General features: G+C 38.9%; 1 protein-coding gene and 1 non-coding gene across 5 annotated transcripts; both read right to left on the reverse strand.

Annotated features, from left to right (window-relative positions):
- Positions 1 to 21,574: 21,574 nt before the first annotated feature.
- PLEKHF1 (pleckstrin homology and FYVE domain containing 1) lies at positions 21,575 to 46,152 on the reverse strand. Of its 4 annotated transcripts, none has more exons than XM_074293281.1 (2): positions 46,012 to 46,152; positions 21,575 to 23,295 (listed from the first exon to the last, which is right to left on the reverse strand). In XM_074293281.1, exon 2 carries the CDS (start codon positions 23,279 to 23,281, stop codon positions 22,427 to 22,429), a length of 855 nt encoding a protein of 284 aa, XP_074149382.1. In that variant the 5' UTR covers positions 23,282 to 23,295; positions 46,012 to 46,152; the 3' UTR covers positions 21,575 to 22,426. The 4 variants fall into 4 exon arrangements, with proteins under 4 accessions (XP_074149382.1, XP_074149383.1, XP_074149384.1 ...); XM_074293282.1 differs by lacking the exon at positions 46,012 to 46,152 and adding an exon at positions 40,032 to 40,346; XM_074293283.1 differs by lacking the exon at positions 46,012 to 46,152 and adding an exon at positions 34,482 to 34,634.
- A 21,796-nt stretch (positions 46,153 to 67,948) lies between these two features.
- Positions 67,949 to 68,051, reverse strand: LOC141559182 (U6 spliceosomal RNA). The gene has a single exon (XR_012487263.1). It is a non-coding gene; the product is annotated as a U6 spliceosomal RNA (small nuclear RNA).
- Positions 68,052 to 72,089: the final 4,038 nt, after the last annotated feature.

The following is a 72,089-nucleotide window of genomic DNA, read 5'->3' on the forward strand; positions in this document are numbered from 1 at the left end:
TTAGAAAGAAACATGGTTTAAAAAGTCACCTCCCTCCATTTCTTTGCAGAATTAAGACATTCATGATTGGAGAATGTTGTATATAATATCAGGGTTTTTTTTGATGTATTGATTAGTTTTGTTCAGTTTTTTCCTTCTTTTTCTTTAAAAATTATTTGTTATAAATAGCTCTCTAATAGGTGGGTGGGAAAGTGATACAGGGGGAAATTTAGATGATGTAAAAACAATAGTTATCAATAAAATTTATTTTAACTGAAGAATAGCACTATCATCAGAGACTGAAGAAAATCTAAGCACAGCTAAAACTCCAAAGGGTTTTTAAAATTTAGTTTTATTTTATTTATTTTTATTTAAGTATGTGGTTTTTTAAAAAAAAATGATAATGGAGAAAAGAGAATTCAGGGGGGAGGTAGGAAGATAACAGTGGATGATGAAGAGAAGGCAGACCTGGTTAACCTTTATTTTGTTCTTGTTTCCACCAAAAAGAATGATCTTTGATGAGGAACAATAAAAAACACTTCACTGCCCTTAACAGAAACAAGGATTATACTTAAAGAATTAAAAGGAACCTTAGGGATCATCTTGTCCAAATATCTCACTTTACAAATAAGAAAGCTGAAGCTCCAAGACATGAGCTGATTTACCTGAATTCACAAAAGGAGTAAGTTATAGGCCCAGGATTTTAATATAGGTCCTCTGGTTTCAAATCCCTAATTTGTGTCACAGTACTGAAAGAGCTGGCAGATATGATTGCTGATATACTCAGTGACCTTTGGTTCAAATAACACCAGGAAATTTTGTAGGCATTTGTGGACCAAGGACCATGAGTTTGATCTCCACTGAACATCTGTGTTACCAAGAGTCTAGTAAAGTTTGGATGAAGATTCTCTATAAAATATGGAGGTTCACTATACAACAGTATAGATAAGAGATTTAGAATTGGTCAAATTGTCAAACCCAAAAAATGATCATTAGTAGCTCTATGTCAGTTTGGAAGTTTCCATTGGAGGCCCCAAGAAATAGCTTTTAGCTAGTTAACTTATAATTAAAATGTGTATTACAGATAGAGATTTCTTACTTATAAAATTTTCAGATAATATAAATGTGGGAGTTAAAAAACTCAGAATTCAACAAAGATTCTAGAGAATAAAACTTCAAGCTAAAACTATTAAGATGAAAGTTTTATATTTGTGTTTAAACAATCAGTTTCGTGTGTATAACTTAGCTAGAGAGCAGTTCATCTAAAAAATATTGGTGGGTTTTAATGGATTGTTAGCTCAAAATAGGTTAACACTATGATTCTTCAAATAAATCTATAAGCTAATCAATGTTATTCCCTCCAGTGATACAGATTTTAGCCCATTCACGCCGTCTGTGTAATTTGTGTCCATGTTCCCTAAAAAATTTGTCATAGGGTAGATTAGCCAACTGATTAGGGATCATTCTTGATTTGTGAAGATGAAAATACTGTGCTTCAATTTACATTCATTCTTCATACTTTTTTCTCTGGATGCAGACTTCCATTCCAAGTCTATCGGAATTGTCTTGGATCACTGCATTGCTGAGAAGAACTAAGTCTCTATCACAATTGATCATCACATCATCTTGCTGTTACTGTGTACAATGTTCTCCTTTGAACTTTCGTGTTAGAGAGAATTTAAAGAGTCATTAAGGAAGTTCTCCCTTTACCCATAAGCAATCCAGCCCATTCTTCTCCTCATGTTTAATTCTGGAACCATCTTGTTAATTTTCACTGTCTGTCCAAGATACAGATACAATAACTCATTTCTATAAATTGTCCATATATATAATTGGATGTCATAATCTGAGCAACAGGCATTCTTCATCCATTTGGTTTTTCCTGTGTGGATAATTAAACCAAACTGTGTTTTCAGACTTAACACAAATAACTCAATGACACTTGAAAAGAGAAGGAACTAGAGGACATTGCTATCCACTGGAGACTCCTTTTCAACTTGTACTCTGTGATGAATCTATTGCATGACAGGGTTAAATACTTTTGGTGAGTATGTACCTTTCTGTTAATTCATTCTTCAATAATAATGATCAAAGGTTTTCTGAATAAGCTTATGTCTATTGTTATAGTTTTCAAAGAATATTGCATAATTATGATGTATTAATGGGAGTTACTTTAATGAAAGAAAGCCTTTATGGCAATATTTTGCTCTGTGGAATCAAAAGCTTTTTAAAAATAGTCAATAAACAATACGCATAGTAGAATCTTGTATTCGCTACATCTTTATACAATTATGTGTTGTGATACTCTGAAATATAATGTATAAAAGTATTTTCAATTAGTACCCATTAAGAAGGACTTAATTGCATATTTATATTCATAGATTTTTTTAATGGAAAAGTAGCATATTGGTCAGTATTAACAGGTCTGATTTTTATGTTATTACTTCATCTTTCAGATACTTTCTTAGTCCCCCACAGCCGTCACAACTGCACAGGTGTCCTAAATGCTCCTATAGTCTAATCCAGTTACTTTTGTTGTCTTTATTGCCTTTGTGCCATAGCAGATCTACTTTTCTTTTTTGTGCTAAAAGTTTGCTCTGAAAATCTTTGCAGATCTTTTACATTTTTGGTCTATTTGTTGTTTACCAAGTTTAGTTTTGTCCTTACATCCACATGGGATGACTTTGCTTAGTTGGATATTTCACCAGATTTCTTTAAATTGGTTTTATATTCCATGACTTCTCTCTGTTTTATGAGATGATACTGCTTATAATTTTCCATCATCCTTTCCCTTCATTTTTTTCTGTATCTTACAAATTTCTCCTTTCCTTGTGGAATAGGAAAGAATGGGAACATTATTTATACTGTCAGACTCAGTTAATAGATTCAGTTGGTGAGTTAACATTAAGTGCCCACTATGTGCCAGGTATTATGCTAAGTTTTGGAGCTTAATATATCAATTTTGTCAAAATGCTTTTTTCTTCTTTTCCTCCCCCCTTCCTTCTCTCCTCCCCTCCCTCCCTTCCTCTCTCATTCTCTACCTTCTTCTCTTCCTTTTCCTTCCTTCTTTCATCTCCTTTTCTTCCTTCCTTCTTCCCTGTCCATCCTGTGCCTGCAGCCTTTGCTACCCCTGCCCGTGGCTGAGAGCAATAGCAGCAGTGACGTGGGCTTCAGGGTGCTCCTGTCACATCCCCCGAATCTACAAACAGGGCTGCTGAGTGCCAAAGCAGTTTTTTTTTTTCTCAAAATGTGTCAGAGACTGAATTTGATGAGTCTTGAAGCAGAGGAGTACTGAGGTACTGCTGTATTTCAAAGCAAAGACATTTATTAAGATTGCATGGTAAGAAGAGAGCTGCACTATGTGTCCTATAGTGTTCTGCATCCTGTACATGGTAACTTTCCTGGGAAAGCCATTCAGCTAGGTTTTCCAGCTCTGTTCCTCTAGATATATGAATGGCCGATGCCAGGATCTGCTTCCAAAGGTCAATCTCCTTGAAGCTAATTCCTGCCTGTCTCTTCCTAGAAAAATATTTATCTGTGCTCCCTCTTGGTTTCAGTGTCTCCTGATGGACAAGTAGTTCAGTTGTAGGTTGCAGTGGCTAAGAGAAAATTCCCTTCCCCACCTCTTCTGTCTTTTGGAAGAGGTGCAAGAGTCGCTACTAAATAACCCCCAAACCATTTTCTTTCTTCCTAAAATGTCTGAGGGATGGCAAGGGCAGCTTTCTAAAAGCCGCCAATGGCATGGCCCATTTTCAGTCAGCCAATGCCAAGGTCCCCTTCCAGGTTAATTAGAGAAACCTTTTCACACTTGGTAAAGTGATAGCAGGGTATTAATAATGTGAACAGTATACTCTGCTAACACATACTTTTTATGTCTATTATCTGTTATTTCTGTGATTGCATTGACTGAGGTGGCCCTTAGGGATGGGGAACCAAATTCCATCTCACCACTCTTGTCCTCTTTACTCAGTTTCTTCAATTTCTGATTTATTATGAAAATGACAAAATGGATAGGATCCAATTCCTCTAGTAGTATGTTCACTCATTGATCATTGAACAAATATTTTTGCTTTAGAATATCATTACCTAAGTTATAGCATATGGATGATCCTGAAATCATGTTATTCTTAGCACCCTCTGGCCCTCTTCCCACTGTTTTCGCCTCACCCTTTTCCTATTCTGTCATGGTTATGAAGCAGACAAGAAACGGTTGTAATCTTAGGTCTCATAGAAGGGCAGAGTATCCAAGACTTAACAAAATGACAATTTCCATTGTACCCTGCCCTGGTAAAATGCTATTAATGGTTTTTATTCAGTTTAAGAAATCATATATTAGAAAGCATATTTACAAGTTGGAGAGTACCCCGAGTTTTGCTTTTAATAGTTGTCAGTAAGGAAAAGGATTCAGATTTTGTGTCAAAATGTATGTAAGGGGGTTGAACACATAATTTTTCCTCTTACATAAGAGATTAAACTATAGTCTCTGCCCTCCAGGAATGTATAATCTAGTTGGGGGAACTTCTTCACATAAAGTGATAAATAACAATACAATACTGTGGGTCAAATAAAAGCACCAAGAGTGTAATAATGGCCATACAATGGGTATTTTTTTCTATTAGCAAAGGACAAATTTATCTCTATCCCTTCCCTAAGGCTAACACATTATCACATATATTTGAAACAAAGTTTACAGTAATGGCTTTGATCTCAGTGTCCAGGCATTCCCCTTTTCCCCAACATAATTCATAGACAGTACTTTGATTCACAAGTTGATTCCCACTTGTCTCTGCTAACTGTTGTGGTCTCTACCAACTCACCCAACCTGAGGTGTGTGAGTCACTGAGTTCTCCCAGATTATTAAGGCAAAGAGGAGAGAGTCGGAGATGGAGGCCTTGGGAATGCTTCCCAAGCCTATCAAAGAACCTCATCTGCACTTACCAGTCATTCAGCAGGTGCTCAGTTCCAACGCCCATACGTGCTTCTTCGTCTCTCCAGGGCACTTCGTTCTGAGAATTCTCTTGAACTTTTTGAAGAGACACACCTGTCCTTGAGGATTCCTTTCCTATTTCCCTATTGCTATAGGAGACAACATCTTCCTCCCAGTTCCTCATGCTCACAAGCTAGGAGTCCTCTCTCTCACTCTCTGTTTCCAAGCTGTCCCCAAACAGGGCTATTTCACTTCTGCAATAGCCTTCCAAAACAATTCCTTTCTCTTCTCTAACATTGCTACCATTCTGGTTCGGGTCTGGTCATCTCACCCCTAGATTATTGCAATTATCTGCCTGTGGACCTGCCTGGTTTTCCCCTCTTCAAACAACTTTTATTCAGTCATTAAAATGATTTTTCTAAAGCACAGGTCCAATTATCACTTCTCTACTCAATAAATTCAGCAGCTCCCTATTGCCTTTAGGAGAAAATTCACAGTATTCTGATTAGCATTCAAAATCCTTCATAAACTTGAACCTTCCTTCCTGTCTTTCCAATCTTCTTACACCTGTCTCACCTACTGGTACCTTTTTATTTAGTAAAACTGACTTTTTAACTATTCTTCAAACAGGATATTTCATCTCCAAGTACTGAGCTTTTTTTTCTGGCTGTTAAATGATCTCCTTATTCATCTCTAATTACTTAATAATAACTTAAAGTGTTTTTTAAAAAAATTCTTTTTGTAACTTAAATAAAAAAAGTATTTTCAAATACACACTAATGCTTCTTTAATTTAAATACAAAAAGAAAAAAAAGAACATTTCCAAATACACACTAGAGCATAAAAAGAAGATTCAATATAATACCATGAATTTCCATTTCACACTCTTTACTTTTTTTTAGCTATGTAATGAATACTACATATTGTTTTCAAAGCTAACCTGTTTTTCTTTGCTTTCTTCTAAGTTTTTTGTTCTCTGCTATATACTTTTTTTCCTCCCTCCCCATCCTGCCCCAGAGAAGGCTGTCATTAGACATAAATATGTATTATTATATTATATTATACATCTTATTATTAGTTTTTTCTCTGAAGATAGATAGCATCTTCCTTCATAGGTCCTTTCTAGTTGATTTGAGTATACTACTCAAAATGATTTAGTTATTCAAAGTTCTTAAAACAATATCGTGGTTACTGAATACAACATTCTTTTGGTTCTGCTCTTTTTACTCTTCATTATTTAATACATTATTTAATTAATTAATAATAATTACTTATTCACTACAGTATTTAATATTAATAAAACTCACCAGCTCATCATTTCTTACAGCATAGTAATATTACATTATAATCATATTTTAAACTTGTTCAGCCATTCCCCACTTGACAAGCATCCTCTCAATTTCCAATTCTTTGCCACCACAAAGAGATCTACTATAAGTATTTTAGAACATATAATTTTTTTTCTTTTTTGCCTAATTGCCTTGGGAAATAGACCTAATAATAGTATTTCTGCATCAAAGGGCATACAAAATTTTATAATTTGGTAGGGAGAATAATTTCAGATTGCTCTGCACATAATAGGAACTTAAAAATTTTTGTTGATTGATTATTTCAGTGTTTTCCTTTGTTGTATTAAAAATACTTTTTGACAATTTCTTCTGTTTTGAGAGTGTAGCTTCTTCACATCTGGAGGATGTATATATCTATATATTAGCTATTATTATTATTAGTTAATTAGGCCATAATCCAAATCTGTCAGACTCCAAAATGACAATAAATGATAATAATAATAAACCCTTATATTTGAAGAGTGCTTTTAAACTTTTCAAAGCATTTTCACATATATTATCTTATTTGATCTGTATCAATTAGATGTTATTATGTCTATCTGTCTATAACCTTAGGTTTAACCTTAATCATTTACTCTCCTTGGGACTCACTTTCCTTATTTGTTAAATGACACAGTTACTGAGGAACTACCTCATATCCATTAGATTAGCAAAGTTGACAAAAAAAAGAAAAAAAAAGGAAAAATTACAAAAATGTAGAGGGGCTATAGGAAAACAGGTACCTTAACCTACTGCTAGTAGATCTATGAACTGAGTGCAGCCATTCTGGAAAATAATTGAAAACCATGTCCCCAGATTTATTAAACCGTGACCCAGTTTATCTTTAAAAGAGCAAAAAAAAAAAAAAAAAAAAAAAAAGACTGGGTAACTGAGGGGAGTAGACTCTGAACTGGGGAATGGCTGAAAGGTTATATTATGTGAAAATGGTAGAATACTACTATTATGTTATAAGAAATAAGGAAGGGGATGGTTTCAGAGAAATCTAGAAAGATTGGTATGAACTAATGCAAAGTGAAGTGTTCAGAAGGAGGAGAACATTTTAAACAGTTAACAGTGAAAAAAAATTTTTCCCCCAGAGACAATTGGGATTAAGTGACTTGTCCAGGGTCACACATTCAGGAAGGGTTAAGTATCTGAGGCCAGATTTGAACAGGTCCTCCTGACCTCAGGGCTGGTGCTCTAACCACTTTTACCAATTAACCTGCCAACCACTTTTTGAAAATATTTTTTCAGGCAAGCTAGGTGGTGCAATGGATAAAGTATTAGCCCTAGAGTCAGGGGGGACTGAGTTCAAATCTGGCCTCAGACACTTAATGTTAGTTGTATTATTCGGGGCAAATAAAAATAAAGTATAATTTGAATTTTAAAAATAAAATAAAAATTTAAAAAATGAAATACATAGAGACTAGTTATTGATCTTTAGTAGGCAATTTCAGTAACTAAATTTGAATTTATTTGTCTTAATAAAAGGAGGGAGTTGGACTAGTTGGCCTCTAGACTCCCTCCTAGCTTGAATTCTAAAATCCAATAAACTCAGCTCAGTGGAATGAATGCTGGCTTTGGGGTCAAAGGTCCTAGGTTTTAGTCCCCTTTCTGGCTATCCTCTTACTACTTATGCAATCATGGACAATTAATTTTCTTGGGTCTGAGTTTCCTCAACTGTGAAATGAAGAATTGAACCAGACTGCTCCTTTCCTATTCTAGAGTTATGTAGATCCTACACATCACTTCTTTGGGCTTCAGTTTATTTGTATGATATGAAAGACTTGGGCCATTGAAAAGGTCTTTTCTATCTCTACATCTAAACTCTTATGAACCATATCTGAAAATGGGTAAGGAAGCTCTTATCTCCATTTGACAGATGAAGATCCAGAAAAGCTCACCAATGAGAAAGCCTGGGTTTGATCCCAGCACTTCAGTTCTTAGACCAGTGACAGTATCAAGGTGAGTGGGGCAGAGGAATCCCCCAGCTTTCCCACTGAGAAACTCAGGGCTTCTTGGACTGGTGTGTTAGCCACCCTCCATCCTGGCCTTGGAAACAAACCTCAGGAATGGGATCCACAAGCTGGGGCCTGGATGCTGGTCTTTGACCATTCAACCACTGTGGAAACAGCCCCGCGCCTGCCAGATTTTCTTGGGAGAATTTAGTAGGTCTACAAACAGCTCAGATGGTGATTAGGAAGCGGACCAAGTAGCTCTGGCACTTAGAGGAGTCAGTGGTTTGTGAGCAGCATAAAGTTTCCGTGTGTGTGTGTCTGTGGGCAGAGACCCTAGGAGCCACCCTCAGTTTCCAAACCACAGCATGCTGATGTGGGGAGTGGGAGGGAGGTCACGTTTAAAGCACAGTTGTTGCGGCTGAGAGATTCCACAGAAACGCTATGTCCTGGTCATTCTCTTGTACTGTGTTTTCCATAGGCCCATGTTACAGGGAAGCTAATCCCTCCTAGATATAGGGTGGCAGGGTAGCATCCACCCTGTTTCTTTCCCTAGCCATTTGGGAACAGCGAGTCTGAAAAAAGCCTTAGGCTGAGGCATTTAGGTGACACAGTGGAGAGAGCACAAGATTGTGGGTTAGGAAGCCTTTCACACTTCAACTCCAGCCTTAGACATTTACTAGCTGTGACTTCCTATAGCCTCAATTTTCTTAACTATAAAATGGGGATAATAATAGCACTTACCTCACACTTACCTCATTGTTGTGAGAATCAAATGAGAGAAAATGCACAAAATACCAGTAGATGGAGAGTTGGTCTTAAAGTCAATAAGACTTGAGTTCTAGTTCTGTCTCTCACATATTCTGGCTGTGAGACCTTAATTAAGTCACTTAACTTGTCAGAGGTCTAGGGAACCCTCCAAGACACTCTAAGTTGCAGAGACAGGGTTAACCTGCTTTGGTACAGGGAATTCCAACTCGGGAAGTTTTCTGCATCAATGAAATCACAGTTCTTATTGTTTCCATCTCTTTTTGGGTCAGTAGGAAGTCTGGCAGGACATTGTGATGATCTTTTTGGATTAGAAGTTTCCCCTTTTGATCTGATTTTTGAACCCTTCCCTCCTTCCATATAATTTTTTTTTTATATTGAGAAGGTTTCAATTAAATCCAGAAAATGTTTATTAAACACCTACTATATTCAGAGCCTTCAGTTCAGTCCTGAGGAATATATAAAGACCAATTAAAAAAAATCATGATCTAGGGAAATAGAATGGCATGGGATAAATGACATAGGATTTGAAGTCAGAAGACCTTGGTTGAAATTCAAGTATATGTTGAAATCCCAGCCCTGTTGCTATTCCCCTGTATGAACTTGGGGAAATCATTCAACCTTTCTGAGTCTCAGTTTTTTTTATCTGTAAAACTAAGATGAGGTCTCTTCCAGCTCTAGCTCTGTGATCCTATGAGCCTATAAGAACTGGGTTAGAGTCTTTAAGAGTTACTGATTGTGTGATGCTGTGAAATCAAGTAACCCCAGTTTCCTCACCTATAAAATGGGAATACTAACAGCTATGAACCCTAGCCAAAGAAAAAGGTTACATATGATAATGGTATGGTGTTTTAGAGTCTTGGACTAGATGATCTTAAAAGTCCTTTCTAACTCTGGGACTTAGTTTCCTCATCATAAAATTAGGGGGGAAGAGCTGAAACAGTTGTCCAAAGTCAAACAGATAGTTTAATGGAATATGCTAGTCTTTTCTGTTTTCAGGTGGGCTACCAGACTAGAATATTGCTGTGTTGAGATGATAAAAGGTGGGTGAACTGAGGGTGAAGGCCAGATTACTGTGATTCATTAATCATAAAGTATTGGCTCTGGTTGTGGCCTTGACTATTTCCAGTGTCTGAAGCAGAAACAATGGTATCTATGGGGTTCGATTTTAATTTCTACATAGATGACTCCTAAACCTATATATCCAGTTTGAACCAGTTTGCTGAACTCCAGTTCCAAATTAGCAACTGCCTATTGGATATGTCCACTATATTCCATGGGTATCTCCAATCCAACATGTCCAAAACAGAACTCACCGTTGCCTCCTCTAAAACTCCTCCAAATATCTTATTTCTATGAAAGCAGCACTATTGCTCTAGGCACCCAGATTCATAACTTCAACTTTCATGACCTTTTCTCTGTCTCATCTTTCATGCTCATCCACCAAGCCCTATTGATTCCATTTCTACAATATTTTGTGCATCTTCTGTTCCCTCCTTTAGCGTAGTTAATATTCTTTTCAGACACTGATCACTTCTGAGCTAGACAATTGCAATAACTTCCTATTTGGTCTCTTTTCTTCCTTCTTTTCTAATTCATTACAGTTGCCAAAATACTTTTCCAAAAGCACAAATCTGACCATGTCACTCCACTGCTCAAAAATCTTCAGCTGTTCCCTATTGCCTTTAAGTCAAAAATACCAAGTCCTAAGTCTCACATTTAAAGCCTTACACAATCTGGTTCCTACCTACCTTTCCAGACTTATTTCATATTATTCACTTTTATACCTTCTATCTTCCAGGTCAAATTGGCCTCTTGAGTGTTCGCAGAACTCAACATTTCATTTCCCATCTATCTCAGTGCCTTTGAAAAGACCGTCCTTCATGTATGGAATGCATTTCTTTTTTTTTTTTTGCCTTTGACATTTGAATTCAATAATCATTTATTAAGTGCCCAACATGTGCCAGGTACTCTATTAGATTCAGAGACAAAAATGAAACATTTCTTTTCCTCAAGGAACTTACACTCTATTGGGGAAAATAAAAGGCACACAGAAAATTGAATACAAATTGTATATAAATTAATTTCCAGAGAGGGAGGGCACTAGCAACTGGGGAGGATCAGGATAGACAACCTGTAGGTGACAGCACTTGAACTGAGCTTTGTAGGATGCTAGGGATTCTGTGAAGCAAAGATGAGGTGAGAATACATTTTAGCTGTTGGGATTTATGCAAAGACATGAGAGTGAGAGATGAAATGCTGGGTAAGGGAAAGGGAAAACAGGTTAGGTTGGCTGGAATGCATAGAGTAGCAAAGAAAGCAACGAGTCTAGAAAGAAAGAATCACATTGTTAAGAACTTTAAAAACCAGAAGTTTTTATTTTATTGTAAAGACAAGAGGGAAGCTTTGGAGCATCTTGAGCATGTAAGTAACATTGTCAGAACAATGTGTTAGAAGTGTCAATTTGGCAGCTGTATGAAAGATGGAGTGGAGATGAGAAAGACTGAAAACTGTGAGACCAGTTAGAAGGTTGCAGAACAAGAGGTGACAAGAGCCTAAAGGATGGCAGTTGTGGGTGTAGAGTGAAAGGGCTGGATATGAGATCTATTATAGTAGTAGAATTGATGAGACTTAGCAATTTATGGGATGTGAGAGTTAAGGAAGAGATACAAGGCTTGGATGATCCTGAGAGTGTGAATCTAGGTGACTTGAAGAGTGATGATTCTCCACAAAGGGAATTAGAGAAGTTAGGTAGAAGGAAGGTGATGGGAAAGCATGAGTTATATTTTAGATATAGTGAGTTTGAGATGCCTATTGGACACCCAGTTGGAGATGTCTAAGATAAAGAGTAGCTGATGTAAGATTTAGGAGAGAAATTATGATCTGGAAGTTGTTTGCCTAGAGATTGAACTCATGGTTATTATTGAGACCTTTGAGAGAGTATGTAGGAAAAAAAGTACTCAGCATAAAAAGGTTGGCCTGGAGTTTGGGAAGTTCAGGGTGCTGTTGGTGATTGTGATGATAACAAGTATGATGATCTTGCAAAATGTGACTGAGAAGGAGCAGCCAAGTATATAAGAGAGCCAGGAGTGAAAAGTGCCAAGAAAACTACTGACATTGTCTCAGTGAAGGGAATGGTGGTGAAAGAATCAAATGCTGCAGAGAAGCCAAGAATGATAAGAACTGAAAAGATACCAAAATTTATAGCAATTAAGACATTATGGGTAAAGAGATTAAAGAAGAAAATGACCCATATGTAAAAAAAATGTTTATAGCATCTCTTTTTGTTATATCAAAGGACTAGATAGTGAAGGGGTGCCCAACAGCTGGGAAATGGTTGAACAACTTATAGTATATGAGTATTATGGAATACAATTACACTATAAGAAATACTAAAAGATATGATTTAAGAGAAACCTGAGAAGACTTCTATGATTTGATGCAGAGTTTGAAACATTTAGGAATTCTGAACAATGCAATGACCAACCATGATTTCAGAGGCTCATGATGAACATACCCATACCTGGCAGAGAGTTGTTGTACTTAGAGTACAAGTTGAGAAATAGGCACTATAGGAATTAGTTTTGCTAGATGATAGATAAATAATTATATATACACAGAGTTCTTACAAGGGGGATGAAAAGATAATTTATCTTGTAGCTCTCTCAGAAATATATTGAGATTCTAGAAAAAAAAAAGGTTAAAATAATCCACTCTGATCCTTATCTGAAGGGAATCATTAAAAATATTAATGAATAATAATAATTAACTGGGCAAGATAACAGTTTAAATGCAATCCTAGTATTTGCTCCAGTAGACTTTAGTATCACCAATAAGTTGCTTATTCCAGGTTTTCTGTGCTCACCTTTGGAAAAGAGGACAATGTGATGTCCTTTAGATTAAGAAAGAATGCAGAATATTTGATCTAGAAGAGACCTTATATCATTCCAATATACCTCTTTATTTTACATATAGGGAAACTAAAGTCCAGAAAGGCAAAAATGACTTCCTCTGAAGTCACAATAGAGTTAGTGGCAGAGCCAGCACTAAAACCTAAGCTTTCTGACTCCCAATTCCTGCTCTTCACATGGACCTTGTGTGTATGTGTATGTATACACACATACATATATACAAATATACAAAACATACACATACATATTTATACTTAAAATACATATCTGTATACAGATATATATATACATATATACATTCATATATACTTAAATATATACATAAAATATACAATATACATATACACATATATAAATTTTAGTCTATATGTATATACACATATACACACATTTTAAATGGAAGAATAAAGAGGTATCTTGTCTCTTTAAGGAAGAACTTCAAGTCAAAGGTAGAAGTGGGTTATGTAGCATGCTGCTTGCTTTTCTGTCCCTCTTAGAAATGGCTTTAGATGTAACCTGTGGATAATTTGGTAAACATCTGTGAAATTTTGCAAGTGAGGAGTGAAGACAGCAAACTTCAGCAGAAACAGCTCTTTGAGAAACATATGCTTAAGCAGTGGCTGGGGCACTCTACTCTGTCCAAGTGGAAGGCTCTGATCGGATGTGGTAGAAATCTGTCACCCACATGGGCCAGAGCTGAAGGAAGGGGCAGGGCCCCTCTTTCTCTTCTTGAGCCTGCTCCCACTCCCACTCCCCCTGAGGAAAGGGAGCTTCCATCCTGTGCATAAAACCCTACATTGCCACTCTATTGAGTAGGCTGGGGGGGGGGGCGGTGTGTGCTTATTGGGGATAGGAAGTTCCAACAATACTAATTTCACGCTGTAAGTTTTATGAGGTAGGGACCGTGACATATCTGAACACTCTTCCCCACAGATCCTACCATAACAAGTGCTTTCAAAATCTGTGTTGAATTGCTATGGGCTAGTAGAAAAAGCATTGGATTTGGAATTGAGTTGGATTCAATTCCGGCTCAGCCTTTACTCCCTTTCTTACTTCCTTTCTCACGGAAGATCCCTTTCAGCTCTAGATCTATGTACCTGTGATTTTAGAGACCAGGGAGTAAGAGAGGTCAGGATAAATTATTTGCCTCATTTTACAGCGGTGTAACCCAATAAAACCCAGAGATTTGTTTATATCTGCAGAGGTTTTGTAGGTAGTGAGGAGGTGAGGAAAAGTCGAAGGGGGAATTGGTGGCCAAGGAAATGTGCTTGCATGCTGTATGAGAGCTCCCTGATGACCTAATCTCAATCTGACCCAGAGAAGCCACTTCCTCAGATGTGGGGCCCAGCGTTGGCAAGTCACTGTCTTCTTCCCTTGAGAACAGCAGAAGCAGCCGTGGCTCTAGCAGCCAGAAACACACATCCTGTAGTGAGGTATCTGATGGAAGACAGATGCAGGGTCACCATGTGAGTTCTAGAGTAGGCGAGTGAGTGGGGGAAGGCGAGTGAGGAAGGAGTGACCTACTTTGTGGATGTGACTCAGAAAGAAGAAGGACATTGGGTAACTCCTCAAGGCTGAGACTTTAAACAGGTTATGTTTTTAGCAATTTCTTACATTAATCACTTAGCCTGATGGCTCTCAAATTCCCAAAATTCCATTATCTTCCCCCTTTTTTTTTTTTTTTAAGTTTCTATTCCTAGCACAGATGGGACTTGCCATTTATCCATCCATACCTCACATTTGTTTTATATATATATACACACACACACACACACACACATACACATACACACACACTTGTTATATAACTTTTCATTCACATATTCTAGCCCACATGATATATATCAACCACCTTTTTAGCACTATCCCCACCATGGTCACTTTGAAGTTGGGCATAGGAAAATGGATGAGATAAAGAGAGAGAGGAATGAATTAATTATTAATTCCAAAGTGTTTATTAAGTAAGTGCTTACTACTATTCCAAGACACTATTATATACTGGGGATACTGATATGGGGGGAAACATTTCATGATCTTATGGTAGAAAAATACATGATGGTTGAGGAAAGAAGTTATGGTCTGAGAAGTCACAAAGATAGTGGACATATAGAGATATCCATTGAAATACTCTTTCCAGAGGCAATGTTAGTAGAAGGGTTGGGGAATAATTCAATTAAATCACTCCATTTCACCCCACTGACAGTAACTAGTCAGACCACACACTGATACCCTTAGTAGTTAAGAAGTATTTCAGTTGAATCAATCAATTGGGGCTCAGAACCAAATGTGAACAAGGCATCTGTATCTCTATTCAATTCGTTCAATCAAAGCATTTCAACCAGGTACCCAAGAATTCTGTTCAAATTGGTCACACACCCTGTGGGACTGGTATAAAACTAGGCAGCTTGTTTGGAATCCAAGGGGTAAGCAGGTGTCCTCTCCCTGGAGGTCTTCAAGAAAAGTTCTGGCTACCTGCTGGAGATTACATAAAGGGAATGCTGGTCCGCTGGCTCGGTCTAGAAGGTCTCTGCCTCCCCTTGGAACATGGAAGGTATGATTCTGTGTCATGGAGTCCCTGACACGGGGATTTCATTACCCAGGGCTCCTCCTCTCGTGACAACAGCCCTCTCTCATCTACAAATGGAGGCCAGGCCGGCTTGTTTCCTAGAACAGGAAACATGTGTCTGGATAATCTTTCCTGGAAGTGCTGGCCAGTGTCTGGGGCCTTTGTGTGTCTCTGCTGGAGGGGATCACTCAGCAGGGAGGGCTGTTTAGTAACAACGACACCCCTGTTTGGGGGCCTCCCTTCAGATCTCCAACGCAATTCCCTGCGGCATTGCAGAGAGAGCAATGAGGGAACTGTTTCCATGCAGCTCTAGGAATTGACGGCACTGGGCCCAGAAATGCTATTTGCATGGTTGCTCTGGGAACACAAAACAGCCCTGGAGATTACAGATAGGCCCTGGGAGACCCATCCAGGATGCTTGTCCCCACAACCTAACTCAGAATCCTCAGTGCCATCTAGGAAGACCAGAAAAAACAGGTCCTATTGAAATAGTTAGGAGACTAGTGTGTTTATTATGTAGGATGAAGACAGAAACAAAGTTTATCAGATACCTTCTAACTGGCCTATGGAGAGAGTCAATAAAAAGCTCTTGGACTTATTACCTGATTTCTTTTGGACTTTGCACCCAGAGATGCCTGATTGTTTGGCAAATCCAATGAATCCAGTGAGTTCTCAAAATAGTGCCTGAAAATCTATAACTTCCAGCGTGGCACATATAATTCCAAAGAAGTTACCTAAATTTTGTAAATGCTTATAGTGGGTCTTGTTTCATAAGAACTTAACATATAAAAAAAATCCAGATTTTCAGAATGGATGAATCTGAAATTGATTGCCAGTCTTTAAAAGAATTCTTAGAAGACATGATTTCTAGATTGCTACTCTAGGGTTCATGTCCCTCCTATTAATTAGCTATGTGTGTAATTTTGAATTAAACATCTGACTTCATTGACCCTCAATTTCCTCTGAAAATGAAAGAGTTGGACCAGATGACCTCAAAGGTCTATTCCAGTTGAAAAGCACTATGAACCTACATGGGAAAGGAAAGAATATTAGCTTTGGAAAGAGAGGATTTTGATTGAAATCTCATCTTTGATGCTGCTTATTTGTGTGACTTTCAGCAAATAATTTAACTTCTCTAGAGCTCAGTTTCCTCATCTGTCAAAGGAGGCAATGAAATAGATGACCACTAAAGTTCCAATTAAAAAAAAAACTATAATCCTAGTGTTCTACCTTGAATATGCTACTTTCTTCAGGACTTAATTTATTCTTCTATAAAAATTAGGGGTATTAGTATTGAGGGCACCAACAGTCCCTTCCAACTCTAACATTCTAGGATTCTGTAAGGTAGTTTAAGAATTGCTCATTTTTCTTTGAAAACCCAACCAGGACATTCCCGTGGAGACAGGAGCTTATTTCTTTGGGGACCTGAAGTCTGCAAGTCAAATCAGCTCCTGGCAGAATCATCACCAGCCTTTGCTTCCCTCGTGTTTTGCGGAAGGAACAAAGTCTTTGTGGCTGGAAACATCCACAGGATGAGACAGTTCCTACTGTTCTCTGCACAGGGGCCAGTGGTTTTGGAAACCTGAAGCAGCCACAACTAATGGAGCTGCACATGGAAATTACAGTTGGCGGCTTCCCACCCCCACATAAAAAGGGTATTTCTTCCAAACCTCAAGCACTCTCTTTAAAAAAAAAAAAAAAAAAAAAAAAAAAAAAGAATATTAATCTCCTCTGACATGGGAGAGGAAGGAGGAAGAAAGGGGAGGAAAGCAAAGTTTAACCTGAAAATTCACAATCCTAGCAGAATCTTCCAGCTGTTCCCGATGTGGGTGGTGTTTTTCTATTGCCATCTTCACATTTAGAAAAAGGGGATAATTTGCCAATGCCAAAAAGCTTCCTGGGGGCACAAAGGCAGGATGCTACAGAGGAGGCCTATCCTTGAAAGTGGGGACGTTAGCCCCCACTGTCCTCCAGATGCCCCATGCACCGCCAGGCAGAAACGGTTGCAGATGTTTCCCAAATTATCCCTCCAAGTTCCATCCGCAAGATTCCTCGAGAAGCGACAACCGCAGACTTCAGCGGAAAGGGATCTTCGAGAAACAGAGGCCCAGGAATTAGTTGTTCCCATTCCACGTTCCCAATGAGCCCAGGCAAGATTGCTGGCTTGCATGCCCCTTTGGCTTAGCAACTTATGATCAGAGGATCAAAAGATTGAGAACTGGAATGAGACGTTATAGATCGTTTAGTCCACCCCCTCACCCTGTAGAGGAGGAAACTGAGGACCAGGGAGAAGTGACTATCCCCTACCCCAAATACATACACACACACACACACACACACACACACACACACACACACACACACACACACACAGAGCTAATGTGTGGTGGAGCTAAGATTTGAACTCGGAGCCTCCTTGTCTCTGAATGTGGTCTCACTCTGTCTCCTGGCACATTATCTTAGCCACCAGCCTGGCACAGAGCAAATACCACCAGTCTTCTAAGTAGAAGACCTAAATTCAGATCTTACCTGCCATGTTCACCACTAGTGTCATCTTGGGCAAGGCATTTTTAGCCAGAGGCTTCAGGGTTTTTTTTTTTGTTGTTGTTTTTTAACCTGTAAAATCAAGGAGCAGTTGGACTGGATGGGCCGAGGTCCTGCCCGGCTCCAGATCTCTGACCCTTCCCTTTTTCTCCCAGCTGCCCTTTGTAACCTTGGACAACTTCATGGGACGAAGGTTGAGGGTCACCCCATGAGCTCTCAGGGAGAGCAGGTCAGTTTTTTTGGGTAGCAATAAGATCTGCTGTTCAGTCCCAGGGACCCTGGGACCCCAGATTAGGAGAGGTGCTATAAATACAGGTCTTTCTCCTTGGCTCCCTGTAGAGGTGGACTCCATTTAATTCACAAATAGGCTTGCTTGAGGAGTTTGCTTTAAGTTAAATGAGTTTAGGGTGAATGTGTGGGGAATCTCTACTCCCACTTAGTGCATGCACTTACAGTGATTTGTCAAAGAATCAGACTCCAAGCTCAACAAAATTCAGACACAGCTTTGCATATATCCACTGTACAAAGTGTCTAGCTCTAGGAGGGTTACGTGTCATCCTTCAGAACAGGGGTCAATACAATATAATTCTTTAACGCTATTCTCAACCTTGGGAGGGGGGATGTCATTTCTACAGAGATTTATATATCCATCCCTAGTCTCTCTCCTGAGTTCCAGTATCTGTTACTCACTGCCTGTTTGTTAGATATTTCCTACTGGATGTCCCATAAGAATTCAAAGTCAACACGTCCTCTTCCTCACATTCTACTTTCCCAGATTCAGCATTACTCTTGATTCCTCATTCTTGTTCATCCTGAACATCCAGTCTATTGTCAGATTTTCTCAATTTTACCTGTAGAACATCTTCTACTCCTATTTCCCCCTCCATTCATATAGCCCTTATCACCTCTCCTCTGCAGCATTGCAGTAGCCTTCTAATTAGTTTCCTTGCCCAATTGGTCTCCTCTCTAGGAGCCTTTCCAACCTATTCTTCCCACAGCTTCCAAAGAGATATGCACTTAGAGCATGTCTAATCATGTCATTCCCTTGTTCAATAAACTCAAATGACTATTATTTCTAGGATTAAATAGAGCTTTGGTTTTGCTTGGCATTTACATTCCTTCATCTTGGCTCTAATCTACTTTTTCAAGTTTATTATATTACTCCCCTTTGCGCACACTACAGTGTAGGCAGACTGGCCCTACAGGACACATAACAGTCCACTTCCCATTTCCATGCCTTTGCCTAGTTGTACCTCATGCCTGCAACACACTCCTTCCTTAAATTTATCTCTCAGAATCCTTAATTTCCTTCAAAGGTCACCTCAGTGTGATATTCTGCATAAAACCTTTTTTTCATCCACCAGCCACCTGTGCTGCTTCTACTAATTTACCTTGTATGTATTTCATATGTTTTCTCTATATTCTGACATATGTGTGTATTTTCTCTTCCCAAAGAATCTCCTTGAGGGAAGGAATTTTTTATGGTTGTCTCTGTATTCCAAGCACCTTAGCACATTGCTAAAGTAGACATGGTAGACACTTAATTGTTGATTGATGAGAGAGAATGAAGAGTCAGTGATGATTCCATTGTCACCAATTTAAGTGCCTGGTAAGGTTATGCTGCTCTTAAGGGAACTAGGGAAGTTAGGAAAGGGATGGGTTTTTGGGGAAAAGAAATTGAGTTCTGTTTTAGACAGATTGAGTTTGAGATATTTATGGCAGTTCAGGAGAAATACTAAGCCTGGATCTGTAGATCTGGGCATTGTCTACATAGAAATAATGAATGATTCTGTGGGATCAGAAGAGATCATAGAAAAGGTCTAGGGTAGAGTCTATGGAGATAATCATAATTGGAAGGCAGGCCATGAAGAAGGATCCATCAAAAGGGATCAAGGTGGTGTCAGGCAAGGGAGAACCAAGGCAGAGCAGCAAGAAAAAGACTCAGAGCAGTGAGGGTGGTCAGCAGTTTGGGGACCAGATAGGAGAAGAAAAGAGAAGTGGGGAGGGAGGATAGGAAAGAAAGAGAGATGGAAAGAAAAAAGGGAGAAGAGGAAGGAGAGAATGAAATATAGCTAGATGGGGAGCTCCAAACAGTGTGGAGCCATGTGGAATGCCCTCCAACCCACAAGCCTTATTTGCCTGCCAAATCAAGCCCTCTGTCTTGTGAGTTTCCCAAACCCTGAAACCTTTATCCCCATTTGGAGGTTTCTCAGTCCCAAATGGAATCTGGCTCCTGAAAGAAGTTGCTGAGGCAGCTGTTACCACAGAAACTTCCCACTCATCCTTGGGGCCCTAGTTTCTCTGGGGAAAGCACTGGACTTGGTTCTGAGGAAAAGGAACACTGGGGTTCCCAGGGCAAGATATTTCTTCACAAACCAGATGCTGGGGGTTGAGGGCAAATTCCACTTTGACCCCGGTCTATAAGGAAAAGAGTTTTATATTGGATTTTGAAGGGAGGAAAGGGAAAAAAAAAGGCTTTGAGAGCTGCTGCTTATTAAGTTCTGAATGCCACCCCAATTTTTTAAAGGTAGTGAAACAACTCCTGGACTGTTATAGTTGCCCAGTTCCCCTCTTTATGTCTTCCCTGTATCTTTTTGTATCTCAGGAGATTGAACTCACAGGGGTTGTAGCTCATTAGCAAACTACCCAGACCAATTGGAACTATTAATCTGGACAAGAGAGAGCCCTTACGTTAAAAGATCTAGGGAGGAGTAGGAAAGGGCTCCTTAACAATGACTAAGTTCCCAATAAGGCTCCAAAATGGTGAGGGTCTGAGGAATACTAAAGACAAACAATGCCTCCATTTTCTGCTGGTTTTTCTTTGCTTTTCCTTTGAGGGGCCATGGCCAAAGAGGAAAAACAATCTCATTTGCATTAAGGTATGGGGGCTAATTATTTAATTTCTTCTAAGGATAGTTGAGTTTTTAAGAGGAAGAGGAATTTTATGTGAATTTAATGTGAAATTTAAATTTAAATGTAAAATTTCACCCACCTATCTTGGTTCCATTTATAGAAAGAGGAGATTTATAATGGTGGTGGTGAAATGGGATTGTCCTTCGCTGTGCCTTCTTCACCCTTGGGCAAAATGAGCTATGCGCCTGAGCCAATGTAGACAGGAGGGAAAAAGCAGGGATAAGATTCTCAAAACTAAATGGCCAGAAACATCCATTCCAGGCTCCCTAAGATTGTTCTCTCCAAGCCAAGAGAATATATCAAAGTATGGTTTTAAAATAAAATAGCATTCAGCTGAAAGGGATGCTGAAAAATTTTCCTTCTTTCAAGTCATCAATTAGACAGTTTAAACCAAATAAGACAGATTTACTGAATTCAGCCAGGAAAGAGCAGACCTTGCTGAGCTAAGGAAAAGGATGGAGAGCTTTCCTTCAAAGCAGAAAAGCCAAGGAAAACAGATTTCTGCTTCAACAGACAAGTATGTCTCTGCATCTGCGTCAATGCCTTATAAGCATCTCCCTCCCAATCATGTCTTTCTTGGTACACATCTCCCACCTCCCTGGTCTTTTCCTCTTAACTCTGCCTTCTTTCCTCTTTCCCCCACTGTACCCACCCAGACTGGTAGCATGAAGAGAAGGGAAAAATGAAATGTGGAGGAGATGTATTATAGTTATGCACATTTGGGCTGATACAGCATATAGGTAGGAAGTCCCACAGTCATGAGCCCTACTCTTTTCTAGACTAAGGAAGTGTGGCTTGTTCAGTGCCGCTGGGCATTCTAGGCTGGGAACTCAGCATCGGGTCCTTCTGGACACCCCGGGGAGAGCTCTGAGGGAGAACTTCTGGGGCTCTGTGGATTGCGGCTTTTCTCTACAAGGGAGGAAGCCGCTGCGATCTCTGGGCATCTGGCTTCAGGGTACTTGGGACCCCACCGGTTCCTTAGGCCCCTCCCAGAATGGTGCTTGGAATGAAGAAACGTTTCTGACCACTCTGGGAAGCCTTTTGTAGCAATGGTGTGGCAGAGAATTCGGGCTGGAGGGGCTGCGGGCTGCTCACCGGGGTAGAGTCTTGTCCTTGGGGTAGCTGGCTCTTTGTCTGGAGCTCCAAAAAACGAAGGAGACAGCTGCTCCCCTTGGGTCTCTTCTGGGCCTCCCCCACCTCTGGACTAAACGTCTTTGCACGATGCCCCCTGACTCAGGCGAGGAAGGGCTGAGGCTGTGGGGGTGGGACCCTCCTAAGAGACCCGCTTTTCCTCTGGGCTCGATGGGCAGAGCTTGACTAAAGGGTCAGGTCTTCTAGGGAGTGGGAGGCTAAGAGCAGCGCGAAGAATGAGCCGGCCTCTCCTGTCGCTCCCTCCCTGACTGTGAAGCAGCACGACGGGGCTCTGGGGATAGGGTCAGAGTCTGGTCTGAGCTGGAGTGTCCGGTGTCCAAGCCCTCACTGCTGCCCCGGGGAAGCTGCGTGCTTCCGAGCAGGCCCTGGCTGGGGGACAGAGGTTAGCTATGGAAGGATGACCATTTGACGCCAGAGGCATAGAACTCCAGCCCCGCGGGCCAGGAACCAGCTGAGCCCTCGTCTTTGTCCTCGTCTGACTTGTCGCTCTCATCTTCCCCGCTGGACGCGCCGTAGGCTGTCCCTGGCGGGTGAGCGAGGCCCCGCTGGGGCCGCCGCCGCCCTTCCCCCTCCGCTTCTCCCTCTTCCTTCTGCTTCTCGGCCGCCAGCTCGCGGTAGCAGAGGCCGCAGACTCGAAGGGGCTTGGAGGAGAGGCGGGGCAGGAGGAAGCGTTCGCGGGAGCAGTCCCCACAGACCACGAAGCCGCACTTGCGGCAGTGGTGCCGCCGCGTGAGCGCCGAGAACTTGGTCTGCGTGCAGCGCATGCAGATGTCCGTGGCTTTGTCCGGGATCCAGGGCGCCGCGTGCTCCGTGGTGGGCGGGCGGCCCGTGGCCCGCAGCTGGCGCCGCACGCACTCCTCGATGTGCCGGATCCACTCCTCCCGCTCCGACACCGAGGCGGCCGACACCACAAACGACTTCTTGGAGGTCTTGATCATCCAGCGGTTCTTGGCGTGCCAGGTGTTGGGGAGCGTCTCCAGGGTCACCTCCTCCAGGGGGATGATGTGCTGGCTGCTGTACTTGCGCTTGTTGATCACGATACTTCCGTACACCAGAATGTCGTTGAAGAGGAAAAAGATGCGCGGCTTGGCCTTTTTGCGGCACTCTTTAGTCAGGATGCCCTCGCCCAGCAGCACCCGGCCTGGCAAGGCGAGAGGCTGCCCCGAGGCGCCAAAGCAGTTCTCCACAGCGGCGATTCTCTGGCTGTTGATCTCTGTGTTCACCAGGTGGTCCACCATCTTCTCGATCTTTCCTAGATACAGGAAGAAAACACGAGAAATAGTCAGCATTGTAGCAATGGCCACGGCAGGGTCAATCAGTGCGGCGAACACCCCCCTAGGTGCCAGCCTGAGTGCCCAACGCGTGCTCACTGGGCATCGAGGGCCACTGCCAGCACGCCTTCTGCAGTGAGTTCCTTTGAGCACGGTGGTACCCTATGACTCCCTAGGGGGCACTGGTTCATTCAGCAGTCTACACTTACAGTACCTATTACTTGTAAACTGTGTGTAAGAACACAATGACGTCAAAGCTGAGGAGCACCATAGTAGCTAAGTCCATTCATTCACATATTTTTTCATTCATTCACACATTCAGCATGTTTAACTATTTTATGAGTTAGGCTTGACTTTACCACTGGTTAGTAAATCCTGTGTACACTTTATGGAGGTAGATGAATATCCACAGCTATCTATCTGTATGTTGTTTTCCCCATTAGAATGTGAATTGCTTAAAGGAACAGATAATAATTTTTTGCCTTTTTTTGTATCCCCTGCACTTAGCCTGGCATATATTAAACATTTAATAAATGTATTCTCTTCAGTCCCGGAGATACAGAATAACAAAAGACATCAAACGCCATCCAGATGAAACAATATAACTTAAGCAAAGTTGTAGGATGAAACTCACATATTCAGCTCTAGAGAAAAAATGATGAACTCTGATAATAGATTGAAGCATAAATTTTTTCACTTTTTTTTTGCTTTTCTTTTTGCAACATGGCTAATATGTACATATGTTTTCCATGATTTCATATATATAACTGATATCATATTGCCTGCCTTCTCAATAGATGGAGGAAGGACAAGAAATTGGAATTCAATTCTTTTAAAAAGAATGTTAAAAATAATGATTTTTTAAAAAAGGCTATCTAGTCTAATATATATCTGAAAAAGAATCCTATCTATAAGAGGTAGTTACCCAGTCTTTGGATTCATTACTTTCTGACACAGTTCATTAAGCATTTGGATAGTCTTAATTTTTAGGAAGCTTTTCCTCCCATCAAGCCAAAATCCACCTTTCTGATAGATATATTCTGTTTTTCTTGTGTCTGTTTTTAGGGTAATCTGGCCTAATTGGGTCTCATGACAAGCTTTCTGCAAATTCACTTTTTCCTTCACCTTTATTTGCTGTTTTATGAAGTTAATGCAACTAGTAATAAGTAGAAAACACAAAGTGCATGCCCTTGAAGTGTCATGTGGAGATATGAGAGATGAAATTAAGTACAGCTAAATATAAAGCTTTTTGTAAAACTAATGTTTTTGAATTTAAGCATAAGATAGAATGGGAATGATTGGAAAACAATTCATCTGGGGGGGAAAAAAAAGCTTTGAGTGGACTGAATGCTCAAAAGGAGTCAACTTACACACTGCTACTGCTTCTGGCCTTGAGAGCCAGCAGAACAAAGCTATTTCTCTTCCCAAAGGTAGCCCTTCAGATACTCAAAGGCAAGCAGCATACTTCCTCACCCCTTTTCTCTGTCCCTATTCCCCTTTTTCTCTTCCCCATTCCCCTTTTCTCCAAGCTAAACATCCCCAAGTTTTCCAACTGATCTTATTTTGCCCTAATTTTGAAGCTCTTTACCATTCTGACCATCATATTTAGTAGATTCTATTTCATCCAATTTACCAAACATGTAGAAAGTATCTACTGTGTGCAAATCACTGTGCTAAGTGCTGGCATTCTCCTAGTTGTGTTATTTGTAGAGGGAAAGGGGACATCGGAACATCTAAGTAAATACTTAATTCTTGTAAGAAAGATTGAACAGCAATATCTAAGAGGATCAGTATTGCAAGTTGAAGGGATTCCAAGAGGCAGAGTTGAGGAGGGAGGATATTCCAAGCATGGGGAAGAATGAGAGCAGTCTGTAAAAGAGCATGGAGGGGGAAGATGGTAGGGAAGGTTTGGGAACAGCATAGGCCAGTATGGCTGGAATGCAGAATGTCTAGAAGGGAGTCATGTTCAATAAGCCTGGAAAAATAGGCAGAAACCAAATTGAGGAGGATTTTAAATGTCAAGCTGAGGAATTTGTGTATTATCCTGGAGGTAATAGGAAGGATGGTTTGAACAGGTCTGTGACTCGGTCTGATTTAAATTTTAGGAGCATTATTTTGGCAGCTGTGTGAAGGATGGATTTGAAATGACAGATATTAGAAAGTGAATGTCAATCAGGCAACTGTTAAAACAGCTCAGATGAGAGATGGTTAGGAACTGAACTGGAATGGTGGTTGTGAGAATGGAGAGAAGGTAATGTCTAACGGTAAAGATATTGTGGAAGCAGAAACTTGACATGGGAGATACCTTGTTAGGGGAGTGCCTTCAAGTCTACATTTTGATTCACTAAATGAAATGCTTTAAAAATTCAACAAATAATAATAATAATAATATAAGCTCAATAAGTAATAAACTTATCATCTTATTGGATATGAATTAGCTAGGTGATGCACTCAATAAAGATCTGAACTTGGTGTCAGGAACACCTGAATTCAAATCCTGCCTCCTATACCTAAGAGCTGTATAATTCTAGATAAGTCACTTAACCTCCCTCAGACAGTTTGCTCACCTGTAAAATGGGGATAAACCATAGCACCTACCTCTCCAAGTTATTGTGAAGATGAAACAAACTTTAAAATGTTGCCATTGTTATTGTTGTTATTCATGTGGGAAAGAGAAAACTGAGGAACAGATTATGCTTTCCAAACCCAGGTGACCAGAAGAAAAGTGATAATTTTGGTATAAACGGGAAACTTGGAGGAGGATAGTGAATTTGAGGGGAAATATGCTAACTTCTCATTTGGATATAATGAGTTTGAAATACCTACAAGACCTCCAGATGCCTAGAAGGGGCAGAGGATGATGCAGGAATAGAAGAGACTAGAACTAGATATAAGATCTGGGAATCATCTTCCTGGAGATGGTCACTGGATGCACGGGAGCAGATGTGAGCACCAATACAGAGATTGCAGAAAAAGAAGAGCAGAGGTGGGGGATATACACTGTTATCCTGTCCTTTCTTTCCTAGGATATGGCATCCAGAAGGGAACACAATGGTCCATTCAGGATGGGACCCAGGCGGGATACAGAGTGAATGTAATCTCCCGAGTCTTGGACACAAAGTTTCTCTTCATGCAGCCTAAGATTGCACAAGCATTTCTTTTTGGTGGCCAGGCATACCACTGATATATTGAGTTTTCAACCCACTCAAAACCTTGTATCATTTTCAGATGAATTTCTTTCTGACCTTGTCCTCCTCTATTTTGTACTTGGGTTCAAAAAATATCAACTTAGCAAGTAGAAGGCTGCCCTACTACACAATTCAACTCGGCTATCTCTCTAGTACACTTCAAGGTAAGGACGATTTGTCCCCTGCTTATTTTTTGTTGTATTACTCCATCAAACATCAAATAATGGTGGAGAGAAAAATGAATTTGCAGAAAGCTTGTCCTGACACCCAATTAGGACAGATCATCCTAAGTGCATTTATAGATATAACAAGAAGGAGAGTAGACACATGAAAAATGGAACAACCACTTAAACAAAGAATAATGTACACACATATTAAAGGTATCAAAGATGAAAATTACAAAGAGGAAACAAGATATTCTCCTCATAAAAAAAAAAAAGAATAATGTACACACATATTAAAGGTATCAAAGATGAAATTACAAAGAGGAAACAAGATATTCATACCATTTTCTCCAGCAAATCATAGCTCCCTAGTTTTGCAATTAACAGAAAGTTTTATACCATTGACTGAAAGGTGCAGAGAAAACTGAGGTTTTTTTGTTCATTAGTCTTGAAAAAATATTTAACTTGGTAGGAAAAAAAATCTATTCTTATAGGTACTTCTCCAACATGATGTCTTCCCTGTGTAAGTTAAGCTCACACAAAATTTCTTGACAAATATAGCCAGAGGTAACTATTCAACACTTCTTTAAATATCAATATTAACATAATCAGTATTTTGATGGGATCTATGGCCTCAGGCCTATGGACATTTCCTCCATCCCTGCAGATCCAGATATATGGATCTTGCCCATCTGGCCAGACTAACTGTTGCCACTCCATCACAGGGACTGACCCAAGTGGTGAGCCTCTCACCTCCATTCTCCACCTTTCTTGCTGGGGAGAGGTGAGGGGTAGAAGGGGAAAGAAGAAGGGGGAAGTGAAGGCTGCCCAGAAAAACACATACTTTCCTTGATTACATATTTTTATTTCTCCCTTTTGCCTACCTAAACCCTGACCTTCCCTTTCCCCTTCCATCATACCCTCTAAAATCCATTTCATGATTAACAAACCTCCCTTCAGATCAGACTTCTTCCTCTGAGCTCCTTCCATCTTCTTGCCACCACAGAAACTTGGCTCCTCCCAGGAACACTGCATCTCTGACCACTGTCTCTCAACATTTGGATTCAACTTCTCTGATTCTCCTCCCCCCCACAACACACTGAATCACGTGGAAAAACAGACAAGCTCCTTGCTCCTTCAGCTATTTCCAGAATCATCCCCTTCAGCCATTACTTAGTCATCCCTCCTTGGTTCATTCTTTCTAGCTAAATCATTCTGGCAAAATCTGGTGGGAGTTATCTATTGACCCCTAAGCCATTCCCTCTCAATTCCAAGGAGTTTAGTTCCTAGCTCACATCTTTATATATATTCCAACCTTGGATCTTATGGTTAGGACTTTCAATGCACATGTGGATATCCTGAATTCTCAGTACATTAACCTTTCTAAGTCTCATAAACTGCACCTTTGTTACACCTCAGTCTCACAAAGGTAAGGGGGGGGGCATATCCTTTATCTCAGCACACACAAATACTACATATCTCTACCATCCAGAACATCTCCTAAATCTATTTCTTGTCCTTATTTCAACCTTCAGTTACTATTTGTCCTGACTTTCCCTGTCCATCACCCCTGTTTTGGTCTCACTTTTTTCCTTTTCCAATCTTAACATTATACTCAACCATTTTAATCTTATACTCTTGTCTGCCCTTGGAGTCTCTGACTCATAATCAATTAATAAGCATTTGTTAATAACCTAATATATGTCAGACATTATTCTAAGTGCTGGGATACAAAAGGAGGCAAAGGCAGTCACTGATCTCCAGGCACTCCAGGATTCTAGTTGGAACTTAAAAGAAGCTAAGGAGATCAGTAATCAGAAAGGAGAGAAAGCTTTTCAAGCATGGTGGACATCCTGTGAACACCCATCCCTTTCTAAACTCAAAACTTGGAATATATCTACTATCCAGTCTCTCTAATCCCATCTTCATACTCTAAAACACTATATGGCTGGAAGAAGTCATAGAAGTGCAAGGCACTGAAATGCATGTCTCTATAGCTCCTGAGACCAAGAGAGGCTTAAGGCAGGTTGATTGCTTGAGTTTGGGAGTTGTGAACCTCAGTTGGGCTAAAGCCAAACAGGTGTCCCTGGAACCAAGACGGGGAACATTCCTAATGAGAGGTAAACAGGTGAGGCTGGAAACAACATCCTAGCTAAAACTTCAATGTCAGATAGTACTAAGGTCAGGCCGTGAGTGGTCACTGCCCTTTCCACATGGAAAAGATAAAGGAGAACTAGACTTAAAAAAATCCCAAGAAGAGCAATTTGGAACAATACCCTAACGGCTATCAAACTGTGCACACCCTTTGACCCAGCAGTGTTACTACTGGGCTTTTATCCTAAAGAGATCTTAAAGGAGGGAAAGGGACTTGTATGTGCAAGAATATTTGTGGCAGCCCTCTTTGTAGTGGCCAGAAACTGGAAACAGAGTGGATGCCCATCAGTTGGAGAATGGCTGAATAAGTTATGGTATATGAAAGTTATGGAATATTATTTTCTGTAAGAAACGATCAACAGGATGATTTCAGAGATGCCTGGAGAGACCTACATGAACTGATGCTGAGTGAAATGAGCAGAACCAGGAGATCATTATACATCATTATACAACAAAAAGACTCTACGATGATCATTTCTGATGGACGTGGCTCTTTTTTAATAATGAGGTGATTCAGGCCAATTCCAATAGACTTGTGGTGGAGAGAGCCATCTGCATCCAGAGAGGAGAAGGACTATGGGGACTGAATGGGGATCACAACATAGTATTTTCACCTTTTTTCTGGTAATTGTTTGCTTTTTTTCTTTCTTTTTTCCCCTTTTGATCTGATTTTTTTCTTGTGCAGCATGATAAATGTGAAAAAATGTTTAATCTATATTGGATTACTTGCTATCTAGGGGAAAAGGGAGGGGGAGAAAGGAGAAAAATTTGGAACACAAGGTTTTGTAAGAGTGAATGTTGAAAACTATCTTTGGATGTATTTTGAAAAATAAGAAGGTATTAATATTAAAAAGTCCCAGAACTATGCTGACTGAATCTACTACCAATTGATGCAACTTAATGTCCAGATACATCCTATCTTTTAACTCTTACATGATTATTCTGTTTCAAACTTTCTCTTTTCTCTTCAAGTCACCTACCCCACTTCATCCCTTCTTTTCAGATGAATTCATTTCCTCCTTTAATGAAATACTGGAAACAATCATGAACTTTCTCCAGTCTTCAATTCTGTACCTCAAACCAGCTCAACATTAACTCCATTCTCTACTCCTTTGCATCAGTCTCAGAGAAAGATGTCACCTTTCCCCTTCCCAAAGGCAAATGTCACCTTTCCTCTTTTACTTATAGCCTTGGTCCCTCTCCTCCCATCTTGTCCATGAATATGTCACTTTGATCTTTCCTTTTTCTAATATTTAATTTCCCTTTATTCAATGGGTCTATCTCTGTTGCTTTTGAACATACCCAAATGTCTTCCATCCTTAAAAAAACAAAAACAAAAACCCTTCACTTGATTCTACATGCCTTATCCCTCCTCCAGCTATTATTTTATCTTTCCTCCCTTTCACAGCTAAACTTTTAAAAACAAACAAACAAACAAAAATATCTGCCAATATCTTGCAATTTAGTTTCTGAATTGACCACCCAACCATTTTCTCTTAATAGTTAAATCCAGTGGTCCATTTAAAAATTTTTAATCTACTTAACCTTTCTAAAGCTTTAATGCCCAGATATTACTTTTCTTCTCATTCTTCTCTGTTTTCATGGCACTCTTCTCTCCTGGTTCTCCTATAGGTTGTCCCTTAGTCTTTTTGTTGAATATATTTATAAAGACAGCATAAATATAAAGTGAATAAACATGAATACTATTTTGTAGAAGCTAAAAATAAGAAGTAGATAGAATGTAGCACTAGCAGTTGAAAAGCTTCCATGCAGAGGATGTTTGACCTGCATCTGAGAGGAAGAAGAAGGACTCTGTGAGACAGATGTGAGGAGATAGTGCATCCCAAGAACATGGGATGGATAGAACACAAGACCAAACAGAAAAAATGGGATTATGTGTAAGGAAGAGAGAGAGAAGGCTGATTTGGCTGGATCCCAGAACATAGGAGAATTCTATCTAATGAGGCGGGAAAGAGAGGTTGGGACCAGGTTGAATATGTCTTTGAAAGCTAAACAGAGGAGTATCTAGGGGCAATAGAGAACCATTAGAGTTGACCAGGTAACACAGTCAGATTTATGTTAAAGGAAAGCTACTTTGACGGCAGTATGCAGGAGGCCATTGCAGTAATCCAAGTGAGTGGTGAGAGGGCCTGAACTAAAGTAGCAGCTATATGGACATAAGGGGTCAGATGAAAGAGATGTTGTGGAGGTAGAGAGGGTAACATCTGAAAGGATCTGGATACATGATGTAAGGGAGAGCGAGGGGTTAATGATAAGCCCAAGGGAAGAAGTCTGGAAGGATTGCAAGCGGGGAGGGTTAAAGGGGGAAAGCTGATGATTGTCTGTGGTGGGTGAGGTAGAAAAACCACTAGAGAATCACTCCAACTTTGTGAACCCAGTGGCTAAAAAGGGTAGGTTTAGATGTGGGAAAGTAATAATAAAAAAAACCTTTATGATGTTGGGACCCAGAGTTTTAGGTGCCCACAAGACTTCTATTTGGAGATAACATGGCAAATGCTTGGTGAAGTGGGCTCAGAGTTCAGGAGAGAGACAAGGGTTGGATATATGTAGGTCTGGGAGCCATCTGCATAGAGAAGATAACTGGGACTGGCATTATACAGTTTGCACTAGGCCCCAGTACATTCTAGAGCCACTTGAAAAGACTGGGCTTAGAAATCCACACAAGAAAAACCAAGTGGGTAAAGAATACCTATTGTGCACATTATGACATGCAGCTTGATGGATGTCCATGGAATTGGTCCATCAGGTTACATAGCTCAGACGGACACTGCAGAAGGATAATTAGCTGGGACCAGAACTGAACAGAAGAAACAGGCTAGATTGCATTTGGGAAATTACACAGGGCTTTCAACCATCCCATGCTGCTCCTTGAAACAAAACCAAATTCTTAATACCACTATTTTTTTCAATGATGATATGAATTATGGAATGCCACAATTTCTGAAGAATAAAAACCACCGGAGATGCAGAGGATAATAGAAAGACATATGTTGAGTGTAAATAGACTAGCTTGTTGTCAGTGATGATCTGTGTGCAAGAAATTATATAAAAGATGGTATATAGAATACATATGGTTAGATAAGGGTATGGGCTGGTCGCTTAGCAAGCACAAGGGCTGACAGAGGGATAGTCTAGTACAAATGGTACCCATACGGCATTAAAAGAATGGGGAATGGCTTCCTATGCACTGGATGGTTCTTTTCCTCTCCCCTGCCCCCAATGAAGGCTTTATGGGAAAATATGGCAAGAGTTATGAAGGAAGAAGGGCTGGGGAGAGGTTGCAATGAGCACAGTTAGATGAAGGATCCACATTGATGAGATCACAGAGCCATTAAACAATTGAAATAAGCAATAACATTATTGGCAAAGGGAGATTAAAAAGGAAAATGTTGATTGTATGAGGGAAGTGGGAGAACAGGCATCCTAATCTTGCAGGACAGGCTCCAATCTTGATGGATGGAGCTGTGAATTGGTCCAGTTGTTCTGAAAATCAATTTGGGATGAAATCCTATACCTTTCCTCCCCTCACTAAATTGTATGTTGCCCTTCCATCCAATAATAGTGCTATTAGGCATATGCACCAGGCGGATCAAAGACAGAAGGAAAGAGCCCACATGTACCAAAATAACTGTAGCAGCGCTTCTTACTACAGCAAGGAACTGGAAACAAAGTGGATAACTGTTAGGTTCTTACTAAGTGCTAAATCGTTACCTAACAATTCTCTAGTTCACACCTTTGGTTCTGGCCTTTAAGGGGCGTTTATACCCCTTTGAACTTCTGAGGAGGAGTTTACATATGAAAAGGAGTTTACACAACCTTTAAAAGGAGCAAGCTCATTGGTTGAAGTAATTTTCCCACAAGCCCTTGAGTTCTCACACGCCCATTCTCTGGGAGATAAAAGAAGACAACATTGAGCCTGGAGTCAGTCGAGTCTGAGCCAGAGTTGGGACAGCACTCTGGAGGAAGAAGAGTCTAGTCCAGGATTGAGTTTAGACGGCACAGAGAAAAGATCATACAGAAAAGAGATCTCCCAGAGAAGGATTATAATTGAAGAGATGACCAGACCTTTACAATTCCGGACCTTTACAGATATCCTTTCATTTGACAATGGCTAAGCATGTTTATGTGAAAGTGGTTCAGAATTACTGAACTATAAGAAATGACAAAAAGGACTGATTTGGCATGTATTAGCTAATGGTGAATGATGTACACAGAAGCAGAACAATTTATACAATGATTTCAAGAATGAAAAAGAAAACAACTTTGTAAGATTTAAGGCCCATGATCAGTGCAATGACCAATAATGGCTCAATAATAAAGGCATGCTTCCTATTTCTTGGCAGAGAGATGATGAACTAGAAGTGAAGTATGATATACGTTTTCTGGTACTGTCAATGTGCAAATTTATTTTTCTAGATTACTCTTAAATACAAGAGAACTTTTTGGGGGTAGAGACTATGGGAGGAATGGGGGGTAATGCCAAAAAAAAAAGAAAAGAAAGAAAAATACATCAATGAAATATTTAAAAATTCAGAGAATAAAATGAAGTTCAGAAGGAGATATAGACAAGCAGAGCAGTTTTGGTACCATTATGTTAAATGACAAGATGTCACTTAAAACTGGGAAACACTACCCTCCTCATAATTAATTAAAAATTGCATATAATAGGAATTCAGTTTCACATGGAATTCTCTCTTTCTGTTCTCTGTGCAATAAAAGGTTGATATTGATTGTTAAATTCATAATAAAAAGCAATATAATAACGCACATAAAGCACTTTAAAGTTTACAAAGTAAACTCATAATAATGCAGTGAAATTGATAGTTTCATAGTGAGAAACTTCCATAGTGAGGAAGGATACTGCCATTCAGAGAGGGAAAGTGATTTGTCTACAGCCCATAGTATGTCAATATGTGGTGTGAGGGAGCTAAAATTTTAACCTCTGTCCTGATTCCAACTCTAGGCTTTTCCCACTATATTAAATAAATCAGTCAATCAACAAGCATCCATTAAACAGCTACTCTATGCTGGCCAATGTCTTAGATGTTAAGGGGACTAAAAAACAAACATACTGAAAGGATCCCTGTTCTCAAAGAATTTACATTCTATTAATGAATTATTTTCCTTTTGTATCCCACTCCCCACCCCCTAATTTCTAAGGCTCTGCAAGATCTCCCCATTTGGGTTTTCTTTGCCAAGTCTATCAGCCACAGCTGAAGTTCGCCAACATTTCAATCTGGGAAGCGATCTTTGGGAACCAGTTATGTTCTAGAAAGAACTAATTTACACCTCAGGTATCCTGTGACATACAGAACAGATGAATTTGAAACAAGTTGGCTGTACAGCAAAATTCTGTATAGCAAACCTCACTTTCTTAGAGACTTCCTTTGAAAGTGGGAGGTGAGCTCCCTGGGGGGCAGCAGTAAATGCTTTCTTACCCATCCTGATAGCTTATTCCACTAAGCAGTGGGATTTCCAACTTGTCAGTATGTAGAACGGGCTTAAAGCCTGGAAAAGTTTTATTTTAAATTCAATTAAATTTATTCATATTAATGGCTACAAATACATATTAAAAGGTTAGAATGCATTTAAGAAGACAATAACTGGACCTCTGGCCCTTGTTTTTAAGTGCTTGCTCACCTTTATATATCTAAAGTAATTTTTGGGTACCCTTCTATGACATTCTCATGGCGCAGTAACCTGAAATGAATTTGAAAGGAAGGAAGAAAACAAGTATTTGTTAAGTGTCTATTACAAGGCAGCAATAACCCTGGGAGCTAGGTGCTAGTATTGTATTTATTGTACAGTTGAGGAAACTTAGTGAGTCAAAGGTTAAATCACTTGCTAATGTCTTGAGACAGAATTTGAATTTAGATCTTCCTTAAAGTAGGCACAGTGCTCTGTCCACTGCTCATCCTTGCTAGCTTTGGTGGTACAGGATCCCAAATCAGAAATTAAGAAGGGATATCCTTCCTACCCCAGAATCAGAATGAAGACTGAATAAGGGTTAATCTACCCTTGGAGAAGAAAAAATGGAATGTGAAAGCAATGAGTTAGCAGGGACTAATTTGCATTCTTTTTAAAATTTATTAGAACTTTATATTTTCAAAACATATGCATGGATAATTTTTCAACATTAACCCTTGTAAAACCTTGTGTTTCAATTTTCCCTCCCCTTCCCCCACACCCTGTCCTAGATGGCAAGTAATCCAATATATGTTAAACATGGTGGAAATATATGCTACATCCAATATATACATACATATTTATACAATTATCTTGCTGCATAAGAAAAATAAAACCAAACAGGAAAAATAATGAGAAAAAATAAAATGCAAGCAAACAACAATAAAAATAGTGAAAATGCAATGTTGCATTATAATTTGCATTCTAAAGAAATTAGTGAAGAAATATTCCAGAAGGAAGCAAATGCCTATTTTAGCCAAGGTTCTAACAAAAACACTCAGCCTTTGCAAAGGGGGAAAAGTCCAGGGGAGTTCTTGTTTAGTTCAATAAACAGGTGTGTTAAAAGTTTTGCTTTCTAAACGAGCACTACAAAAAAACCAATAAATAAATGTTTTAAAAAACGCCTCTGTCCTTAGCTCCAAAAACTTGCCTTCTATGGCCCTGAGCCTGGTAGGGTTCATGGGATCAGCAGGGGGCAATTCAAACAGAGACTCCGTCATGTCCACGTGCACCATGAGCACCTAGCAGAGACCTCAAACTAGGAAAGGCCTGGAGGACCAGAAGACAGTATCCCTGACAGACTCCTCCAGTCCTTCTCCTCTTCTGGTCTTCATGTCAGAAACAGGAGTTGCTTTTGCACTTGTGTGTCTGGTCACAACTCTATGGCTATTTCCTCATTCATGAGTCCCGTCACACACATTCGCTGTGATTACTCTTTCCACTGACGGTATTTATATTTGGGGAAGAATGTGTTCAGGTCAACGGGAGAAGAGTTTTATTGTGACCTTTTTTATTCCTGACTCTGCATTTTCCTTGCTTGTTCCTCATGCCTACAATCCCTTTTCATTTCTGCCTCCTTCTTTCATGTCCTAGCTGACAGGAAGCCATGCTCAATTCTCCTAAACTCCAGTGCCTTCCCTCTATCAGTTATTTCCAAGTATCCTGTTGGTAGCTTGTTTGTACATGTTACTGTTATTGTACATGTACATGTTATTGCATGATGTTTTCCTCACTAGATTGTGAACTTTTTGAAAGCAGAGCCTGTCTTTCAGCTCAGCCCTTAGCATTTATTTGTTCAATCATTTTCAGTTGTGTCTGACTCTATGTGACCTCATTCGGGTTTTCTTAACAAAGCTACTGGAATATTTTGACATTTCCTTCTCCAGCTCATTTTACAGGTGAGGAAACTGAGGTAAATTAGGTTAAGTGACTTGCCTGTGGTTACAGAGCTAGTGTCTGAGGAAGGATTTGAACTCAGGAAGAGGAGCAAAGTAGGCATTTGATAAAATGTTTTACTGGCTGATGTTTTCTTGAAGACTTTTGATTTGAATTGAATACTCTAGCTAATAGGATGAAATTGCAGATCTCTGGAGATATTAGAGTAAGGATCAAAAACCAATTTGAATATGTTCTCATTTTTAAAAAAATGTCAAATATGTTTAGAAGAATTGTACACATTTAGCCCATATCAGATTGCTTGCTGTATTGGGGAGGGAGAGGGGGGAGAAAGGGAGAAAAATTTGGAACACAAAATTTTGCAAAGGTGAATGTTGAAAACTATCTTTGCATGTATTTGGAAAAACAAAATACTATTAATAAGAAAAATCTTTAAAGGTCAAATAAATCTAGAGGCCAGAGGAGAAAAATTGTTTAGCTAATTATGCAATGTAAAACCATGAAGACTCAAGAGATAGACTTATAGACTATCTTGAACTTGGGACAGCCCTGTTGAGGTAGGAGATTGCATATAACAGGTACTACAAATCTAAATTCTTGGTGACTTATGTAAACTTTAGGAGTGTTAGATGACTCAACTTGGAGAAGGGAGGATGAAGAATTTTTTTGAGGCTTAAGGTTAGAAGAGAAGGACTGAGGGAAAAAGGGGGGAGGAAGAAAGAGAAGAGGAGGAGGAAGATGATGATGAGGATGAGGAGGAGGAGGACAGAGGAAATGATGGAGGAAGAGTAGAAAGAAATCTGTCTGTCACTGGCTCACTTGCCTAATTTGGATGATGAAGGACAAGGCTTCTGGCTTCTGCATTCTCAGAAGTCAGTGCTAGAGGAAGGCAAGGGAGGAAATGAAGAGAAATATGTTTTACTCAAACTTTACCCACCATGGATGACTCAGTTCCGATCTTTGAAGAGGAAGCAGGTGAACTTCCCACTCCCTTTCTCAAGTATACATATACACAATCTCTATCTGAGTAAAAGAAATAAACTGCATTCTGGCCACTGGGCAGTCACTGTGTCCAACTCACCGAGGAAGAAGAATAGATCCTCCCTGATGGAGGAGGCCATGACCACTGGGTAATGGCCTTAATCTCCACTTCCTAGCATAGAGTCCATACTGATGTATTTCCACTACTGTTTCTAGAAGTCCACAAATGCCCTAACCCACATATCCCTTAAGTGACCACATCTGGTTTATGTGTGACCACCTGGGGCTCCCCACTGGGATCCCTGGATGTAACTGAGTCAGAAGATGCTTAGATATGAAAAGGCAAGGTAGATTAGCTTCAAGAGCATTAGATTTGAAGTCAAGTCCAAAGTTCAAGTTTGAAGTGAAGTCCAAGTTCAAACCATAACTGCTACTTTCTACCTGGATGACTCTTTACTCTCTTTGGGTCTCAGTTTTCTTAATTAGAAAATGAGGTGACTGGATTAAATAAATCTTCACCGACCAGCTGTAAATCTATAAATTTATGTGTATATATCTCTCATTAGGCTACAGAGGAGTGCTTAGTTAGCAGTGCCTCATAGTAGATGCTTAACAAATACTGATTGATTGGTTGGTTAGTTGATTGAAAGCAACTGGAAAATTTTTGTTTTTTAAATTAATAATCTATAACCTTTTTCTCCCATTAACAAAGATGAGAATATTAATATCCCTAAGGTCATATTTCACCTTTACACTTTTTAAACTGCTTTCATGTGCCTCAGTTCAAATATGCTTAAGCCCTCAGAATTGGAGACTGGGTGAATGAGACTTACACAGATGTCTAGTTCTGATCTAGCCTATTAGAATGAGACCCAACAAGTCTGACAGCTGTAATCAAATGTCCGACTTTCCAAGGATGGCTGTAGAGTTGTCACAGAATGGCAAACCCCACACCCTTCTCTGACTTCCCATTGAGTTCATGCCCAGATAACACTGATGACAAGGAGATGCTGATGATAATTAAATCAGGTGGATACCATTCTTGGCACTAGTTGCTGTATGTTATAAAGAAGGGGGAGGAATGAGAGGAAGAAGCATGAAATTAGTGCAAGGGCAGAAAAATAAGACTGGAGGAGAAATAATGATTTAAAACAAACAATGAGACAGAAGAGCATGAAAGAGCTGACTATTTAGAATGGAAGGGAAAGGGGAAGAAGATCAATATTCATTCTAATTTTTTGGTACTCCTCTTTGAAAAGGTTCAGAATTGCAGTCAGAAAGGATCATGTAGACACCATAGTTTTTTGTTTTTTTTTTAAACCACAAACTAAAGGGTAACAAGTCAAGAGCCAGAAGAGTGTCTAGCTAATTATATGGGTCAAATACCATTACAAAAGAAGTCTCTGTATAGATATTTCAAAAGTCCCAAAGTAGTATCTACTGATCCAAACAGTACTAGATAAAACCAAATTCCAATACAAACAAAAGACTCCTAGAGCTAAGCATGGAACTTATCTTTTTAAAGATCCCATGGTTTCATTGGAATACAGAACTCCCCTAAAGAAAATTTCCTTTTTTAAAAATTTGAATTAGAACTGTTCAGCCATGGAAAGTTTAAATGACTTACCCGGAATCATACTGACATCATGTATCAGAGTCAGGCCTGGAGCCCAAGAATTTCTGGCCACAAAATTGGCCACCTCATTACATTTTGGGCCTATATATTTTTCCATTTTATTCTAGTACAGACTAGATACAAATTTCAAAACTATCAGCAAGTTGCAAGCTAGCTAGAGCATTTAGTAAGCACTATGTGCCAGTACTGGGCTAAATACTAATGAGGACAAATGCAATTAAACAAAATGATGCCCTCAAGGAGCTAACTTTTTAATGGGGGAAAGCCCTAGAAGTTCAGAAAGCAGGGGTGGGGAAAAAAGGCAGTCAGAGCATGTGGAGGAGGATCTAAGGTCTACTATAGAGTCAGGAGGTATCAAGTAAATATCGCACACAGTGGGACCAGGTATCTCCAGGGCTGTTCATTTCCCAGGGCCCATTTTAAACATGGATCAGATCCCTTCTGAGAAGCAGTGGCTATCAGGAGACAGTGTGGGAAAGATATGATAATACATTATGGAAGACTGCTAACTTTCTGGTTATCAATTCAACAAAGAAACCTCGGTGTGTCATGCCCTGGGTGTAAGGCACACTGCTAATTAGCCAGGAGCCAGTCTATGGCACTGACTTCTATGTCAGTCACTTGCACACACTTCATGCCCCGTATAACTGTTTAAGCTCATCAGGAGGTAGATTCAGGTTGCTCCAGAGGCCTTTCTGTCTTGTTTTCAGTGGCTTGAGTATGTACCCTCAAAAATATTCTTCCTCTGTTGCCTCAACTGAGGGTGAAGCCAGGCTGCTAAAAAGGCTTTATGTTACATATTCTATTTTGTATAAAGTGAATGAGTTGTTTCAGGAGGTAGTGAGTCCCGTTACTAGGGTGTTCAAGAGGAGACAACAAGGAAGCTGTACAAGTAATTCCTGTTACTCTCTGAGTTTCCCTTCTAACTCTATTCTGTGATTCTAGGACAAACTATATGTGGCCTGAAGTTTCCCCTCCCTTCAGGTCTGAGTGACTCTCTTTTATAAATAATACCTAGAATAGTTAAGTTAAATATTATATTATAACAAAATATAAAAAAATAAACAAAATATTATTAATTAAAATAGCTTCCTTTAAAGGAAGAGAAGAAACTCCAGGGAGAGAAAACACCACCATCAATCATAGGTGTGTGGAGACAAAGGTGAACTCTTCCCCTAGTCCAGAGTGACCCTTCCAGACCCAGAGCTTACTTTGTTTTTCTGAAGAGTAAGAAGCTCATCTGGGAATGGTTCAGGAGACCTGCAGCTCTTCTGGAGGAAGCTTTGCCAGAGACTCACCAATTCTGCATGATAGGTCAGAATCCAATTTCACACTCACCATGTCATAATTGCTCTCACTTAAAGCTCTGCTCTGCTTTACAATAGGTCCTGGTGTTTTTTGAAGATTTTTCTTCCTGCTAAATACAGTGCAATCTGGAAAAATGAAAAGCTCTCATTCTTCCTTACCAGTGAAGTAAAACGCTATCATTTAAGGATGGAAAAGCAAAGAGCAAATTAAAAAGTCACCACTTAATTCGAGGTCTGATTGCTGTGGGATGGAAAATAATAATAATTGTTCTTTTTAGACTCTTTCATATCATTGTTTCCTAGATGACTAGAGGAAAAGAGGCCATCTGCTGAGATGGCAACATCTGGGCATTATCTAATCTTCCTTTCCTATCAGTGAATATCTTTGGAGTGGAGAAAAAAAAATTCCACATAGATGTTAAATAAGCTCCTTTAAAACAACAACTATAACAACTTGGTAATTAATTTTCAATGGCACTTTGATATGGAGCCAAAGTTGATGGAGCAAGATGTAGCCATGGCCTATCTAATCTCAAAGGTGAAAAAGCAAGAGAAAGACAAAATGATCATTAAGGAGGATGGAAATTTCTCAGGGAGCCTTTGGTGCTTCTGTTGCTTCTGTCCATAAACAGACTTCCCACAGGAAGTCAATGGTCATTGTTAAGGATCAGCCTCCCCAGTGAGTAGCCAAAAAATAATTTATAGAGATAATATTTGTAAGTGCATGGCACATAGTAGGTGCTCAATAAATGCTCATTCCCTTCCTTCCTTCCTGCATAGCATAGTCATTAGAGTGGGGACAGCTCTTTCTTTGTATCAGAAAGGTTTTAGAGATGTAAGGGAACCAAGTGAGCATCAAGTAAAACCCTCTCATTTTATTATATAGATGAAGAAACTGAGGCTGAGAGACATTAGTTGACATGCTTGGGATCATACACAATAGAGCAGCAGCTCTTTATTAGTATTTAAACTCATAGTCTGCTCTGAATATAAATTCTATTTTCTAGACAGAAGGTTATAAATGCAGTTGATGGAGAAAGAATGCAAGATTTCAAACTGAGATCTATTGTCTCATGTGACTTTGGACAAGTTTTTCCCTATATCTGGATGAAAAGATCTCTAAATCCCACAATTCTCTGATGGCCTAATATTTCTCATATCAGTTTGGGTCTTCAAATATGTAGTGAAGAATACCATATGCCCTCCCCAGAGCTGATATAGACTCTGAACCAGGAAAGCTTTTACAGATTATTACTCTTTGTAAGATAGTAAGATACTCTTCCTTTCCTCCTTCCTTCCCTCTCTTCTTTCCTCTCTCCCTCCCTCCTTCTCTTTTTCTCCCCCTCCCTGGAAAGGCTGGATTTAAACTCATAAAGAGGTATGACTGTGTCACTTAGCTGCTCTTTTATAATAATAGCATTTTTATAGTTCTTCGTGTTTTATAAAGTACTTTACATTATTGTCTCATAAGTGCTTTATATAATTAACCAATTGATTCTCATTGTAATGATATCTTCATTTTACAGAAAAAGAAACTGAGGTTCAGAGGATAACTTGCCGAGAACCACATAGTTAGGAAGTATCTGAGACAGGATTCAAATGCAAGACTCTCAGTCCAGTTCTGCATCCACTATTTCATGTGGTCTCTCTAAATGATTATAATGACAGCTATTGAAAGAATGAGACTTAGCTAAAAGTCTTCAGCTTGAGTTTCAAGGCCCTTTCTAATCTGGGATACCCTATATATCTAACTTACTATTTCCCATGACTTTCTCCATAGGGTCTCTCTGATCTCAAATCTTGGTTTCTTTATGAGATTGTTCCTGTGTCCCCAGCTGCTGGTTTTTTCTCTCTAAGATTACTTTCCATTTACATGGTATATATCTTAAATGCACATAATTTCATTTGTATGTGTCCTTCCCATTAAAACTTGAACTCTTTGAGAACCACAACCTTGTTTTTGCCTTTTTTTTTATCTTTAGCACTTGGCAATGTGTGCCTGGCACATATTAAGCACTTAATAAGTGCTTATTGGTTGATTGACTGATCTATCTAGGCTAGTCTTCCCACTGACTCAGAAACATACCTCATTTTGTCCTTCCCTTTAGACCTTTGTTCATATTGCTTTTCCTTCTTGGTCCCCTTCACTTACCCAAATTCCATTCATCCTTCAAAAATCAACTCTATCTAATCCATTAAACTTTTTCTCATCATTTCAGTCTTTACTGATGATATCAAATTGTGTATATGCCACAGATTTAAGATTCCATTCTAGTCCATCTTCTTGTTCGTTATTGTTTCACATATACAAATCTTATCTCTGTTACTAAATTATAAACTCCAAGGAGACAGGAACCATATCTCATACTTTTCTTATTTCAACAAGGACAGGACTGCTTAAAATGTTTTATGAAATCAGAGAATCATGGGATTCAGAGATCATCTTATCTAGACAAGGGGAGAAATTTGTCCAAAATCAGACGAGGCAACAGATCTCAGATCCTCTGATTTGAAATCTAGCATTCTTTCTACATCAACTGCATTTATCACTTTCTCTCTAGAAAGAGTCACACATGGACACCTTTTACTACCTTTACGAGACTGTAAGCTCCTTGAGGGCAGGAAATAGATCTTTCATTTTCAGTTTTCTCAAAAGAGACAATGTGTGGTACACGAAACACTCAAATGCATTCAGGTAGACTTAAGAAGATCCCTAGAGATCATCAAATACTTAATTTTTATAAGAGAAGGAAACTGAGCCTCAGAGAAGTGCCTGAAGTCTAAAGCACCTTACCACCATATCAGGCCTGTTATTTAAGTACCATCTCTAAGCCTGGTTGAGCTTTTGTTTCTTCATCTGTAAAACAGGGATAATACTTGTGCAGAAAGGCCTTGTGGCCTTGTGGGTAGAGACCCAGATTCTAAGTAGGAAGGACTGGATTAATTTCTTACCTCTAATACCTACTGGCTGTGTGACCCTGGGCAAGACACTTACATTCCCAGCACCCCAAGCAGTGCTGTAAGATTCTTAGGTTGCAGAGTAGGGCTGATCTATAAAGAGAAGTTCTTTATATCAGAAAAATCATGTCTTCCCTTTCCCTAGACAGATATTATTAAACCTGAAGTCCTTGGGCTGATTTCAGGAATCCTGTGATCTTGGCTTGGAAAAACCCAAAAGTTAGACCTTGATTTTTCACTATGATTAATTTCCTTTGTAATCCTGCCTATTTTATTTTATGCATTTAAAAACCATTATTCTCAGAAGGGGGTCTATAGGTTTTACCAGACAGTCAGAGTCCATGACATAAAGATTGGGAACCCTGCCCTGGGACAGAGTTCAGTTCTTAAATCCTGTCCTGGAGTCAGGGAACATTTAAAACCACTCTCTACTTGGACCTGATGGTTCTGAATGAAGCACTTAGATACAGCTTGGCCTGTCAACAAGACTAGACTTACCGTGCCCCTAGCATGGCCCTGTCCCAGCTTCTTTCCCTCAGTATTCTCTCTACCCCATATCAGGACCAGCTCATGGAGGGCAGTTGGCAGGGCAGGTCATATTTACTCAGCAGAACAGGACCCAAATCACAAGGTCTTGGCAGTCCCACAGGGCTGACGTGTGCAATACAATGCAATTCCAGCAGGATACAATTGATTTCCCTGGTTTTGGGAATCTAAATGGAAACACAAGCCTTTAGATAGCCAGCCAGTGGGAACAGCTAAAGCCAATCCTGCTCACAAACCCAGACACTCAGCTTGGGCCTGGATTTTGGGCGCAGCTAATGAGCAGTAGTTACTGGGACCTGGCTCTTTAGAGGAAAGCACCTTTTATTTATAAGTAAGAAGTGGCTAATTCACAGAGCTAATTCAGGATACCCCGACTCCAATCACCAACAATCTGGGTCCAAAGGACCGTGTTGCAGTGGAAAGAGTTCTGGGTTTGTAGCTAGGAGCTGGGTTCTGGCACTTGCCACAGGTGGGACCTCTGTAAGTAAGTTATGTATCTTCTCTAAGTGTCAATTTCTTTGTGTAAAAAATAAAGGGCCTAGACTAGCTGGCCTTTCTGGTCCTTTGCAACTCTAAATCTATGCCCCCAGGATCCTAGGTTGTCTTTTAAAGGAGTGAACCAAGTGTAAAATGTGACCTTCAATGAATCGATCTCCTCTGTCCCACAGGCCCGGTCTGAGAAGTGGGTCAGCGGCCTGGAGGACGTGCAGATCTTCATGAACAAAGACTTCCTCACCTCTCCATCTGAAGTTCTCCATTAGTCCAATAAAGATAATGGACTTTGTAGAATTGGAAGGGACTTTTGAGATCATGTAGCTCAATCATATCATTTTATAAATAAGGAAATTGAGATGAATTTGAAAAGCAAATCAACTTGCCCAATGCCATAGGGAATTACAGTGAATTGGGCAGAAATTAAAATCCAAGTCTTCAGATATCTAATCTCAGGGGCTTTCCGCTGCCCCACATTGAGGTGATAACACCGTTTCCCTCTATTCCTTCCCAGAGGTCAGGGAACAGAGGTGGAGCCTCATCTATTAGGGACTCTCTTCCATCTTCCACATGGTAGTGGTCCACCTGCCATCTCATAGAACCACCAGATATTAGAATTTCCAAGTTAGCCGGGACTTCTGTAATTATTCAGCCCAAGCCCCTCCCAAGCAAGAATCCCCTGTACAGGACAAGACAAATGGTCATCTGGCTTTTGCTTGATGATCTTAGGGAGCAGTAACCCATTACTTCTGGAGGCTGTTTGCTGTTTGTTGGGGAGTTTTCCCTCCTGTCAAGCCTCAGTTTGTCCCTTTGTAATTTACTTCTACTGCAGTTAGATCTGTCCTCGAATGACAGGCATCTCCAAAGAGAGCTGTCCTGTCCCTTGTGGCCTTGTGCTCGATGAAGCTGACATGCCAATTTACACCATAAAGACTTTGGGTTGGATTTTTCTGGAAAGACCCCTAAGCTCACTGCACTGCCCAAGTTCTCTTTACAATTTAATGTATATGTGAGTGAGGAAAGACAAATAAATAAATAACTGCCATACACGAAGCAAGATTGTAAAGGAGCCGTTTTGGTTAATTGTGATTAACGGAGAAAACAGTAAAGTCTGTTCCCAGAGTTAGAGTGGTGTGAGCAGAGGCCTGCGGTGAGTTAGGACAAGAACAGGAACATGGGGGAGCCCGGGCTGGCTGGGACGGAAGCGTGTGAAGTGGCGCTAGTGCGAGGCCAGGCTGGGCAGGTGGTTGGTCCCACCAGTGGTGGGCCCCGATGGCTGTGGTTTTATTTAATGTCTATTTCGTGGACAATAGGGAGTCACAGAAGGTTTGGAGAAGGGAAGTGACATGATCCCGGGACTGCAGTGAGATTAATCTGACAGGGTGAGAAGGAAGAACTGGAGATAAGAAGGGGAGGCTATTAAGGTACTCAAGAACAGAAGAGCGGAGAGGTCGAGCTAGGATGGCCGCGTGCCCTGGAGGAAGAGTTTCGGGGAGCGCTGTTCCGGAAGCGGTAGGCCTGGCAGGTGACTGCATATGTGGTAAAGGAAAGGGAAGTATCTGAGGTGACCAGCCTCCCAAGCGGGAAGGACGGCTTCCATCTCCAGAAATAGGGAAGTCAGGGGCGGGCAGATTAAGGGGATAGCTCAGGAGGAGGCCAGAACAAAGTTATTGGGGGGATGCACAATGGGGATCCGGGAATAAATGGGAGGCCAAGGGAGCAGGAAGAAGCGGAGAGAGGGGACAGACGGCCGGGGAGCAGAAGGCAGGGTTCAGGGGCACTAGGGGTGTTTCCCCAGCAGAGACACACTGGACCAGCAACGAGCTGGCTGACAGAGAGAGCATCCCTAGGGGAAAACTGCAAGGAGTTTGAGCCCAGGGCTTTTTACCTTATCCCTTCTGGATCCTGTTGGACTGCAATTGGCCGGTGCTGACCCGGGCTGGGCCGGGCCGGGCTCGAGACAGGGAAGCGCGGCGAAAGGAGCAGCCCCAGCTCTGGGCCGGACCGTCCCCGGGTGGAATGTTCGGACTCCCCAACGTTCCACCCACACGGACTGCGCCCTCGCTCCCTAGCCAATCAGAGTCTCCCTCCGTGGTTAGCCTGCGCCCCACCCACGCTCGCCACGCCCCTTTCAGGGAGTATCGGCCAATCGGTGCCCAGGGCATGCCGGGGGTCTGAGTGGGGCGGGGCCGAGAGGTCCTCGGGTGCGCTGTCCTGTATGGGAAGATAGGGCAATGGAGGGGTCAGGGCTGCGATCTCGGGGAACTGCCCGGCTCCGTTCCCTTGTCTGGGATCAGAGTTTCTCACATCAGATGCCACCAGTTTCCTGCCTTCCCAACGCCGAGGGCAGGCGTCGGAGCAGAGCCCACTCCGGGGTTTTGCAGACCCGGCAGTGTTTACAGGTATACCTCCTATAGACATCCTCTCAGCCTTCCTCCATCCCTCCCGAGGGCGGGGCCAGAGCAAGGGGCGGAGCCAGGGAAATGGGTGTTTCTGTGGTGGAGTGATGCTTGTGCAGTGTTTGGCCAAGCTAAAGATCAGTCACGTGGAGGCTTCGAAAGAGCGCCCCTCGGCCCGAAGACACAATTGCATGAGTTCAAATTCGGCCTCGGACACTTCCCAGCCGTGTGACTGTGGGCAAGGTTTTTCCTCTGTAAAATGAGCCGGAGAAGGAACCGGCGAACCCTCCAGTGTCTCTGCCAAGAAAGCTCCCGATGGGTCAGGAGGAGCGAACTAACCCCAAAACAACAACAAACATTAGATGATAAAAGTCCTTGAGAACGAGGTCTGTGTATCTTTGTATGATAGTGTGACAGCTTTGGGAGGAAGCGGAGACATCGTTTAGACCAGCTCCTTAATTTTAGAGATGAGCAAACAGCCACAGAGAGCGGGACATTCAGGACTCCATGGCCCGTGTCTGCGGAGGGATGCGGACTCAGCAACGTTGGCTGCAAAACCAGCACTTTGCCGCACTGTCCATCCGTGGGACATAAGTAAATAATAGACATGTAATAAAAATGTTGGTTGTAATATGTTATGATAAATTTGTTGAATGAATGAAAAAGTAGAACGAGGTACAATTGATGAAGAGACATAGAACATCACCACGCACAGCAATTCTTTGTTTTTGACTTTCCATGTGCAGAAGCCTCCCTGGGATTAGGACCTTGGGGCTAAGCAAAGATAATTGAAATTCCATCCCCCACAAATAGATTGTTGATGGAGTTGTGAACTGATGCAACCATTCTGCAAAGCAATATGGCACTATATGTAAAGGGCTTGAATCCCAAAGAGATCTTAAAGGAGGGAAAGGGACCCACATGTCCAAAAACTGGAAACTGAGTGGATGCCCATCAGTTGGGGAATGGCTGAACAAACTGTGGCATAGGAATGTTATGGAATATTATTGTTCTGTAAGAAATGGCCAACAGGAATATAGAGAGACCTGGAGAGACTTACATGAACTGATGCTGAGTGAAATGAGCAGGACCAGGACGTTATTATACACAGCAACAAGAAAATTATGTGATGATCAACTGTGATGGATTTGGCTCTTTTCAATAATGAGGTAATTCAAGACAGTTCCCATGGTTTTGTGATGGAGAAAGCCATCTGCATCCAGAGAGGGGACTATGGGGACTGGATGTGGATCATAACATAGTATTTTTACCTTTTTGTTGCAGTTTGCTTGCTCTTTTTTTCTTTCTCATTTTTTCCCTTTTTGATCTGATTTTTCTTATGCATCATAACAAATGTAGAAATATGTAAAGAAGAATTGCATGTTTAAAGCATATTGGATTACTTTCTGCCTTGGAGGGGGAAGGACGGGAAAGAAATCTGGAACACAAGGTTTTGCAAGAGCGAATATTGAAAACTATCTTTGCATGTATTTTGAAAATAAAAAGTTATTATTAAAGTAATATAAAATACCCTCAGCAGGGAACCCATGATTGGCCCGTTTGGGAGATCCAGATGTACCTTTTAGTTATGTATGAAAGCATGTCTAAAATACTAGGCAGTGCTGATGCTAAGTGCCAAATGATGGGTATAACTAGTGAGTACTTTAGGAATTTGAAGAGGTAGAGAATTCATTTAGTTTGGGGTGGTCAGAGAAGGCTTCACAGGGGAGTTAAGCTGAGCCTTAAATGAATGAATGAAACATTTATTAAGTGCTTACTATATAAAAAGCCCTGAGCTAAGCCTGAAGACAGTGCCTGCTCTCAGGGAGCTACATTCTAATGGGGGGAGACAAGAAGCAGGTAATGTTTCAGTAGAAAAACGGGTGGAAAAGTCCCATAGTCCTTAGCAAATGGTAATATCCTGTCTTTAATATCATTTCTACAGACAGAATGATTTCATTTGGAGAGGAAGAATCATTTGACAGTGCCAAGTATTGTGGCAAGAACTTATTTTCCCTGAGGTTTTCAATAGCTATGGCCACAGCATCTCCAGGAGCAGGTTACCAGGTTGTAGCCCCTCAGGGGCTGTTTCCTTGGAGAATAGCTTAGTGGGCTGGAAGTATTGTTCTTCCAAAGGCTCATGGGTTCAAGATATCATGCTGTCTCCATGAAGGTCTGAGAGAAGGTGGTCAGCATGGTGGTATTTTCATCTGTCTGACACTTGTTGTCTCCCCTATCTCCTCAGGACGCCAGTTGCTTCCTTTAGAGTGGCAGTGGGAACGTCTGGCCACTTCTTCTGAGGAGTTGTTCCTGCAGAAGTTGCTGCAAACATGACTGAATGATGCTTAATGTGAAATAATAATGTCATATAAATTGCCTGACTACTGTGTGCTGAGGAGTTTATGTTGTTCTTCTTCTATACTAGGAGAGGGGGGTCAAAGAGTTGAAGCTGCTCTAAGGAATCAATCTAGAAAATCAAAGCTAGATGGACCACAAGTATAAGTAGGATTTCTGTCTAAGCAATCTCTACATTGTTTAGATTTTCAATAAAATAATGGAAGTCCTTAAAATATATGGACAGGATTTGTTTAAGGGTGCTAGGGTTTCACAAGGTTTAGCTTGGAGGCTAGCAATCTATACTCAAAATGTTCCCAAGAAAGTTGCCCTCAGTCCTTGCCAGGGAAGCACAGTCTGTAGGTTGAAAGCAGACTTGGATATGGAGGCTGGTGTTCCAAATGAGTAAAACCCCATGACTGCAGAAAAGACTCATCCAAGGGATGAGTCAGCCTCAACCACAAACTATGGAAAAAGTGAAGTCTCCCAGTCTTCTTTTACCTCTCAATATGAGAAAATCTTTATACAGGAAATTTCCTGGGGACCTAGAAGCTAAAACAAAGCCTTTTAAATAGATCCACAAAAAGGTATAAAGTAAATCCTAAGAATACAAATTGAGAACCAGCTCAGAAGTCCCTATCAGTTAATAATTTGGGGGAAATAGTTGGCAGTCCTGATGATTAGGAATAAGGGAAGGCAGACTATGATTACTCTTTCTCTGTCCTTCCCCTCCCCCCAAAAGGTGTAAAAATTACACCTTTATAAGGCTTCTGAAAACTCTGCCCCTATGCTCTTGAGTAGGTAGGTGACTTGGTTGGGATTCAGTTTTCCCATCTATATAAGGAAGATGGTGAGCTAGATGATTTATTTTTCCCCTCTTCATTTTAATAGTATTTTATTTTTCCAATTATATATATATATATGAAGATAGTTTTCAACATTCATTTTTGTAAGATTTTGGTTCCAAAACTTTTTCTCCTTCACTCTTTTCCCTTTCTTCTTCCCCAAGATAGAAGCAATCTGATATAGGTAATTTAAATTTAAAATATATTCCCATATCAGTCATATTGGGAAAAGAAAAATCAGAACAAAAGGGAAAAACCATAAAAAAAGAAAAAAAAGGAACAAAAAAAGTGAAAATAGAATGCTTCAGTCCATATTCAGTCTCCATACTTCTTTCTCTGGATGCAGATGTCATTTTTCATCCTAAGTCTATTGCAATTGTTTTGAATCACTTATTGTTGAGAAGAGCTAAGTATATTATAGCTGATCATTACAAAATCTTGCTGTTATTATGTATACTGTATACTGTTTTAGTCCTGGTCACTCAGCATCTTGAACTAGATGATTTTAAAGGTCCCTTCCAATCACAATATTCTATGATTTTGTGAATCCCAGGCTGCTAGCATGTGCTAAGACCATTTCTAGGTAAATAGACAGGACTAGAAGAAGTGAAACTACTATTTCCAGGTAGCTACAATTTTACCCAATTTGGAAATCCCTTTTCCCCCCTAACTCTACTCTGTCTGACTCTGAAACTGCAATAATTTCTTCCTTCCTTTTTTCCCCTCCTCCACTGCCAAATTCCCTTTTATTGTCTTTCTAATGTATCATACTGTGGAGGGATGTGGTTAAAATAACCCTGGAGATCTGGGTTCAGTGTCCTAGCTTTGGCTCTTAATAGCTATGTAACTTCATCTTTCAAGCTTCAATCTCTTCATCTTGTAGATATAATGCTTGTATTAACTCATTTATTGGTCCAAGGATTATACTCATATAAGCAATTACTATTTTCAGCACCAATATTGATTCTTTTCTGTCATTTCGGGATACTAGGTTTGTTTATCATTCTAGAGAGGGACATTGCAAACCACTCCAATATTTTTGCCAAGAAAATCCCAAATGGGGCTACAAAGAGTTGGACAGGCCTGAAAAATAATCAAACAACAAAATGTTTATTATTCACTATTTTGTTTTTGTTGATACCAACATATTTCCTTCCTATATGTTGTCCTGACCAGAATTCAAGGAAACCAAAAAATAATAAGTATTTTTATGGGGGAGGGAAAAGTATCTCAAACTGAAAAAAAAAAAAGCAGATATTAATGCAATCCCTAAGGAAGAGGAGTCAAGCATAGTATTCCCATAAACAGAAATGAGGTAGTATATGGTAGTTCTTATAGCTATGACAATAAAATAAATCAACTCTACTTGTCAGTATGCATAGTTTATGGTATGGATTTTATTTTCCCTAGTTTATAAAATAGAAAAGGAAAGCAAGGGGTAAATATTCCAGTAGTTATGATATTTCTAGCTCCCTCCCAGTCAAGAAATTTGGAATTCCTGCAAGTTTCACTAGTAGATCCTTATTTACAGGGCAAACACACATGAAGATATGAGACAACTGATTGTTCTATAGTCCCAAACCCCTAGGAAGCAAAATGATGTGACAAAAACATTTTTTCTTGACTTTTCATATTCCCTTAGGAATATAAGGAAACTTTTCTGGTCTGGTCCATAAAGGCAGAGGAATCACTACATCTACTCCTTGCCCTATTTCTGCTTGTAAGGAAGAAATTATGTCTAAAACTGAGGGAATATTCTAAGTGATTAAGGGAAAAAAACAGTCAAAAATCCTGTGTTTACTATGACAGTTTCTATTTTGACGGAAATAAAATTTCAATGGGGGATGGAGTAGAGACATTACTTATGGTATCTAGAGAAAGGAATTTTGGTCTTAAGAATTAAGGTGATGATGAGTGGAGCTCCTGTAAGGCAACTGTCTTTTCTAGAGGTAATGATAGTTTTATTAGATTATTGTCCACAAGACAAGAAATAGAAAGTGAGGGTGGAGGTAGAAGGGTTTGGTACAGAATCAGATGATAAGATGTCAGGGCAAATGGCTGAAGGAAATATGAAGCATGGAGTAGGAGAAGCAGAGAGATATAGTGGGTTAGATGAGCCTACACTCATCAATAAGGATAATTCATCCCTTGTTCCAAAACTGAGCAGATTAAATCCTCCCAGGGAAGAGCTCATGTTCTCTGGAGTTAGATTCCGGCTGAGAAGACTGGAAAGGGGTAGTGGGTGGGTAACAAGATTATCTGCCAATTATTCAAATGAAAAAAATGGAGGGAGAAGGGTTAAAGAGTCTAGTGAACATTATATTTCTCCCTCAAATCAAAACATATGTGGTACCTTGAAATTATTCTAGGTACTATAAATGGACTAGATAAGTCATGTCAGGTCCATTTTTTTTTAAACTTGAGTCTTTGCTCCTATTATTTTTTCTGCCTGTAATACTATTTCTGTCTCCTTCCTATTTTAGTCAAATGAGACCCATTCTTCAAATCTCTGCTTTAATTCAATTTTTTTTCTGCTGTCATCCTTGAATCAGGAATTCTCTCATGATACACAGTACCTAGGACTCAAGTCTTCTTTGGGGGATTTTTTTTTTTTTTTGTTCTTGTGGCTGAGAGCTCCAATTCAGCTCTCTAGCTGCAACCTGTTGTTGGACCAGTCCTTGACTCTACTGTTATTCATTGGATAGACTAGCTGATGTTCTTATGGGCAAATGATTTCAAATTCATTGTTTTTCTAGAACCGGGATCACTCTTCCATGCTATTTTATTAATGGAGAGGCCTCCTGTTCTCTCAGTTTCTTGAGATGGGGCTCTCCATTGGCCACTTGCCACATGTATTATAGTGACATTAATGCTGTGTAGTAGGATACTCTTACTTGGACTTCCTGACAGAAAATTTGAGCCACAATGTTTATTTATTATCATTATTTTTTGGTGTTCTTTTCTGCAAATTGAGTAAGATGGTAAAAGTTTCTTTCAATTAGTCTCTCATTTGCATGATAGATTTTTGTTGTTGTTCAGTCATTTCAGTCGTGTCCTCCTCTCTGTGACCCCATTTGGGGTTTTCTCGGCAAAGACACTGGAGTGGTTTACCACTTCCTTCCCCCAGCTCATTTTGCAGATGAAGAAACTAAGGCAAATGGGATTTAATGGTTTGACCAAGGTCACTCAGCTAGTAAGTATCTGAGGCCAGATTTGAATTCAGGAAGATGAGTTTTCCTGGCTCCAGGCCCAGTGCTCTAACCCCTTAGCCACCTCACTATCCTCTGTAGATTATTTTTTGGTAATGGTAGGGGTCTATCTGATAGAAAAAGGGTCTTGACTGTTTATGGACTGGAAAGCTAATGCTTTGCATTTTTTCTGGTGTTAAATAAATCTTGACCTATATTTTGTCTCTTATTATTTGAACACTTCACAGGAGCTAGGGATCTTTTACTTTTTTCTCTTTTTCATTGTATAGCTAGAATTTGAAGTAGAAAGAATTTGGAGTCAGAGGATGTGAGTTCCAGTCCTGACTATGCCATTAAACTGCTTTTATAATTTTGTTCACTTCTTTGGTTACTCATGACTGATATTGATTTTGGGGGTTGGCACCTACTATGCCCCCCCAAATCAGTATCTATCACTCTAATTTGGGTGTTTGAGAGTGAAAGGGGCCTCTTTCAGTCTCAGAAAGACTTCTTCCATCAAATGCTCTTCTAGCTGCTTTTTGCAAATGAATACCTATCTACTCATTCATCCATCACTATGGGCTGATCACCACTACTGTTATCATCACCATCAATGTCATCATGAGCATTTATATAGTATTTTAATAATAGTTTTTAATTTTCAAAATACATGCAAAGGTAGTTCTCAGCATTCACTTTTGCAAAACCTTGTGTTCCAAATTTTTCTCCCTTCCTTCTCCCTACCCCTTTTCCCAAATAGCAAGTAATCCAATATATGTTAAATATGCGCGATTTTTCTATACATAATTAATATAATGGCAACCAAGTGGTTCAGTGGATGTTGAGTGCCAGGCCTGGAGTCAGGAAGACTCATTTTCCTAAGTTCAAATCTGGCTTCAGATACTTACTAGTTGTATGACCATGGGCAAGTCACTCTATCACTTAACTCTGACTCAATTTCTTCCTTTATAAAATGAGCTGGAGAAGGAAGTGGCAAATCACCACAGCCATCTTTGGCAAGAAAACTCCAAATGGGGTCATAAAGAGTCAGATATGACTGAAATGACTGAGATACTAAAAATTTTGCAAGTTACTTTACATATCTTAATACAATTGATCTTTACCACATCCTGGGGAGCTAGTTATTGTTATTATATCCATTTTACAGATGAAGAAACTGAGATGAAAAAGAACAAATATCTAAGGCAAGATTTCAATCAGGTTTTCTTGATTCCATGTTCTGTGTCTTGTCCAATTTTCCACCTCGCTACCCCATCTAAACAGTGCCTTTAGGTCTCCTCCACCACCAAGGGTCCAGACAGAAGGAGACCACCATTGCTTTCTAGAGAGAATATTCTTCCCACCTGGCTTTGGCTACAGCCCAGGCCTCTCACGGGAACTAGCAAGAGAGGGACAGTGTAAGGAGATTTGGGCTGCAGTGGATTAGAAGGGCCTCTTTCACAATCATCTCTACTGTCTCCATGATGAACCAACCTCACAATGCGGGTCCCACCATTATCAAGGACTCTGGTGGAAAGAGAAGAAGATTGAGGTGGCTGCTCGGCCATGGTTTTCCTCACCGTGTAACTTGGGTTAGACAAAAATATACCCAAAAAGGTCTTTAGTATATTCTAAACCCAGGAGAGTCCAGCCCAGCATCTGTGCAATAGCCTAATAGTAGGCTATTAACAAATGTTTGTTCACTGAGTTAATTAATCAATGGATTAATGTGGGTCAACAACGTGACATGGGAACCAAATACATTTAATGCAATCCCAGTTAGCATCAAGAAGGGCAGAAGCATTAATGGTCTGCTTTGATCAGAACACACCTTGAGGGTTAGCTTTAGTTTTTCCCACTGTATTCAGAATGGATATTGTTAAGGTTGAGAACTCACAGGAAAGGAAATAGGAAGGGGTTTTTTGAAGAGCCCATCATATCCAGATGTTTGAAGAAACCTGGAGTACTTAACCTAGAGAGGAACAGACTTCATGAGAATGATAGCCATCTATGAATATTTAAGACTCTCATGAAAAAAAGAGAGACTACAATTGTTCACTTAACCCTAGAGGGCAGAAATAGGTACTGGGGGGAAGTTGCAGAAGCAGATTGCAGCCTTTATAAGAAGAAACTTCTTCTTTTTAAAAATTATATATATATATATGTATATATATATATATATATATATATACATATGCATACACACATACACACACACACATATATATATATATATATATATATATATCAGTTTTTAATGTTATTTCTTTATGAGTCATGTTGGGAAAGAAAATTCAGAACAAAAGTGGAAAGCTATAAGAAAGAAAAAACTAAACAAAACCAAACCTCCCAAAAGGTGAAATTAACATGCTTTGATACACAGTTAGTCTTCATACTTCTTTCCCTGGACAAAGATGACGTTTTCCATCCAAAATCTATTGGAATTGTTTTGGATTTTTATATATTACAGAGAAGAATTATGTCTATTAAAATTGATCATCACACAGTCTTGTTACTGTATACAATATTTTCTTAGTTCTGCTCATTTCACTCAGCACTAGTCCAGGTAAGTCTTTCCAGGCTTTTCTGAAATTTACCTGTTCAATATATATATATATATATATATATATATATATTTATTTAATAAAACAATACTATTTGATTATATTCATATACCATGACTTATTTAGCCATTTTCCAACTGATGGGCATCCACTCAGTCTCTAATTCTTTGCCCACTACAAAAAGAGCTGCCACAAACATTTTTGCATATGTGGGTCCTTTTCCCTCTTTTGTGATTTTTTTGGGAAACACACTCAGCAGGAATTGAAAGGTATGCAGAAGTTGATAGCCCTTTGGGCATAATTCCAGATTGTTCTCCACAATGGTTGGATCATTTCACAACTCCACCAACAATGTATTAGTGTCCCATTTTTCCCACATCCCCTTATCATTTATCATTATCTTTTCCGTCATCTTAGTTAATGTGATAGGTGTGAGATGGTGCCTCAGAGTTGTTTTAATTTGTAATTCTCTAACTAATAGTGGTTTAGAGCCTTGTTTCATAAGATTATAAATGGCTTTAATTTCTTCATCTGAATATTCTTTGACCATTTATCAATTGGGGAAAAACTCATATATTTGACTTAGTTATTCTCCATATTATTTTAGAGTGAGGCCTTTATCAGAAACACTGGCTGTAAAAATTGTTTCCCAGTTTTCTGCTTCCCTTCTAATTTTGGCTTTATTGGTTTTGTTTGTGCAAAAACTTTTTTTTTCTTTCATTTTTTCTTTTTTATTATAACTTTTTTTGTTTTTTGTTTTTTATTTTATTTTATAATTATAACTTTTTTTTTTTTTTTGACAGTACATATGCACGGGTAATTTTTTTACAACATTATCCCTTGCACTTACTTCTGTTCAGATTTTTTTCCCTTCCCTCCCCCAACCCCCCTCCCCCAGATGGCAGGCAGTCTTATACATGTTAAATATATTACAATATATTCTAGATACAATATATGTGTGTAGAACCGAATTTCTTGTTGCACAGGAAGAATTGGATTCAGAAGGTAAAAATAACAGTTTACACTCATTTCCCAGTGTTCCTTTTCTGGATGTAGCTGATTCTGTCCATCATTAATCAATTGGAATTGAATTAGCTCTTCTCTATATAACTTTTTGTTGACAGAAACATATGCCTGGGTAATTTTTTTTTTTACAACGTTATCGCTTGTACTCACTTCTGTTCTGACTTTTCCCTTCCCTCCCTCCACCTCCTCCCCTAGATGGCAAGCTGTCTTATACATGTTAATTATGTTATAGTATATCCTAGATACAATATATGTGTGCAGACCCGAACAGTTCTCTTATTGCATAGGAGAATTGCATTTAAAAGGTAAAAATAACCTAGGAAAAAAACAAAAGTACAAACAGTTTACACTCATTTCCCAGTGTTCCTTTTCTGGGTGTGGCTGATTTTGTCCATCATTGATCAATTGGAACTGAATCAGATCTTCTCTTTGTCGAAGATATCCACTTCCATCAGAATACATCCTCATACAGTATTTTCCTGTTTCTAAGCCCAGTGCTCTATCCCCTGCACCACCTCCTTGCCCCACCTTATACAGTATTGTTGTTGAAGTATATAGTGATCTCCTGGTTCTGCTCATTTCACTCAGCATCAGTTGATATAAGTCTCTCCAAGCCTCTCTGTATTCACCCTGCTGGTCATTTCTTACAGAACAATAATATTCCATAACATTCATATACCACAATTTACCCAACCATTCTCCAATTGATGGACATCCATTCATCTTCCAGTTTCTAGCCACTACAAAAAGGGCTGCCACAAACATTTTGGCACACACAGGTCCTTTTCCCTTCTTTAGTATTTCTTTGGGATGTAAGTCCAGTAGTAGCACTGCTGAATCAAAAGGTATGCACAGTTTGATAACTTTTTGAGCATAGTTCCAGATTCTCTCCAGAATGGTTTGATTCTTTCCCAACTCCACCAGCAATGCATCAATGTCCCAGTTTTCCCGCATCCCCTCCAACATTCATCATTATTTTCCCCTGTCATCTTAGCAAATCTGACAGGTGTGTAGTGGTATCTCAGAGTTGTCTTAATTTGTATTTCTCTGATCAATAGTGATTTGGAACACTTTCATATGAGTGGAAATAGTTTCAATTTCTTCATCTGAGAATTGTCTCTTCATATCCTTTGGCCATTTATCAATTGGAGAATGGCTTGATTTCTTATAAATTAGAATCAATTCTTTATATATTTTGGAAATGAGGCCTTTATCAGAACCTTTAACTGTAAAAATATTTTCCCAATTTGTTTCTTCCCTTCTAATTTTGTTTGCATTAGTTTTGTTTGTACAAAAGCTTTTTAAATTGATATAATCAAAATTTTCTATTTTGTGATCAATAATAATATCTAGTTCCTCTTTGGTCACAAATTCCTTCCTCCTCCAGAAGTCTGAGAGGTTCCTCTATTTTATTTATGATCTCGTTCTTTATGCCTAAATCATGGACCCATTTTGATCTTATCTTGGTATATGGTGTGTAAGTGTGGGTCCATTGTGCAAAAACTTTTTAAGTTAATGTAACTAAGATTACCCATTTTGCATTTAATAATGTTTTTTACTTCTAGTTTGGACATAAATATCTCCCTTCTCCAAAGATTTTGCTCTATTCCTTGCTGTTCTAATTTGCTTATAGTATCACCCTTTATGTCTAAATCATATACTCATTTCAACTTCATCTTACTTTGGCATATGAGATATTGCTCTATGACTAGTTTCTGCCATATTATTTTGTAGTATTCTTAGTGATTTTTGTTAAATAATGAGTTCTTACCCCAAAAGATGGAGTCTTTGGGTTTATCACACAGTAGATTAATATAGTTATTAACTATTATGTCTTGTATAACTAACCTGTTCCACTGATCCACTACTCTATTTCTTGTATTGTTTTAGATCCAGTATAACTAGGCCACTGTCCTTTACTTCTTTTTTATTAATTCCTTTGATATTCTTGACCTTTTCCTTTTCCAAATGAATATTGTAATTATTTTTTCTAGTTTTATAAGATCATTTTTTGGCACCAAATAAATAATTAGGTAGATTTGTCATTTTTATTACATTAGCTCATGGGCAATTGATATTTTTCTAATTTTTTAGTCACTTGAGATCTAACAATGGAAAGCGTTTTATATTTGTGTTCATATAGATTCTGGGTCTGTCTTGGCAGGTAGACTTGAAAATATTTTATATTGTCTACAGTTATTTTAAATGGAACTTCTCTATCTCTTGCTGCTGCTTTGTTGGTAACATATAGAAATGCCAATGACTTATATGGGCTTATTTTACATCCTGTACCTTTGCTAAAGTTGTTAATTGTTTCAAGTAGTTTTTAATTAATTCTCTAAGATTCTGTAGACTATCATATCATCTGCAAAAAGTCATAGTTTCCTTAAGGAAAAGCTTCTTAACAGAGATTAGAGCAAAGGTTTTTAACCTTTTTTGGTCAGGAATTCATCTTTGCTCATCTTTGGCAGTTTGACAAAGCTTCTCACAATAATAGTTTTAAATGCATAAATAAAATAAATAATATTATAAAAGATGCCAAATATCTTAAAATTGAGCTATCAAAATTTAAGAAAAAAATTTAATTACTCCAGGTTAAATATTCTTGAATTAGCATTATCCCAAAATGAAATAAGTTTCTTGGCTTCCCCTTCCCACCCTTAATGGATTTCTCTCACTGGATATGGATTCCATATTGATTTTGGTAAGATAGAATAAGGAATTAAATATCACAACTAACTTGGATGACTAAGAAGATGAAGTATACTCATCAATAATGGGGAAATTAGGAATATGGGGAAGGCTTTCAGGCAGAAATGAGTTCAGTTTTGTTCATGATGAATTTAAGATATAAAGATGTCCAATAGACAGTTGGAGATGCAAGCCTGAAGATTGGAGAGAAGTTAGGCCTGGATAAATACATTTGATAATCATTAGCATGTAGATGGCAATTAAATCCATTAAGGCTGATGAATTCACTTAATGAAAAAATATAGAGGGAAAAGAGAAGATGGACTAGGGGACAATCAAATTTAGCTAGTGTGACCTGGACAAAGTTATCTAGCAATAGAGCCTGGGAAGAAGCAATCATATAAGAGAACCAGGAGAGAACAGTGACATGGAAACACTAGAAACTACTATAATGTATGCAGGAAGAGGTGTTTAAAGTGTTGAAAGCCCCAGAGGTGTGAAGTAGGATGAAGACTGGAAAAAAAAACACATTAGATTTGATAATTAAGAAGTTATCTGGTAACTCTAAAAAAAGTTGTTTCAGTTGAATAATGAGGTTGTAAGCTAGGTTGCAGAAAATTTTAAAAAGAGTAGGAAGAAAGGAAATAGAGATGCCAGTTGTAGGTGATATCCTCAAGAAGTTTAGCCTGAAAAATCAGGGGAGATATACAATGGTAGTGAGAATGGATGGATCAAGTGGGGGACTGTTTTGTTTTTTGTTTGTTTGTTTGTTTTTGATGATGAAGGAAACATGAATACTTTTGGAGACAGTTGGGAAGAAGCTAGTAGATTGGGAGAGATTGAAAATAAGTGAGGAAATGGAGGTAACCAAGAGGCCAGTTTGGAGGAGACAGGGTGGAATGGGATCACTGGTACGTATGGAGGGGTTTAACTTGGCACTGTGCTAGCCACTGGAAATACAAAGAATAAATGAAGCGGCACTGTCTCAAGGAGCTCACATTGGAATGGAGAAAATAACATGCACATATGTAAGTATGATAATATAGTATAAATAAAAGGAAGTTGATTTTGAAAGGGAGTATATTAGCACCTGGAGAGTGGGATCAGTAAAGGGTTTTTTTTTTTTTCAGCAGTTGGCATTTGAGCTAAGTCTTAACAAAGCATATGCTTAAAACTTAAACTAAATCCATCACTTTTACTCTATTCTCCAGGGAGGTAGGAAAGATTCCCAGAAGACTTGTGAGTCTGTTGAACAGATTTTACTTTCCTGCCAATCTGCATTATTTAAGCAATGATTCTAAGTCAGATCTGGCTATTCAAGGCATATCTTGAGCTTTTTCAGATCTTCCAGTTACAAAAAGCAAATTAGAAGAACAAAGAATAAAATAACTTTTTTGGAATTGTGGTTAGAGTATGAGTGTGATTAGATAATAGAAGAAGATCACAGAAGACAAATTGGAAAAATGTGAATACATAAAATTGAAAAGGTTTTAGACAAACAAAATCAATGCAGTTAAAATAATAAAGGAAACATTTAATTGGGGGTGGGATTCTCTGTGGCAAACTTCTCTGATAAAGTCCAGCATCAAAGAAAAATGAGGAACTAATTTATATACATGTGTGTGAGTATGTACATATACATACATACATACATATATATAATGATAGCCATTCTCTGATGATGAATAAAGATATAAGCTGGCAGTTTTCAAAGGAAGAAATAAAATCTATTAATAGCTATTAAAATACTCTAAAATCATTAATAATTAGGGAAATGCAAATTAATATAACTCAGGTTCTACATCAAATTTACTAAATTGATAAAGGTTACAAAAGAAGGAAAAATGACAGTTATTGGAGGGACTTCAGGAAGACAAGCACCATGTCACACTATTCATGGGGATGTGAATTGTTCTAAACCTTCTGGAATTTTTTGGAACTATACCTAAAATGTCATTAAATTGCATATTCCCTTTGGGCTCAACTATATTATTTCTAAATCTATATCCTAAAAAGATCAAAGAAATAGGAAAATTATTCATAATTAAAATGTATGAATAAATCATTTTTATTGTAATAGAGAACTAAGAAATAAGGGAGGTGGTCATTAATTGGGGGTTAGCTGAATAAATTATAATATATCAATAATATAATGGAATCTTATAAATAATAAGGGAGTAGTTTTAGAGAAACTTAGGAAGACTCTGGATAGAAAGTGAAGTGAGAATATCCAAGAGAATAATTTATATAGTAATAGTAACATTGTAAAATAATCCTTGAAAAGCATAAGAATTTACATCAATGCAATGGTAAATTGCCATTCCAGAGGACTGATGATAAAGTATGCTACTTACCTTCCCCCCCTCTCCATTTTAGCTCCAAGTTTTTTTTTTTTAAACTTGAAGAATATATATATATATATATATATATATATATATATATATATATATATATATATATATATATATGTATATATATATATATATATATATATATATTTTTTTTTTTGCATTTCTGGAGTGTCTTGATATTACATGTTTTTATCTGTTTAATTCTTTTCTTTTTTTTCTTTCCTTTTAAAAAATTCTGAACTTAAAAAATTAAACATGCCTTTCTATAACAGAATAGAGAAAAGAAGATTTTACATGAAACCAGAAATCTATTATATACAACTAGCTGCTTCTTTTAAATGTATAATAGTTATCATGTATTTTTTTTTCCCTTTCCTCCCCCTCTACCTTAGAGATAGCTACCATTTGACATAAATATATGTATGTGTACATATGCAAACACATGTCTATACAAACACACATATGTGTGTATATATATTATAAAAAATAAAGCCATACTATAACCATATTATATATACTTCTATTTATCAGTTCTTCCTTTGGATGCAGATAGCATCTTCCTTCATACATTCTTTGCAGTTACTTTGGTTATTTATAATAGAATTATTTATTCATTCAAAATTATTATTTTTTATTTATTAAAACTTTTTAATTTTCAAAACATATACATGGATGATTTTCAACATTCACCCTTGCAAAACTTTGTGTTCCAAAATTTTCCCTTCCCTTTCCCCACTCCCTCCCCTAGATGGCAAGTAATGTTAAAATGTGCAATTCTTCTATACATATTTCCATAATTATAATGCTGCATAAGAAAAACCAGATCAAAAAGGGGAAAAAATGAGAAAGAAAACAAATTTCAAGCAAATAACAACTTATGATCCACACTCAGTTTCCATAGTCTTCTCTCTGAGTGCAGAAGGTTCTCATCTCAGTTATTTTTTTATTTTTATTTTTTTTTTTAGGCTGGGGTTAAGTGACTTGCCCAGGGTCACACAGATTTGAACTCCAGTCCTCCTGAATTCAAGGCTGGTGCTCTATCCACTGTGCCACCTAGCTGCCCCAATCTCAGTTATTCTTAAAGCAACATTGCTATTATTGTATACCATGTCATCTTGGTTATACTCATTTCACTCTTCATTTTTTTCATAAAAGTCTTTCCATTTTTCTCTAAAATCAACAGGTTCATTATTTCTTATAACAAAGTAATATTCTATCAACACAACTTGTTTAGTTTTTCTCCAAGTGACAGAAATTCCTGCGATTTCTAGTTATTTGACTACAAGGAGATATGCTACAATATTTTAGAAATACAAGTTTTTGACCAAAGAAGAACAAGAGATCATTATTGATCATAAAATAGGTAATTTTGATTATATTAAGTTAAATTTTTTTGTGCAAATAAAACTAATGCAGACAAGATTAGAAGGGAAGTAATAAACTGGGAAAACATTTTTATATCCAAAGGATCTGATAAAGGCCTCATTTCTAAAATATATAGAGAATTGACTTAGATTTATAATAGTTCAAGCCATTCTCCAATTGATTAATGGTCAAAGGATATGAACAGACAATTTTCAGATGAAGATATTAAAACTATTTATAGTAATATGAAAAGGTGCTCTAAATCATTATTTATCAGAGAAATGCAAATTAAGACAACTCTGAGATACCACTACACATCTGTCAGATTGGCTAAGGTGACAGGAACAAATAATGATGAATGTTGGAGGGGATGTGGGAAAACTGGGACACTGATGCATTGTTGGTGGAGTTGTGAAGGAATCCAACCATTCTGGAGAGCGATTTGGAACTATGCCCCAAAAGTTATCAAACTGTGCATACCCTTTGATCCAGCAATGTTTCTACCAGGCTTATATCTCAAAGGGATCTATTTTTAAACATGAAATTTTGGTCACTGATATATGAGTTTTGCTTGATAAGACAGTAGTTGACATGTTTAAACATAGTATACCATGGATTTCTGCTCTCCCAATAATCCACTATGATTCATCCTCTTCCTCAGCACAGTAAGGCATGTTTTACAGACAATGTATAAAAATAAGTTCCAGCATTTAAAAGTATTTACAGGACAGAATGCTGCTCAGGTGAGAAAAGCATGCCTAAGGAGTTGTGGTCTAGTGAGAAGACAGACACGGTGAGCCCCCAGCCTCTCTCTCAGCATGGGGGGCATGCAAATTTAAAATACAACATGATAGGGCATTATACACCCACTGTATGCCCTTGGTTGTTCAGAGTGGGGCAGTAGGAAAGACACCAGAAGCAATGCTAGATGATGATCTTAATGTTTGTGGCAGCCCTCTTTGTAGTGGCTAGAAACTGGAAACTGAGTGGATGCCCATCAATTAGAGAATGGCTTAATAAATTGTGGTATATGAATGTTATGGAATGTTATTGTTCTGTAAGAAATGACCAGCAGGAGGAATATAGAGAGGCTTGGAGAGACTTACATCAACTGATGCTGAGTGAAATGAGCAGGACCAGGAGATCATTATAAGAAGACTATATGATGATCAATTCTGATGGACGTGGCTCTCTTCAACAATGAAATGATTCAAACTAGTTCCACTTTGCAGTGATGAAGAGAGCCATCTACACCCAGAGAGAGAACCATGGAAACATAGTATGGAACACAACATAGCATTCTCACTCTCTATTTTTATTTACTTACATTTTATTTTCTTTCTCAGTTTTTCTTTTTCTTCTTTCTTGATTTGATTTTTCTTGTGCAGCAAGATAACTGTATAAATATGTATACACATATTGGATCTAACATGTATTTCAACATACTTAACATGTATTGGACTACCTGCCAGTTAGGGGAAGAAGTGAAAGGAAGGAGGGGAAATTTGCAACAAGAGGTTATGCAAAGGTCAGTGTTGAAAAATTACCCATGCATATGCTTGTAAATAAAAAGCTTTAATAAAAATTAAAAAAAAAATACAAGTTTTTTTTCTTTTTTTCCTTAATTATTTTCAGAAAGAGACTATATAGTCTTTTTGGCGGGTTGTATAAGTAGTTTAATAATGTTTTGAGCATAATTCCTCTATAAAATAGCTGGATTAGTTCACAGTTCCATCAACTGTGAATTAGTGTGCCAACATTTGTTGTTTTCTCCTTCTATCATTTTAACCAATCTGATAGATGTAAAATGATATCTTAAGGTTATTTTAATTTGCATTTCTCTAATCAATAATGATTTAGAACATTTTTCATATAAGTACAAATTGTTTTGATTTCTTCATCAGAAAACTGCCTATTCATTCGTAGTCTTTGACCATTTGATGAATTACTTGAATTTTTATAGATGTAAAAAAGTACTTTACATATTTGAGATATGAGACCTTGATCTGAGATACTGTCTATAACATTTCCTCCCAGTTTTCTGCTTTTTTCCTGATTTGGCTACATTGGTTTTGTTTGTACAAAATCTTTTTAATTTGATATAACTAAAATTATTCATTTATATCTCACAATGCTTCCTCTTATTTATTCATAACTTGTTCATCTATCCATAAGTATGGTAATTAATATGTTCCATGTTCTTCAATTTTTCTCATAATATCTCCTTTTATAACTAGGTCATCTATCCATTTTGATAAATGGTTTAAGATATTGTTCTATGTCCAATTTTTGCCAGATTGTTTTCCAGTTTTCCCAACAGAGTTGATGGATTCAAGGTAGAGAATGAGATATACACATTTAAACATGGAAAATATGTGAATTTGTTTTGGTTGACTATGCTTATTTGTCATAAGAGCTGTGTTTTTCTTTTTCTTTTAATTTGGAGAGGATTTGGGAAGGAGAAGAGAGCCAGTGGTAAGGTTGCCAAAAGAAGAAGAAAGAAAAAGAAAAAACAGAGTAATTGAAGCATTTTTAAAAAATGCATAGAACAGGAAGAAGTTCAAACAGAAACACAAATAAGCAAGACAACTTTGAAAGTAACATGTTGAATTTATTATATAATTTAGAAAGCAAGCTGTATGTAATAGAGATAATCTCCTGTTATAATTTGTATGTGGAAATGTTCTCTTGCACTTTTTGTCTCTTTTGGCATTTTGTTAAATTCAGAATAAAAAAAATATGTATATAAAAAAGGAAAGATAAGTCTCCAAATCATTAATAATTATAGAAATGCACATCAAAATAATTCAGGTTCTACCTCACATTTACCAGATTGGTAAAGATGACAAAAAAGGAAAATGCCAATTATTGTAGGGCTTTCAGAAAGACAAGCATCCTGGCAGAGATGGGACCTTCAGTCCCTGATTACTTCCTCTGCTTTGTGTTTCTTTTCCTGAATTCAGGTCAATGAATAGCAATGATGAGAAATATTTCTAGACTAGGAGCTTTCTCATGATTTTGGGAGACCAGGAATTCCAGAGATGGGTGATGGTTGCCCGGCTAGAGATTCTTGAAACTACACAATATTTTAGAGTGGTGATTACCACTAACCTGGTACATTTTGCAGCTGAAAGGACCAAAAAAAGTCCAAGAAATGCTCTGGCTGGCACCTCAAGCAGGTGCTTGAGGATGGGTCTGCAAAGGTCTGGAGCTCTTTATGGAAGAAAGCTGCTTCCTGGGTCTTGAACAACACCAAAGACTCCTCTTCAACTTAGATCTCTCTTTCACACTCTTTCCATGTTTTGCTCACAGAAAATTGGCTTTTTCTAGATAATGATTAACCCCTGGCTACCCTTTCCAGTAATGGTTGCTCCCTCTTTTCTTCTTCTTGTACCCTCTTTTCTTCTCTAACCACACACTGGATTGGGAAAAAGAAATCATCAGTCAGAAGATCTGACTTAGTTGTGGTTCAGAAAGTACAGACTGAGAAGAAAATGAAATCTGTTCAGCAGGCCCAGAAGTCTCCTGGGAATCTTTCCTACCTCCTTGGAGACCAGAATAAAAGTAATGGGTTATAGTTTATGTTTTAAGCATGTATTAATGTATGCTTATGAGTCATTTGTGCTTGAAACACAAATGGTAGAGGAAATAAAAGCTTTCTTCTACCTAATGGCTATGATTTTGTATATTGAGTGACAGTTTTAGAAAGGACCCTATTAATGCTTTTTGTAAATACCATAGATATGAGCCATTCTTAAACTTTATTTAAGATATTTTTCTCCAGGACTTTGGGGGGGTGTAGACATAATTAGCTTAGGAGTAAGAGAAAAATCCTGTTTTCATCTTTTAAAAATCTAGTTCCTTCCAAGACTGAACCTGGATCTGCTTGAGACTGGTTCTGCAAAGGATTGAGACTGTGGGAAAAAGAAGCTTCCTGGGTCTTGAGTAATACTTACAAACATCTCTTCACCCTAGATCTCTTCTCTTGCTCCCTTTCCAGCTTCTGCTCATAGCAAATTGGCTTTTTCCAGATAATGATTCATTCTTGATTACCTTTTCCAGTATGGTTGCTCCTTCTCTTATACACCCTTTTCTTCCTCTAAGCACACACAGGATCTAGAGAAGGAATCATCAGTACTCCTTGATCTCCACTATCATTTAGTTCAGTCTACTTCAATTATTCACAATTATCTTTTCTACTGAGCTTTGAGCCCTCAGTTATATAATTATCTCTGGTTCCTTTAATAGAACGTAAGCCAACTGAGGGCAAGGACTATGTGATTTATTCTTTGTATTTCTAGGCTGGCACACAGTAAATACTTATTTGAATAGTGTAGAAACTTTGTTGCTGTCATCTATCAGTCCTGTTTCAAGTTACTTTTTCTCAAGGATTTCAATTTTTGACTCATAGACTTATTTTTTATTCCAATTCCTGTTCTTATACTGGAAGACGTCAATCATTATATTGATTATATTGATGTCTTTGAACATTCTTGGCCTCCCAGTTGATCAATCTCCTCAGTTTTTATGAACCATCTCTACTGTATCTTAGCCACAGTCATTCATTAAACTTTATTATACCCTAAATTGTTCTACTTCAAACCTGCTTCTGCTTCAAACTGTTCTGCTTCAATGATCTTGAAACCTAAATTTCCCTTCCAGAACCTAATATCCTGTATTTCTCTCTCTCACTCTGCTCCATAAAGGATCAGTTCTAGTATTCCTAAAACTTATTCTTCATCCTCCATGCACTCTAGTCCCCCTATCCTTCCTTTTCCACCTTTTTTCCTAGTCTATTATCCATGCTCTGCCTTTACTTTTATGGATTCCCACTTTGGACCCTGTAGTTAGCCAGATCAGCCTTGAATCTCTTGCTCTTTTGCCTTCCACTCTTGACACTTTTCTAGTCCTCTTCATTTCCACCATCTTCATTCCCCAATCTTGCTAAAGGAAGTCAAACAACTGTGCTGACTGAGTCCACTAAAAATTCATCTCACCTCATCTCAACTGGGCTCTCACTGACACTCAGCATTTCTTTTATTCTTTTCTGATTGCCTTTTAGACATTTTGATCTCTTCTCTTTGTGAATTTGTGTCATCCTTGCTCAAGGGTCATACTAACCTTGTCTGTATAATTCCAATTTTTTAGTACATTGCTGCTGAAACGAACACCATTTTGATCTCTTTTCAAGCCACCAGTGTTATTCTCATCCCCATGTAATCCTCATAATAGATGTATGATGTATGATGACAACTATCTAGCATTTATATAGCACTTTAAGTTTTGCAAATATTATCTCATTTTATTGTCACAATAACCCTGCGAGGCAGGTGCTATTAATATCCCCATTTTACAAATGTAGAGACAGGTAGTCAGAGTTCAAGTGATTTGTCCAAGGTCATCTCCTACTTTACTATGAAAATGAAAGCCATATATCATGAGCTCTCTTATGAGTTCTACTGCAAATGTCATAGTCTCTCCCCAGGTTTATCCATTCTTTCTTCCTTTTCTCCAAACTCTAAGGGTTTTCTCTTCACTAAAGCTAACCTCTGTACTTGTGCCCCTGATTATCAACCCTTTGCATTGAAAAGCAGCATGGCATGATGGTAGAATAGTCAGATACAATCACAATATTCCTCAGGTTTCTTTGAGCTCCTTTTAAAAAGAAAGAAAGAAAAAGAAACAAAGAAAGAGAGAGAAGGAGGGTGGAAGGGAGGGAGGAAGGAAGGAAGGAAAGAAGAAAAAAAAGAGGGACGAAAGGAAAAGAGAAAGGAAGGAAGGAAGGAGGGATGGAGGGAAGAAAAGTAGAGGGAAAGAGGGGAGGAGGAGAGAAAGGAGGGAAAGATGAAGAAAATACAAGAGGGTAGGAGTAAGAAGGAAAAGTGAGCTTAAGATAAGTCCTCTTAAACTTCAGAACTCTATCTCCTGTGCCACCTAGCTGCCCCATCTAAACCTATAATCTGAGTGAATCCTGGATCTGATACCTTACCACTTGGGTGACTTTGGCTAACTTATTTGCCCTCTTCAAGCTTCATTTTTCTTATCTGTAAAATGAGGGGAGCAGGGATTAGTCTTAGGTGACCTCTGAAAGGCGCCTTTTAGTTCTAATTCTCTAATCCTATGACTCCAGGCTTTCTGTCCCCACTTGGAGGGTAAGTCTTAATTTATTTAATATACATAAGCAGACAAAGCAGAAAAAGCAATCCAATTATCTAATGAGATATACCAACCTCATTTCACCTTGCTACTTCACCAGATGCATCCCTCTATTTATTTTGCCAACTAATCTCTCTGTCCCTATTTTTTGGGGGAAAGGTTTAAATTATTTAGCAGATGGAAGCAGACAATATACAAGCCTGGATGAAACAAGATGAAACTGAATTAATTAATGAGATTTAGCCATCTTTTTTTTTTGTTTCCCCCCACCTTACTGATATTCTCCATATTCTAGCTTCTACTTTCTTAGCTGTTGGGGCCTTTAAAGGCTACCTTCAGCCTGTAGTGCTATAAATTCTGAAGAAATGGGCCCAGGAAGTCATTGCTTGTGGAAACTCCAAGCCCTTTCTCCTTTCCCTTCACTGTTATACTAAAGACTGATTCTCTTCTTTAGTGTCAAAGAGCACAGGTGCCCAGCCTGATCACATGGATAATGTGAAACAAACTGAAGCTTTTAGTGGGTTCCTTTGATGTACTTACAGTGCGTGAATTCAGTTGTTGAGCTTAAATAGAATCCTGGAGTATAACCTGCAAAGCTTAAAGTTGGATCAAATACTCCTTCCCATTGATCAGAAATATCTGAGTTATTTATCAATAGTACATGGTCATCAGTAAGGGTCAGAGGTCTACTAAGCTAACTTTTATCCTATAACTTTCTTCTTCAGTTTATTGTCCTTCTTTCTTAGTCAGCTTTAGTGATTGTGAAGCTTGGTTTTCAAAGTTTTAGTTGTCCAGATAACATCATCATAAGAAAGAGGGCAAGAGAGACAGAAACAGAGATAGAGAGATAAAGAAAAGCTGAGATCAGAGTGAAATCAGAGACAGTGAGACAGAAAAAGAGAGAGGGAGGGAGGGAGGGAGGGAGAGAGAGAGAGAGAGAAAGAGAGAGAGAAAGAGACAGAGTCAGAGACAGAGAGAGACAGAGAAACAGAGACAGAGAGACAGAGAGAGAGAGAGAGAGAGAGAGAGAGAGAGAGAGAGAGAGAGAGAGAGAGAGAGAGAGAGAGAGACAGAGGGAGACAGAGACATAAAGACTGGCACTCTGGGAAGAGAAGGAGAGAGGCTGGAATCATACTGGTTAAAAAGCAGACTTTAAAGGAAATGAAAGAGGCTTGGGTTTCAATGAAGAATAGCCTGACATCTATAATGAGAGAGGTCTATCATGTGAAAAAACAGAAAAAGACAAATTGATCTAGGAAATCAACAACAGGGAGAAGTGGTTGAAATTTTGAGTAAAAGCATGGAATGATAAGAAAGAAAATCTTCATCCTGGAAGGCACATTGATATATATCAAAGCAAGAATAAAGGATATCTTAGCTAGCAAAAAGAATTGAATTTAATAGCAAAAATAATAGCTAACATTTATATAACACTTTATTGCGTGCAAGATGCTTTCTATCTCATCCCCACAAAATCTCTGGGAGGTAGATTCCAGTGTCACAAATGAGAAAACAGAAGTTCAGTTAGGTGATTTAACCAGGGCCACATAGCCAGTAAGTCGCTGAGGCTGGATATGAACTAAAATTTCCCTGACTTGGAGTCTTGCACTCCAACCACTTCACCTTCTAGCTTGTGTAGAATGATTGTTGTTTGTTCTTCATTCTCGACGAGGACCAGGACATCAGGGAGAGGATTCCATGAGTGCAAGTGAGTTGGATTTAGTGAGAGAGGCCGGGCAAGGTCACTCCAGAGCCTCTGGGTCCAGTGGCCAGACATAATCAAGACTGGAAATGGCCCTGGAGGCAGTCGGAGAGCTTGGCCCTTTTAAGCTAAGGTCTTCAATAGATCTCAATTTGACTGAGACCGTACCCATTCAGTGATTAAGGATAGATATTGACTGAAGCAGATCAAACCACTGAGCAAAGCTCAGAGTTATGGGACAATCTCAAAAATAGTAAAAGAAAGGAGAGACTTTTCTACTCTTTATTTTAAGCAATTATTCTCTGGGAAAGAGAGTGAATACATTGGGAAATGTAGGTGATATAATAACAAAAAATAGGAATAAAAAATTACTGCAGCTTTCTCAAGGGTGGAGAAGGGATGAGAGGCCAGAGGGAATTTAGAATTAAAAAATTTTAAAGGAAGGTTAAATTTTTAAAATATGTAATTGCCATTTAATCAAATAAATAAAAATATCTTTTAAAATACTTGACAGAAAGAAAAAAGGGAAAGAAGTTGGACTGCAGCAGTAACTTGGATTGAAGAAATGATTTATTAGAATGGGGGAGGGGAGCAACTAGATGGCATAGGGGCAACCAGGTGGTGCAGTGGATTGAGCACTGGTCCTAGAATCAGGGGAACCTGAGTTCAAATCCAACCTCAGCACTTATTAACTGTGTGACCTTGGACAAAATACATTACCCCAATTACCTGGAAGGAAGGAGGGAAGAGAGGAAGGGAGGGAGGAAGAAAAGAAGGAAGGAAGATGAACATACACATAGAAAAAGACAGAGGAATAAATTGAAGATGCCTGAAGCAAGATTCTACAGAAGAATGGAAGGGAAGAGTTATCCTTGACAAGGAGAGGGAATACTTTTGGAGGAAAGGAAGAGAAAGAGGTTGAGCAAAGATAGTAATAAGTTTTATGATATAAAGAAGAGGAGCTGATATTGAATGACCTGTATACTTCTCAATGCCAAATAGATTATCCGGTTTTAATATGAGATGTGAGGAATCAAAAAGGAAGAAACAGTTTGAAATAGTTCCTGGGGACAGTGAGGTAAGGAAGTTATGAGGACTGATTTACACAATGGCAGTCAAGGACCCAGTTTTGATTATGGACAATAAAGTCATAAAAACTTTATGACTTTTCTAACATCGACAGAAACAAGAAATTCAGGATCATAGCATCCTGGAAGGTCCAGGAGGCAAGGACCCCATGGAGTAAGGATTAGATGAAGGCAAATGAGGAGAGAAACAGAGATGTTGGTTAGGAAGCAGGGGAATATAACAGGGAGGGCTTGTTTGGCTTAAGGGAGAGGGGAGA

The sequence above is a fragment of the Sminthopsis crassicaudata genome, chromosome 2 (assembly GCF_048593235.1).
Source record: "Sminthopsis crassicaudata isolate SCR6 chromosome 2, ASM4859323v1, whole genome shotgun sequence".
Lineage (NCBI taxonomy): Eukaryota > Metazoa > Chordata > Mammalia > Dasyuromorphia > Dasyuridae > Sminthopsis > Sminthopsis crassicaudata.

Bases quoted from the DNA above. Each gene is read 5' to 3' on its own strand.
- PLEKHF1 (XM_074293280.1), bottom strand. From the start codon at position 27,701: ATGCAGTGTTCCTGGGAGGAGCCAAGTTTCTGTGGTGGCAAGAAGATG. The intron at 23,296-27,616 runs GTTTGTTAATCA...TCCTGTATCTAG, and splicing joins GAAGTCTGATCTGAAGGGAG to GAAAGATCGAGAAGATGGTG.